Raw genomic sequence first — 72,089 nt, 5'->3', positions numbered from 1 at the left:
ATTCCAAAGAGGGGGATAAAATGAAAACTATTCCTTTTTGATAGATGTTTGATACATTTGACACAGATTTTTGGTAGATTTTTGACACAAGCGTAAGCACCATAACTGTTGTCACATCTATATCTCCCTCCATCTTAGGATTTTGAAGCATTAGTGAATGGAGTCTTGCAAAACCACCGTGGTATAGATTTTACAAAAGGGGAAAACTGAGGCAAAGAAATAAAGGCTCAGTTTATCAAAAAGTTATTTAAGTGCATTACCCCCATTCATTTCAGATGGGAGTTGGGGACCTACATAGTTTTCAGAATCTGTGTCAAAGTGACTTTTTCTAAATCAATAGGGCCAGATTCTGATATCTTTACTCCAACTGAACAGCATTTTACTCCAGGAGCTCTTGATTTCAGTACACATACAGAAAGATATTACTCAAAATAAAGCTACTAAAATTTGGCCCATAGTGGATTAGTGACAAAAACACGGAACAGAGCTCAATGCTGTTGACTTCCTGTCTTATTTTAATTGATAGCTCATAATGCCTCATGTATACTTTCCCTCCACATCCCATTCATTAAGTTAGAAAGTACAGCCGAGGACCTCCCTCTACCACTACACCCTCCTGTCAAGGAATCTAAGGGTGCATCTATATTGCACCCGAGGTTGAAATAAAAAATGCAATTTGAGCCACGCAAAGTGCGTATCTTCTTTCAATCTAATTTATTTTGAAATAAACCAATATTCTGAAATGTCCCTAAGCCCCCGTGGAACGAGGTTTACAGGGATGTTGGAATAGCGAGCCCCTTATTTCTAAATCTATTTCAAAATTATGGGCTGGTTCAAAAGATGCAAAATATCTATTCCAGGATACCTCCAAAATAGTGCTGCAGTCTAGACATACACTACGGGTATGTCTATACTATGCACTTTTTTCAAAATAAGCTATTTCAGAATAATAACTCTTGGAATAGCTATTTTGAAATAGTACGTCCACTCTATAAACGCCCATCAAAATAGCTCAGAGCTATGTCAAAATAGAGCGTCCACAGAGATTGGAGGCTGAATCACACTTAAACCTGCCCGGAAGCACTCCAGGCAGGGCATCAGAACAGCAGTCACTTTCCCCTTTAAAAGCTGCAGGAGAAGGGGAATTATACATCCTGGCTGTGTCTAGACTGCATCCCTTTTCCATAAAAGGGATGCAAATTAGACACATCGCAATTGCAAATGAAGCGGGGAATTAAATCCCCCTGCTTCATTTGCATAAACATGGCTGACGCTTTTTTCCGGCTCGGAGCTTTGGTGGAAAAAAGCGCCAGTCTAGACGGGGATCTTTCGGAAAATAAAGCCTTTTCCGAAAGATCCCTTATTCCTTATTTTAAGGAATAAAAGGCTTTATTTTCCAAAAGATCCCCGTCTAGACTGGCGCTTTTTTCCATCAAAGCTCCGAGCCGGAAAAAAGCGTCAGCCATGTTTATGCAAATGAAGCAGGGGGATTTAATTCCCCGCTTCATTTGCAATTGCGATGTGTCTAATTTGCATCCCTTTTACGAAAAAGGGATGCAGTCTAGACACAGTCCCTGAGTGTGGACAGAGTGACTACCAAGGAAGTTGTGAGAAGCCCGGGCAGCCAATTATATAAAAAAAACCACAGCTGCCCCATCTACACACACCCTATTTCAAAATAACTATTTCTATAACTATTTTGAAATAGGTGTTATTCCTCGTGAAATGAGGGTTTATTATTCCGGAATAAGAAGCCTGTTATTGCAAAATAATGGGCTTGCTGTACAAATGCTCACCTTGTTATTTCAAAATAACATTGGTTATTTCAAAATAATGCTGCATTGTAGATGTGCCGTAGGGGACCTGTGCAGCTCCCAAATCACCTAGATAGAAGGGGAGTCTGGTAATCTAGCATCAGCATCCCTTTCCTGTTAAACATCACTATAAGCACCAAGCAAATAAGTGTGAGGATATTAGAAAGCCTGGCTCTGACACTGTTTATTAGCGTCTATGGCTGTCATGTCTGAAAATTTTTTCACGATATGCACATAGCAAGTTATTGGAATTTTTGAATTCCCAGCTCAGATGACACCACTGTGTCAAGTTTAGCAAATTCCAGCCAATATTTAGATGTAGGAAACTCAAGATCTGAAGTGGCTATGCTTGTCTGCTTGTAGTACTAAGCATGACAGACGAGGTACATAAGAAAAAAAGAACTGTTCTTATTAAAGCTAGGCACCAAACCTAAACCTTGTGTGTAGGGCAGCTCTCAATTGTAGAAGGATTTGTAATCTGAATTTTGTGGCTTGGATTTCCTTTCATCCAGTTCTATCTTGGGTTTTTCACATCAGAACTTCAACTATCTTGCCTTAGATTTCTGGCAGGATCGCTTAGGTTAAAAGGAGGCCCAGAATGTATCCTGTAATATTTGTTTCTTAGCCAGTGGATTTTGTAGAACTCTTGGAAGGCGTAACAGCCAAGAACAATCCTTCAATAGCAAAACAGCATGTAGTATGGTGCTCATGAGGAACTATGAGCCTTATTACTAAATCAGTTTGCATAGCTCAAACTATTCATAACTGCAAAACAGTTCAGCACTAGTATAATCCCAGCACAATGAACTGGGACAGTCTTATCTGGGTGAATGCAGCACTGGACTGAATGTCAGGAGACCAGGTTTCTATTCCTGGCTCTTCCACTGTTCTGCTGAGTGCCTGGGAGGAAGTCACTTTACTAATTCAAGCCCCAGTTTCCACACTTATAAAACAGGGAATAATCACACATCTCCTTTGTGACACACTTTGGGTACGGCTAGACCGTGGGGGTTTTCCGGGATACTGGAGGTATCTCGAAAAAACTCTACTGCATCCAGGGAACACGTTTGTTCTTCTGGGGTTTTTTTGTGGAAGAGCAAACATGCTCTTTCAGAATCCCCTGTATTCCTCACTCCATGAGGAAGGAGGGGGTTTTCGAAAGAGGGTTTTTTTCCAAATTTGGCCCAGTCTAGATGGGCCAAATTTTGGAAAAGCCTCTTCTGACAAAAGTGTCGGAAAAAAATGTGGAGAGCATTTTGCATATCTTTTTCTGATAGACCCTTACAGTCTAGACATACCCTTTGAGATCTACTGAGGGAACCTTTACACATAAAGGTAGGAGGTATTATTATTATATTACACTGATAAGACATCGCGCTTCCATGGATTGAGTTTACATAGATTGGTTTGCCACAACAGCAATATGACATTTTTAAAGTTATGAACAATACCCTACCAGGAGCTTTTTCAAATTGTAACAAGAGAAAAGGGAAAATGAGAGAGAGAATAAAAATATCCAGACAGAGTGGGGAAAAGAAAGGGGAGCAAACCCCACAAATTGTGAAAACAATTCATGAGATCCTAAAGAAGGACTTCTTGTTTCAAACCAGAATGGAAAAATCCAGACAGCTTTCCCATGGCATTCAGGGAGTAGATGTTAAGAATGAGGAAGAGAAGCAGAAATGGAAGATAAAGTCATACTCAGATCTCCTTTTTTTCTTTCCTTCCGCAGAACTGGACCATGTTATAAACTGAATGCAAATGTATTAACATTTTAATTCAGTTACCAACCAGTATCAACATGTCAGTCTGTTTGTGCTGACCTTGTTTTACATGGAAAGATTTCAGCAAAACAGACAAAATGTTATGACATGTAAAAAACTTCCTAAACATGTCAATAAAGGAAAAACCACTGAAAGAGAAGGTATGTTCCCTGAAAGCTATGCGGCGTGGGCAGCTTAACACAAAAGACGTTTCTTATTACATTTATTAAAGGGTTGTATCATATTACATCATGTCATGTCACATGCTTCTTTCCTGTCCCGAGCTGCATTTGGATAAGGCAGGTTTAAATCAGTTTAAGTGTGTGTCCACATACAGGTTTAAATCAGTAACTAAATTGGTTTAAAAATCACACCTTTAGTTTTATTGGTGCAACTCTGTGTGCTATGTCTGAATGTGTAGCATTGTTGGAAACAAGACATCTAATCTGTTTGTCTGCCTGCCAGCTTAGTACTCATCACAGTTGTATCTATTTTATTTGCTGAAAAAAAATTGCAGAAGAGTGTGCTTTCGAAACTGATATTTCTTGAGAAAAACACTGACAACGCTGTTTAAATCCCAGTTCTCTTGGATGAAAGAAAGTCAGATGATTTGCAATCTAAATAGACCCAAGAGACAAAAGAAATCTAATCCTTCCAATTTTACAGATGGGAAACTGAGGCAGAGTGACTTGACCACGGATACACTGGGAGAGCCAGGAATAGAATTCTCAGTCTCCTAAGCACTAGACCAGAACCACAAGGCCATCTTTCCTCTGAGTCAGAGCCACAAACATAAAAATCTTAATCTGAGTTCCTGCTTTGGACCAAATTAATGTAGCCATTAGAAAGCCCTGGGAAGACATGGCTAGAACACTGGACAATAAGTAGTACATTACATGGCACTGCACTCATTGCATTGTGTTGTACGTACTAATATATTAATATAGTATTACATTATACAATCTATTGTACTTTGTTTACAGTATAATGCATTATAGTTTGAGAGCTTGTACGATCATACTGTTGAAAAATGTGATTCGTGTATGCTGGGGCAGACTTGAGCGTCTAGTTTTGCCAGCAGGCTTCCTTAGCATGCTTGGCTATGCCGTTATGGCCCTGCATGAACACATTTCTCTTCATTATTATGAAAAGCTGCATTAGTGGAACATTGTTCACTCCATGAAAAATCACATGAAGTCAGAAAACGCAACAAGAAAGATTCCATCAGCAATATGCACTTGCTCCCACTTCTATTCTTGGATTATTTCGATTTAAGGACCTGATCCTAAATCCATGAAAGGCAACTTTTCCTCAACTTCAATAGTCTTTGGACTAGGCTGTATGTGATTCACCTCAGCTCACACAGGAATTCTGGTGCTGATCTGTAGAATGAATCCATGTTCTCTCTATCCCATTCTAATGCCTTCACATCACCACCACCATCTTTCTTCTTCTGAGGGACAAGATATCAGCAGTTCCAGAATCTTCAGTGTCTGGAACTATGTTCTTGCACGGAATTCCCTCGCCATCATTGAGGCTACATCTAGACTGCAGGCTTCTTTTGGAAGAAACTTTTCCAAAAGGGATCTTTCCAAAAACCTTCTCCTGAAAGAAAGCATCCACACTACCAAAATGCATAAAAAAATCTGCTTTTTCAAAAGATAGCGCCTACGCTAAATGGACGCTATCTCTCATTTAAGCTATGATTACTATGGACAGAGAGGCCACCAGGGCACTTGTGCTTTTTCCTCTTTCTTTTTCTTTCGAAAGAACTCCCTCTTCCCCATCCACACATGCCTTTTCCGCAAAGAGCTCTTTCGCAAAAAGTCTTCTTCCTCATAGAAAGAGGTTTACGAATGTTGGAGAAAAACTTCTGTTCTTTCGATTTTTTAGAAAGAATGCGATTGCAATGTGGACGTATGTCACATTTGTTTGGAAAAATTGCCTTTTTTTGAGCCTAAGAGTAATCTAGATAGTTTGATATAGTGGGCCCAAGCAAAGAATATGTATTTGAATGCTACTAAATATAAATATATACACACGAGAAGAAAAATATAGGCCATATTACAGGACGAGGAACTATATCCTAAGAAGAAATGACTGAAAAAGATTAGGGGTCATGATGGATACTCAGTTGAGCATGAGGTCTCTGTGTGACAAGAAGGAGTAGGGAGGTTATTTTAATTCTGTTCTTGGTTCTAGTACAACCACTGCTGGAATCCTGTGTCCATTTCTGATATTCACAATTCAGGAAAGCAGTTGATAAATTAGAAAAGATACAAAGAAGAGCCATGAGAATGATTAAAAGAGAAGAAAACCTTTCTTATGATAGTTTGAGCTCCTTGAGTTTATTTAACTTAACAAAGAAAAAGTTAAGAGTTGGCAAGATTATAGTCTGTAAGTAACTGCATAGGGAATAAATATTTAGTAATAGGCTCTTCAGTCAGTAGAAGTTCTAATGTGATTCAATGACTCAAAGTTGAGGCTAGACAAAGTTGAATCTAGACAAAAGGTACATTTTGAACTGTCAGAGCAGTTAACCATTGGAACAATTTACCAAGGATCACCAAGCAGCCTGGCAGATGTATTCACCAGTGATCCTGGCAGATGGATCACTGATTTTTAGATCAAGACTGAATGTTTTTACTAACAGATCTTCTCTAAGCACCGAAGCAAGTCTTTGGCCTGTGCTATGAAGGATGTCAGACTAGATGCTCACAATGGTCCCTTCTAGTTTTAGAATCTTATCTGAGTGCCTGGTAATTTAGTTCCTTCTTGGTCATGGCTGATCGTATGTCTGTGAATGTCTTTGGGTGAGACAGTCCAATGGAAGTGCATCCCTTATCAGATTAATTTATTTTAGAAGGCTTCAAATGATCCAAAATATTTCAGGTATAAAAGCAAATCTCTTGGACTACATGAATCATTAGCACAGGCTTTACAGCCGTGGTCACCAACCAGTAGATCGCAAGCTACCGGTAGATCTCAGGGGCTCTAAGAGTAGCTCTTGAGCCCTCTCTGAACTGCGCGCCTGTGCAGTACATTTACATTAGATTTCCTCATTTGAGGAGCAGCTACTCACTGAGCAACAACACAGGTGAGTAGCTGCGAGGAATGGTGGGAGCTGGGTGGTCGGGAGGGCTGAAGCACCCCAGCCAGCTGACTGTGGCTTTCACAGCTGGAACTAGGCACATCCTCCCTGGGCTGAGTGCAGGGCAGTTGGGATGGAGGAAAGAGAAGCAGCTGCCCTGCCATGGCTCAACCAGGGTGCACCACGCTCCACGTGGGCTAGCGCAGAGGAGAAGCTGCCTGTCCAGCTGGCTGTGGCATTCAGCCCAGAGGAGGCTGAACCGTGCTCCAGCTGATCAGGTGGCTTCCCCTCTGCACCTGCCCACGTGGAGCTTGGTGGCACCTTGGTTGAGCTCCATGACCAGCTGGCCAGGCAGCCGCTTTTCTTCGCTCTAGCCTGGCTGCCCTGCGGTCAGTCCAGAGGGAGCGCAGGTCGGAGGCTTCCCTCCGTAGCTGGTGTAGGGAATTCCCTGTCCCCAACCTTGTTCCCTCTCCTCTGCACCAAACCTGTCCCCTGCCCTCCTGGCCCCCTGTTCCCTCTCCCTTGCCCCCTCACCCCGCTGCAGAAACCTGCCCCCCCCTCTGCAGAAAGATGTCCCCCGGCACCCTGCCCCCCCTGAAGAAACCAGTTCCTTCTAGCACTCTGTCTCCTACTACAGAAACCTGTCCCCCTGCTCCCTTCTGCAGAAACCTGTCCTCCCCCCAGCACCCTGTCCCCTGCTGCAGAAACCTGTCCTGGCACCCTGTTCCCTGCTCCAGAACCCACTAGCACCCCTCCCCAGTACTGTGTCTCTTGCTCCCAAATGATTTTTCTATGGGTCAGTGACCCCTGACTCAAGGCAGGTTTCCTGCCATTCTCATAAATAAAGACAATGCAGAAAGTTTTAGTGTTGAACATAGTATTTTATTTAAAAATGAAGCCTGGCCAACAAACCCCCAACTGGGGCCAAGCCCCCATCTGGCCACAACCACTCCTGCATTTCCCCTTCCCCAGACCCTAGATCTGAGCCTATCTGAACCTCATGCCCTCAGCCCCTCACATACCCCAACCCAAATTCCTGCACCCTCACATCCACAAGCCTGTGGCCTTGCATAGTATCCCAACACTGCCCAGCCTGGAGCCCCCTCCCTGAGCCAGTGGCCTCTTCTCCACCTCCTCCTGCATCCAGATTTCCTCCCAGAGCTTGCACCTCTCACCCCTTCCCACACCCAAATCCCTCATTCTCACCCCAGAGACTACACATCCTGTCTCAACACAGCAAGGGTCCAGCTAGACTGCAGGAGTTTTTCAGGATTCTGGAGATATCCCAGAAAAACTCTTCTGCATCCAGGGTTGCGTTTGTTCTTCTGCTTTTTTAGTGGAAGAGCAAACAGTCTATTTCGGTCACCCCTATATTCCTCTTTCCACCAGGAATAAGGTGGCTTCCAAAAGAAGGGGTTTTTCTGACATTTGGTCCAGTCTAGACAGGCCAAATGTTGGAAAAACCTCTTCCTACAGAAGAATTTTTTTTAAAGCAGCAGTATAAGGATTGAGGATAGCAAGTGATGGAGAGAAGGAGAATAGAGATGGTGGGGCTTCAAGGAAGGGGCGGGGCGGTAGATCTTGGCTTGGTCTGTCATTTAAAAAGTGATCTTGGGTGTGAAAAGGTTGGAGACCACTGCTTTACAAGATGCATCTTCACTGCAGAGTTAATCTGGGTGGTTGGTAGCAAGGTCTAAGCATCAGGTTAGCTTAGCCTAGGTCTGAGCAGTCACACTTCAAAGTCCCACATGGTTTATTGTGTCCTCACTTGTGCTGTGCTTCCCTGTACATGTCACTAGGAGTTGCTAGATGATTTTCTCCTAGGGAACTGTGGGAGATTTTGTCTGTCTTTCTAGGTGCAAAGGAATGGGGGGGATTCTGGAAGGCACTGGAGGACTACCAGTGAGCCTGTGTCCTCACTACAGTGTTGTTGCATCACCATCTTGAGTGAAAGACTCACTTAGGTTTTAGTGTATGTGTCCTGCTAGCCTTGGTTGAGAGCATGACTACATGTAGGTGAGAAAAGGTTGTTTGTGGGACATGAGATGGGTTAAGGGAACACCACAGTAAGAATCTAAGTTAAATCTACCATGAAGACAATTTCAATGTGTGAAAATGGGTTATAACACATCACAACCATGCACCCACCGCCAGGTTGCTTGTGTCTCTCCTGTAGAGAATTTCAGCATGAGCGTAGAAAGGGCAAGGGGTCCTGTTTATACACAAAGCAGAAATCTTGTTATTGTCAGTGGCTGAAATAGCCTGGGGTCAAGAATCCCTAATTAATGGATAAATGAAATGTAGCTTTTGGATCCTAGCCCTTCCCACCTTCAGCACACCCAGGTGGTATCTGCAGAGGAGTAGAAATCAGTCACAGAGGTACAGAGAAGAAATATGTGTAAGTGATACATACAGCTCTGCTATAGCACCATTCACTCCCATTACAGTAGGGGTACATCTAGACTACAGGCTTTTTTTGACAGAGGTTTGTCGACAGATACTGTTGACAAAGCCTCTGTTGAAAAAGAGCATCTAGACTGCATTACATGGATCAAAAAATCGATCTGCTTTGTCGAAAAAGAGCATCCAGACTGCTGGACTCTCTGTTGACAAAAGAAGGCACCCAGAAGTGCTTCTGGCAAGTCACAGGGGAAGCCTTAAATTGCAGGCGCTGCTGCATGCTCTTTGCAGAGACGCATGCTTAAAGGGATCCTCCTGGACAGCCGTTGCTCTGCGACTGCTTCTGGCTTGCCTACCTCCCTAAGGGAAAGCAAAGCTGCTGCAGTGCTTGCTTTGGTTGCCCTGCTTCCTCGGACACCACAGCAGTTTATTTTCAGGTTTGTTTTTTGCTTTGCACTGTGTTTTTGGCCATGGAGCCTGAGCTGCCCCTGGGCAGGGGATGGCCCCACACTGTGATGATGGAAGTTCTGCTGCATGCTCATGAGAGCATCATGACGTTTGCGGCAGAGCTGGATTCAGAGCCCAGCTTTGAGTCCCTCACTCAGGCTGCAGCCCTACTGCCCTTGCCCCTGAACTTATTCCTGGAGAGGTGAGTTTGGAGACTGGACACCAGTTCTGACTGGTGGGACCAGCTTATTATGCAGCAGTGGGATGATGACCAGTGGCTCCGAAACTTCTGGATGCACAAGTCCACCTTCCAGGAGCTCTGTGCCTGGCTTGCCCCTGCCCTGCAACACCAGGACACCCACTTGCAACCCGCTATCTCCCTTGAGAAGCGCGTTACTATTGCTCTGTGGAAACTGGCCACCCCCAACAGCTACCACTCCATAGGACATCAGTTTGGCGTGGGGAGGTCTACTGTCAGGGATGTCTTGATGGAGGTAAGTCACTCTCAGGAGACAGTCCATTGGGCAGGGGCAGGCGGATAAGGGGGATGGTCAGGACTGGGCACAGGGAATGGGGGATGGGGTGGGAGTGGTAGAATCCTGCTTGGCCTCACCCTGCAGTGGTGCAGGTGGTACAGGGGGGTTTCCTGAGGGGGGCTCTCGGGGTCTGGGAGGGGAGGGATGGGGAGCACCTCATCAGCTCACGCAACTCCTCTAATGTCCTGTTATGTGTGTTTGTATTTGTCCCTTTCTGCAGGTGGTGACATCCATCAATTCAGAGCTGCTTCACAGAACTGTCCACCTCGGAGACCTGGATATCATCTTGGCCAGATTTACAGGACTGAGTTTTCCGAACTGTGATGGAGCACTCAATGGGACTCACATCCCGATCTGCGCACCACCGCATCGAGCAGCACAGTATATGAATAGAAAGGGCTACTTTTCCATGGTGCTGGTCGACCACCGAGGACAATTTACAGTCATTTGTGTCAGGTGGTCAGGCCGGGCACATGATGCCCACATCTTCCAGAACTCATACCTGTACCGCAGGCTGCAGGCTGCAGGCTGCAGGCTGGGACATTGTTTCCAGAGAGAAACTATGCAGTCGGGGATGTGCAGATGCCTACGTGCATGGTGGCTGATGCGGCCTACCTCCTTATGCCCTGGCTCATGTACCCATTCACAGGACACCTGGATGTGAGCTGGGAACTTTTTAACTCCTGCCTAAATCGGGCTTGCTTCCAGGTGGAGTGCGCCTTTGGCTGTCTGAAGGACAATTTTAGATGCCTACTCACTCAGCTGGACATGAGGGAACACAACATCCCCGATGTGGTTGCTGCATGCTGTGTACTGTATAACCTGGTGGAGAGGAAAGGAAACATGGGCTATTGTGGAGGGGAGGCACTTTGAGCAGCCCCAGACAGCTGCCACCCGGCAAGCCTACCAGCTGGGATTGTGCATTTGAGAAGCCCTGAGGGAGCAATTCTCCCAAGGAGGCCGATGATTTTCCCCAGAGCCTTCCAGTTGTAGGATTGCCCCATGCCCCCAGTGCCTTCCTCCCCAAAGCCCCTCCTGGTCCCTCATTCACACATTATACTCATTCATCACACACTGACAACAGAGACAGGTGTTGGTGAAAAAATGTTTACAGTTTATTTCACTGTTGGTTTTTTGAAAAACTAAAATACTCATGTGCATCTCAGAAAAATAAAGTGTTTGTAAACAAAGTAAAGTGCTTCCCTCAGTGACTCTCACATGTGGGAAGGGGGAATTTCGACCTGGAAGGGGGGAAGGAGACTCAGGACTGAGGGTGCTGTCTTGATGAAGAGCCCCTGGCACTTTGCTGTGGAGGCCTTTTTGCAGACGGCAGCACATGCAGGCTGGGACAGTAGGGGGCTGGGCAGAAGGTGGGGCTGTACCTGGCGGGGGGCAGGCTGAGCAGGAGGAGCAGGACCAGGCAGAGGAATGGGGAAGGACATGGTCTTCCGGATAGCAGTGCAAATCTCAGAGCACTGCTGGACAAACTCATCCAGCAAGTGCCTGCATCACTCTGCCTCCATCCTCCGGTTCATTGCGTCCTGCATCCCTTGCAGGACCGAGATGTGCTGGTGCACCGGGTCCAAATACATGCGCCAGTGCTGATGGGTTCCCTGCAGCCATCTGGGCGGTGGGCAGGTGTGGTGCTCACCTCCTGGTCAGCTGGTCCGGCTGTGGAGGACAAGAGGGAAAAGTCATCAGTCATGCATGCTCACACTTTCCCTGAGAGGGCGTGTCCTCCTCTTTCTCAGCAGTCAGTGCCTGTCCTAGGGACAGAGGATGCTCATGTGCATCTCAGTAAGTCATGGTGTGTCCTGGCCAGCAGCCACGGCCTCCCTGGAGCACAGAAGGTGTGCAGGCCACCATCCTGCCCCCCCTCACACTCCCTCCATGGCCAAGCAGCACAGACAAGTGTCAGGCCACAGTTGGAGTTCCCACAGGTTGATGAGAGGCCTGAAGCTGTGTGACAATCCCAGCGTCCCCAAGCCATGCCTGCACCTGGCATCACTGCCTGCAGGAGCAGGAGCTGCCTCGCACCCAAGTCGGAATAGGGGTAGGATGGCCCTCCCTGAGGTTGGCCATGTGTGTGCCCCCCCAACCCCTCCATCCAGGCTGTGACCAGCATGACATGTCACAGCACTGCACCATCCACTTTGCTCCCGCATGCCCTGCCCTGTGTGTGTTGGACCCTCACAGCACTCTCCTGATGTTCCCTCCCCAGTGTCTGAAGTTGTCTGGGAGGCCTCCTGAGTCTGGGCGTCTGGCTCGTGTGTCAGGGTCACTGTGCTCCTGGTGGTGTCTTCCTCCTCCTCCTCCTGTTGGAGCTGCTGGTCCTCTGCTGGGCTGTCACCCTGGAGTTGTGGCTGCTGCTGCACAGGGGTCTCGAACCCAGACTCCACAACCCTTTCAGGATGCAGGGGTTCCCCTGCCCCCCAGGTTCCGGTCTAGGTCCTCGTAATAGGCACAATAGTGTGCCGTTTCCCCAGAGCGGGAGCTGCGCTCACGGGCCCTAACATGCCCCTGCCACAGCTCCTTGACCTTGGCTCTGACCTGGTCTAAGGTGTGGGGGTGTTGGCTTTTCCTCTTCAGGCCATTAGCCATTCTGGCGTAAATGTCCACATTCCTCCACCTGGACTGTGGGGCCTGAAAAGCCTCCTCCTCGGACCAGAGCTCCAAGAGGGCTTGGGCCCAGAACAGGAGGGTGCCCGGCGTTTGGTGCCCCTGGCTTCCTGTGGAGATGTGTCCCTGGAAGGGCCAGAGGAGACTTGGGGGGCTTGTCCCTGGGACATGGCTCCGAGTGGTCCTAGAGGGAAGAGCTGCACAGTCAGGGTCCTAGCTGGAGCTGGCTTGCTGCCAGAATGCTTATCCTGGATGCCTGTGCCTTTTAAAGATGGCTACAGGCAGGAACCATAGAGTTGAAAGCTATGGCAGGAATGTCCACCAGGGCTTCTTCCTGGAGGCCTTTATTGTCGACATAAATTCTTCCCCGTGTCCACACTTACCTTTTGCCAACAGAACTCTGTCGACAAAGGTGTTATTCCTTATAAAACGAGGTTTACCACCGTCAACAAAACTTCCGCATTCTGTCGACTTACTGTCCACAGAACGCGGTGTTAGTGTAGACGCAGGTATTGTTTTGTCGACAAAAGTCCACCGGACTTAAAAGAAAGGTAACCAGGTAATCCTGTCATGCCAAAACACAGGGGAATATATCAGTGTCCAATTCACCTGATATGAATCCAGCTGTCAGACTTCGGGAAGTAGAAATTTCAGGGAGATACTTAGGATTAAGTGTTTATATTTTGGTTTATTTTTGGAAATTCTATGCAGCTAGTGCATGAAATAACCAAACTGAAAGCTTGTGGGTTCCTGGTGAGCCACAGAGCAGGTATATTGACAGTTCAAACATCCTCAGAGCAGCCTGCTACTAAGTCTTTGACTGAAAATGGAATAACCTAGTTCTAGGAGGTCAAAGTAAAGATACCTAATCTCTTCTGGGACTTCTGATCATACTGCTCAATATGAAGAAAGAGACTGTGGCCATCCCACAGTGGAAGGAAATTCAGTCACTAATATGAGGGCTGGCCTAAGAATCAGTGATTTAGAGGTGAAAGTGACGTCCCCTGTTACAAATCTTTGAGACATTTGGCCCCTCAGACATCTTGCAGTTTTGTTTGGCTTCAGGTGAGATAGGCCACAGCCTAGCTAGTCAAAAAGGATGGAGAGTATTGGACTTTAAAAAGAACCCCCCGTTTTCTTTTTAATTTGGAATTGTCAATATTAGAAACATTTCCTCCAGTTCTAGAAAAGGGTGGCAGTGGGGCAACAACCCAAAAATGTCATCAAATTATTTTCATTTTTATTTAATTTCAACATTTGGAATATTTCAACCAGCTTTATTTAAAAGTAACCCAAGTAGCAGTCACAGTAGGAGCAGCTCTCTTAAAATGGAATCTAGATTTAAGCTGAAAACAAGAGCCCAACCATCAAGAGCTTTACTTTGTCACTGGAATTTGTACTTTTCATGACATCATGTACATGCATGGACATTCAGGCCTAATTATATCTTTGCAATACAATAAAGACTTGAATGAATAAATGCTGCTTTCAGTTGCAGCATTTTCAAATCTCAGTCTTTTAACTGTCTCCTCAAAACGATCATCCTTCTTGACAGCCAAACCATTGTCTAAGCAAAGAAAGAAAATGTGTGTGTGAAGCAACAGAAAGCAAAAGAAGAAAAATGGAAAATGGACAGACAGGCCTCAATTCACAGAGAACCTAATAAGGAACCTAATTTCATTTGTGCATCTGGGCCAGGACCACCAAAATCTGCATTAATTTAGGAGATCAAGAACAATTCAGAATAGAAAATTAAAATAAACACCATTGGCTATAATCAGAATAAATTAAACATCTGGAAAAAATCCTATTTTGGGGTAACAATAAGCATAAGCAATAATCAGCCCTCCTGTCACTGTCCCCTGCTCTCCTCAGATGCTCTATCATTTCCCAATTTCATGCCCATTGGTAAAGAGGAAGAGCAAAGCTCAATTGGGTGCTTGCCAGCCGGGTCTAAACAAAGGTTAGCTAAGCCTAGGCCTGAGCTGTCAATTCCATTTTGGACATTCACCTGTAAGGAATGAAAGCAGAATTAAAACTGCCAATTGTTTTGGTGAATAATAAGATGCAAACTGTGTTTCTTCATATAGTGAAACCTTCTCTTAAAAGGCAAATTCATCCAAGCATGAAAGACCAGATCCTCAAAGATACTTTCAGACACCTATTTCCTATTGAAATCAATGGGTGTTAGGAACCTAAATGTCTTTGAAGATCTGGGTCAAAGTGCCCTGTGTATCACTTAGGCTCTGCAAGAGAGCTCTGTGGAAAAAGGAGGTACACACTAAGCTGGAACCACAGTCCACTGTAGATTCATATATTCAAAGAGCAGAAGGGACCATGTGGTCTGACGTCTGTACACTACGGCTGTGTCTAGACTGCATCCCTTTTCCGTAAAAGGGATGCAAATTAGACACATCGCAATTGCAAATGAAACGGGGATTTAAATCCCCCCCACATCATTTGCATAAACATGGCTGCCGTTTTTTTCCGGCTCGGAGCTTTGCCAGAAAAAAGTGCCAGTCTAGACGGGGATCTTTCGGAAAATAAAGCCTTTTCCAAAAGATCCCTTATTCCTTTTTTTAAGGACCCTACATTGCAGGACATAATTCCACAATATAATGTCAGCCCTCCGCCTGCATACTTAGGCTATGTCTAGACTGAACTGTTAAATTGGAAAAAGATATGCAATTTGCGGTATGAAAATTGTGTATCTTTTTTCCATTTACTTTCAAAAGAGGCTCTTTCGAAATTTGGCACATCTACTTGGTGCCAAATTGCAAAAGAAAGTGCTCTTTCAAGCCATCCTGTGTTCCTCATAGAATGAGGTTTACAGCAATGGTGAAAGAGCGGGTCCATTCTTTTAATTTTTTTTTCGAAAAAGTGGATGTGTTCCTTGGACATGACGTTGCTTTTTCAGGATATATCCAGTCTTGTGCACCATTCAGATCCATGTGACAGATTCTCAGAAAACAGAGACAGGCTGTTAAAGGTAAAACTAGAGATTGGCTTCAGCAGCAACATATGGATAGATTTCAGGCAGCCCAGAATTTGGGGGTGTTTGAGTGTAACTGCTAAGTCCAACCTATTAAGAGTGTGCCACATGCCTGCTAACTCTCTCTTGTGAGCAAGCTCCCAGCAAATGTTAGACAGCACCTCTGAGCCAGCATAGGATGGGGACATCATTTCTTACTTAGATGGGTCATTAGAAGAATTCTTTCTTCTTAGAACAAATGTGGAAAGGGAACACTTTCTGGGTGGCTTCTGCTTTGTGCTGCCCTGTCCTTTATTTGGGGCTAGTGGGAAAAATCACAGTTTAGCCCCTATGATTGAAAGTAACTTTAAATAGCACCTGGAATAAACTGGAACACAGTATGAATTATAGGGGATGGATATAACATAGCTCTGCTGGTGAATGGGTGTGATAATTGGACAGAGTATATTATGTCTGAAAAATATAATGGATATTTATGCATAATTATTGAGTAAAGTGATTATGGTATAAAGCCCTATGCAAAGCATTAATTAATGGTATTAATAGTAGCATTAGAGGTGGGAACATGCAAACATTTCCATAGATATATTTGGTATGGAAAGTTTTGCATGATTTAATTTTATTGCATTGTATTCCAGGCAGCTAGACATAGCTGGTGGGTTTTAATATCAAATGGGAAGGTCTCTATCTGGTTGAGAAAGCCAAGGTATTCAGAATGACCTGAAGGGAATTGCAAGAATGTTGATCTCGGATCAGATTAGAGAGATGTGGCAGGGTTCCCAAGGGCCATCTTATTCCAACTCTGACGCCTACAATACTCTGCTTTGTCTCCTGTGTGCCGATGATTCAGGTTACCACACTGGAAACCTCTTAGGCTTGTCGCCATCGCTGCTTCGCTTGAACCGTGTGAGCACCTGTCAGAAGTGAGACATTGATACTCACCTGCTGACCCATTACAGTCTTTTGCTTTCCATTGTCTCCATCTTATCAGATCCTTAATGGGGCTTCTCTCAAAAGGCAGGGGCTGGGCAGGTATTTGGAGTGGCTCACACAAATGAATCAGGACCAGACCTTCAGCTGGTGTAAACCAATGCAGCTCCATTGACTCTAATGGAGTCACGCCAGTGGAGGATCCAGCCCTGAGAGCTAGCCCAGGCAAAAACGTGCACATAACTTACCATCTTAGCCAATAGTTGTCTGGCTTCAGAAGACCACCTCCTCTTGTTTTATGATATCCATCCATCCAATCCATGCAGTCCAATGAATGCCATTTACAATGTCTTTCATGCAAGCTACACCTCAAAATGCATTAAACCTAAATAATACGAGTTCCACAGTTAAAAGAGAAAACTAGAGGACAGACATACTCCCAGGCAAATCTTGAATTTGGCCAATATAGGTAATGGGGCAAAGGTGTGTTTCCAGTTTATATCTCAAAAGAGAACAACTGGACTCTGGAGATGAGCTCTGGTTCACATGCCAGCACTACCTGGCAGGAGCTGTTGCAACTGGCCTGGAGCATGTGCGTAGCATACGCTGCTGCTATCAACCACCTGCTGGACACCATTGAGAGGAGCAGCAGCCGCCCCCTCCGCTCCTGCTGCTGCTGCTGCTCTTACCCCGCTGGCTTCTCCTCCAACCACCTCCCCCACGGCTGCCAAGGGCCCCGCACATGAGACGGTGGGATCTCCTGAGACAGGTGCCAGTTCCAGCCCAATCGCTGAGCCCCTCTTCCCCCTCTCTCCTTCCCCTCTCAGGTTCTTTCCCCAGTTATATTGACCCCAAATTTTTTAAAAAAACAGTTTTATTAGAGTGAATCAAAAGATTGATACAGGAAAGGAGGGGAAGAGGGGAGCGGAGAAGGTGGGAAGGGAGGACAGAGGAAGGAAAGGGTATTGGAGGAAAGGCACAGAGGTCTTTGAAGAAGAACAATGTAGTGGCCCCTTGTGGGGAGGACCAGGGTGGAGTGTCACAGGTGTCCTTGTCTGAAACTCTCCCTCAGGGCCTCCCAGATGTGCATAGCCCCCTCATGGGCCTGCTGGATGGCAGCAGTATGCAGCTGTGCAGAGGTCTTTGCAAGTTGCTTGGCCTCTGTCCCCCACTGTGGCAGGACTGTCTGCCCCTTGTTCTCATGCAGGTTGTGCAGGACACAGCTGGCCATCCCCACCTGCGGCACGTTCCATTCACCGGGGTCCAGGCAGGTGAGGAGACAACGGAACCGCCCCTTTAAACACCTAAAGGTGCCCTCTGTCACAATGCAGTGCCTGCTCAGCCTGTCATTGAAACATTCCTTTTTGGGGTGCAGGTGTCCATGCAGGGCTTCATGAGCCGGGGGAGTAAAGGGTAAGCTGTGTATCCCAGGGGATGTGCATCGGCATGTCCATGTCCCCGGCTCTGACGGTGTGGTCAGGGAAAAATGTGCCAGTGTGCATCTTCTAGAAGAGGCTGCAGTTGCAGATTATGCAACTGTCATGCACCTTCCCTGGCCACCCAATGTTGACGTTGGTGAACTGGCCTCAGTGGTCCATGGGAGCCTGCAGGAATATTGAAAAGTGCCCCTTCTGGTTGATATAATTGGAGGCCCAGTGGTTGGGGGTCTGGGTTGGGATGTGGGTGCTGTCAATGGTCCCCTTGCAGTTGGGGAAGCCCATGGCGGCAAAGCCAGCCAGGATGAGTTCCACATCTCCCAGGATAATAACCTTGCGCAGCAGGATGGTGTTGATGGCCCTCACCACCTGTAGAAGTAGACAAAGACTCACAAGGTTGCCAGAGCCCTCGGGATTTCCCTGGTCCCAAGACCCTTCCTACAGGAGGAGCAACTGCAACTACCCTATCCCGGGCAGGGCTTTGTGAATGCAGGACTGTAAAACCTCCAGGGAGAGAGGGTCCACCGCTCCCCCTTCCTTAGGGAGCCCTATTCCAGCAGTTCACCACCCTCCCTAAGACAATTATAAGAGAGTGAAACTTGCATGACCACGGCCCCGACGGTTGATCTCCCCATGCCGAACTGCTTCTCTACAGAGCAGTGGCTGTCTGGTGTGGCGCACTTCTGAAGGGCAATGACAATCCACTTCTGAAACGGGATGGCAGATCTCATGTGGGTGTCCCATCACTGGAGGGCAGGGGCGAGCCACTCGCACAGCTCCAGGAAGGTGGCCTTCCACATGTGGAAGTAGGCGTGGCCCCTCAGCCTTACATAACAACCTCTCGCCCGCGAGTGTGGACTTTGCGCCCAAGCGGCTCCTTGCTCCTGTGCCCCCAGGAGGGCTGAGGAGGAGGCACTTTGGGGAGAGGTATTTGTATTTTTGCTGACAGAAATAAATAACTTATACATAGTAACAAATGATTGGGGGGGGAGGGCACAAATTTTGCCTTTGGCCCCCAGGGGCATAACACCCTTGCTACTCCACTGTGTGGCGTCACTGCTGGTCATCCCACCACTCTGTGACGATGCGGTCCCATCAGTCGGAACTGGTGTTCTGCTGCCAGAAGCGGTGGTGCACGGTGTACAGAGGAGGGTGGGAGGGACTGCGCTGCATGAACAGCTCATGGAGTGGGGAGAGGAGGTGCCCTGCAGCGAGCTGCGGGTCCTTTTCCTCCAGAACCACAAAGGCAGCCTCCAGTGAGTGCACCAGGTGGTGCTGCATGCCGGTGACTGCTTTGCAGCAGGTCCAGCTCTACGGCAGGAGGGCTGTGGTGTCCGCAAGGGCAACCAGAGCATGCAGTGTGAGTTTGCTGTCCCTCCAGGAAGTAGGCAAAGGAGAAGAGTCTGAGACAGGGCTGTACAGAGGGGCCTCTTTAAGCACACGCCTCAGATAGCCTCAGGCATCAGCTCCAGGAACTGACTGCTGTTCTGATGCCCTGCCCGGAGTGATTTTGGGGGGCCTTAAATGTGATCCAGCCTCCAATCAGTGTGGACGTGCTGCATTATTTGATGGGCATTTGTAATGTGGACACACTATTTCAATATAGATCTGCATTATTTCGATTGACATTGGTAGTGTGGACACATTATTTCGAAATAGCTAATCCAGGAGCTGTTATTCCAAAATAGCTTATTTTGAAATAAGCACATAGTGTAGACATACTCTAAGACTGTGGTCACCAACCTGTTGATCGCGATCGACTGGTCGATTGGAAGGGCTCAACTAGTCGATCGAGAGGTGTTTGGGGCCTCCCAATTCCTCCCACCCCCAAGAAGCCCCACTACCTACCTCCAAAAATGTAGGTCATGCCGGCTTCCCACGGGGTTGAGGGAAGTCCGGCAGCTGCACTCCACTTCCAGGGTTTCCGGAAGTGAACTGTCTGCTCCCCTCCTCCAGGGCTGTGGCGCGTGCCGGAGGAAGGCGTGTGCTGGGGTTTTGGGGGGGGGAGGGTGGAGGTGTGAGCTGGGCTCCCCTCCTCTGTGGGGCAGGAGGTAGGAGTCCTGGGGGGAAGTGCGCACTAGGGCTTCCCTGGAGAGGGCGGGGGGAGAGGGGAAGGGAGGTGTGCACAGGGGCTCCCCTCCTCTGAGGGGCAGGAGGTTGGAGTCCCGGGGGAAAGCGCTTGCCAGGGAGGGAGGAAGAGTCCAGGGGGGAAACACATGCCTAGGCTTTCCTCCTTTGTGGGGGAGGAGGGAGGAGTCCCGGGAGGATGCTCTTGCCGGAGCTTCCTTCCTTGGGGGGCGGGGGGGGGTGCGCCAAGGATTCCCTGCCCCAGTCAACACCCCGCCCCTGTTCCCACTGGCACTCTGCTCCCACTAGCATCCTGGGCCCTGCCCTCACCGGCACCCTGTCCCCACCCCAGCACCCTGTCCCTTGCCTCCACTGACACCCTGTCCTCTGCCCCAGGCCCCTGCCCTGGAACCCACTGGCTCTCTGACCCTTGCCCTGGCATGCATTGGCACCCTACCCCAGCACCCTGTCCCCTGCCCTAGCACCCATTGGCACCCTACCCAGCACCCTGTCCTGGTACCCCCGGGAAACCTTCCCCAATACCATGTCCCCTGCTCCCATCAGCACAGTTGGGGCCACATTAGTGAGGCTTGTGGGGGGTTTGGAGGAGTTTTTATTTTGCATCTCACTTGTGTGGCCCCAACTGACTTTTCTGTGGGTCAGTTACCCCGACTCAAAACATGTTCCTTGCCCTTCTCATAAATAAAGACAACACAGAAACTTTTTGTGTTTGACATAGTATTTTATTTAAAAATGAAGCCTGGAGAACAAACCCCCAATTGGGGCCAAGCCCCCATCTGCCCACAGCATCATAACACTCCTGCACTCTCCCTTCCCCCAGACTCTAGATCTGAACCTATCATACACTGGAACCCCCTGCCCTGAGCGCCTCACATACCCCAACCCAAATTCCTGCACCATCATATCCATAAGCCTGTGGCTTGCTTAGTACCCTAACCCTATATCTGACCCCAACACTGCCCAGCCTGAAGCCCCTTCCCCGACCCAGTGTCCCCTTCTCCACCTCCTCCTGCATCCAGATTTCCTCCCAGCGCTTGCACCTTTCACTCCTTCCCACACCAAATCCCTCATTCCCACCCCAGAGCCTACACATCCTGACTCAACCCAGTGAGGTTCCGGCTAGACTGCAGGAGTTTTCCAGGATTCCGGAGATATCCCAGAAAAACTCTTCTGCATCCAGGGATGCGTTTGTTCTTTCACTTTTTTTTTAGTGGATGAGCAAATGTGCTCTTTCGCTCACCCCTATATTCCTCTTTCCACGAGGAATAAGGGGGCTTCCAAAAGAAGGGGTTTTTCTGACATTTGGTCCAGTCTAGACAGGCCAAATGTTGGAAAAACCTCTTCCTACAGAAGAATTGGGGAAAAAAGCTGCAGTATAAGGGTTGGGGATAGCAAGTGACGGAGAGGAGAAGAATAGAGAGGAAGGGGCGGGGCTTCGAGGAAGGGGCAGAGCTGTAGATCTTGGCTTGTTCTGTCATTTAAAAAGTGATCTTGGGTGTAAAAAGGTTGGAAGCCACTGCTCTAAGATATTTATTGGCCGTTGGCCCTTCAGCTGGCAACTCCAGCCTCTTTTTTGAAAGAGTATGCAGTAGATTGCTGGTGGACTAAGGCCATCATTTAACAAGGCTGGCTCAATATTGAAGTCCAGGGTTCAGTTCTGAGCAGTTACACTGAACTGTAGGGAAGTTTAAATAAATCTGGATTCCAGAGGTAAAAACCTAAGCTTGTCTCTAGAATGGAGTAAAAAAAAAAAACTACTTAGTTGTCTGTAATCATTTCAATCTCTGTGCACCCCGCCACAGGATCCAAACACTTTCAAGGCTCTTCCTTGTGCAACTCTCTTCATGATCCACTAGTCAATGCTCTGAGTGAGAACAGAAGAGCCATTCAGGACAAATCTGGATCTTATCTCAGGGCCTTTAGGACACTAAGGGGAAAGTTTTGACAGGTGAAATGACCTTAATAGAATTAGACTCCTTCCGCCAACAACATAAAAAAGAGGATATATTTTTAATTAGGTCTTTTTCTGTAATGCAATACTGCAGAGTTGTCCATCTTTTGCTCACACTTCCATTGTCAATGGAATGTGTCTGATTTCTTCCCTTTCTTTCCCTTCCCTTACAGATAGATAGATAGATAGATAGATAGATAGATAGATAGATAGATAGATAGATAGATAGATAGATAGATAGATAGATATTGCAATTGATTCTTCAGCAGCTGAGTGCTTTTTTTTTTTTTTTTTTTTGGTAGAGGAGAGGCTGAAAGGAACCCCAGTAATAGAATGATTTGGCCTGCAAGTCAAATCCCCTTTGATGAACAATCAGACACAAATGTCAATAACAATTAGATTGTCTGGGGGCTCTAGTCACTTAGGACTCCAGTTTGCTGTCTGCAGCGCTCAAACTGAAGCCCTCAGTCCAGTGATGACCAAATCAGGTTTGGCATCGGGAATGAAAAGCCATCAACAATAATATTATTAAGAGGCTGATGGCAGAATAAGAGCAAAAGGCAGAGAATAGCGTGCACTCACACACACCAGGGAACAGAAAGACGGAGCTGTTGTAAAAATTCATCAAGATATGAAATCAGTGCTTCCTAAGGAATTATATAAACTCCCTCATTTTTCCTTCCCAAACAATTTGAGGCCATGTTTAGATCCACTGGGCTTTGTAAGTTTCCACCTCCCACTGTCTAAACACTCAACCAAGCTAACAACCTAGAGGAAGGAAAATCCTTACATGGGGGTTATGTTTTTTCCTTTTCCTAAATTGCAAATATACAGTGGAGAGAGGAATGCTCAATCTAATTAAGGCCAGTTGAGAAGCATGGAGACAGGACCCTCCCAATGGGAATGCTGTAGGTTAAAGAGGTTAAAAAGAGGAATGTTCCACCTAATGAGGGAGGTTTAACACTATCGGCACACTTCCCCAGCCAATGTGCAAGACAAACTATTCTGTGGGATTCGATAGGCATAGTGGGGGACTCTGGATGAATAGGAAAGAGGGAGAGCTGGGTTTGGAAGGATGTGGGTACCTTAGACTCCATGTAGAGTACAGGGGATTGTTAGGTAAGAGATCAGGAGAAAATCTTCAATGTCTGAGCTAGCAAGAACTCTGGGAGCACAGTGGAAAAGAGGCCATCGAGACCCACTATGTGCAGCCCTGTGTAAAGGCTAAGGTGGGATTTAAAGAACTCTAAGGGAGGTTATGAACAGAAGACAGCCCTCTATGCACATGGAAGGGCCTGATTCCAAACACATTTAATTAGTTTCCATTAATTCAATTATTCACAATGGTTATTTGTTAAGCCACTATTTATTTGATGCTCATGATTATTTAAGCATTGACAATGCATTGGAGCTTCGCTAGACCTCATGATAACCCTGTGGAGCATGCCACTAATGGGGGCAGTGCAGCTAACACCATGCATTAAAATAGGTAGTTCCTCTAACAGTTCTGAAGAAAGCAGACTAGATGGTAGCAAGGAAAGACTATTATATATCAGATTTCCCCAAAGCAGGGCTGGCCCTGGATCTTGGAGACATAATGAGAAATCTATGTAATCCCCACCACGGATGAGAAGGGAACAGCTGGACAGACATGTAACCGGAATGCCACTATGTTGTCTTGTAATAGCTGTTCCTAAGTCAAAATCTCAGCCTTTTAAGGATGATGTGTGTTGAATAATACAAACAATAAAACTATGAAGTGACATTTGTGATTTGGGCAGGACCAATTCCTAAAATCAGTCCTGAGGACTAGGAATTCCTGAGTTTTAATCCTATCACTGCTTTGCCTCAATTTACCAATGAGTAAAATGAAGATAATATCTAATAATGTCAACAGTATGAAAGATGTTTACCTGCTCAATATCTGGTCAAGGAGAAATTTTCAGCTTTTTCTTTCATTTTGAAATGTTGCTGAAGTTATAAAATTTGATGAGCTCTATAACTAATCCTTACCGACTTCACGGGGGCATGGTGGGGATAAATTTGTTATTTGCAAAGCTCCTTGAACATACCTCTGTAGATATGTTCATTATTATTACAGCTACCAGAGCTAAGAGGGAAAACATGTTCTTTCGTGGTACGCTTAAGTAGAATTTCAGCTTTTTCCAAATCCCAGCTGTCATTTTATGCTCATTCCCTGAGTTGACAGAAAGTCTGCATCACAAAATCACCCAGCTGTCAGACTTCAATATAGCTAGATTTCAGACATCTCACCAGCCATGGATTTTGCAAGACTGTCCTACTTCGATCCTCCAAATCTTCAATCCCGGTTGAAGCTGCGACCTGGTTCCTGGTGCACAGGGTTCCAGCACCATTTATTCAAATTTGTTCTCAATTCCTGCTTCCAGTCCCATAAGACAGGATTCATCACTATGGGGCAGATTTGCTCTGCAGCTCACCCACACAGGCCTCCCCTCTGTTCAGGAACACACCTGACCCAGGTCTTGGTCTTCCATCACCTGGGGGCAACACCCATCCTGCTTTAGCTACTGGAAATGTTGAGAGAGAGGAGCTTTCTGTTTGCTGGAAAGGCCTGGCATCCATACCAACCTCCTCCCCTAGAGGGGGCAAGTGATTCCAGGGAAGGGTCCAGAGGAGAAGGTGGTGCTCAGTGTCTTTGGATCTGCCATGCTTCCCAGAGCTTTGTTTTCCTCTGTATCTGGTTCCGACTTGCTGTACATAACAAGAGCTACAGAGCACCCTTCTGCACTGTCTCACAGCTATCATGCTATAAACTTCATTGCTGATCAGGAGATGTCTGGATTTCCCTCATGTTCCAATGACACCAGTTACCTTTCAGGCAACGGCATTTTCAGTCAAGTCTAGAGATCAATCAGGTTCAGTTGCTGCGGTCCAAGGCAGCTGACTGTGAATAGGTGGGAAGTGCCTCCCTCCTGTAGTGGCAAAATAATGGTGTATTCATTTTTGCTAAAACTTTTCCAACTTGGAGGGGAAAATGCATGCCTCATGATTTCCAGAGAGGAGATGGGCTGGTTTACAAATACAGTACGTTAATAGCTTTGTAAACATTTATGCAGCATGACAGCTGGCTGCAACATGTGGCATTAATTAGAAGACTCCACAATATAGCGTTTTAAGAGCTAAGTTAAATCTAAATTAGTTCAGTTTGTTGAGACTAAACACCTATGGGGGCAGCACTTGGACCTAATACATTATGATTCACTTGACTCTGTGAACCCGTGGGGCTGATTCCCAGAACACTGGGGACCTTTAATCATGGGCAAACTCATAACACACCATAGATTAGAGCGTGCTGAAGATGAGATGTTGCAATGGGTGCTCAACTCTTCCTGTTTTAGCATCTATCTATTTGCTTTGATCTGCTTAGGTTTAAGTACCCATTCTCCAGATACTTAATGATGCCCTGTCTCGCACCCCCTTTCCTTTTTCCTTTTCTTCTTTTTCTCCCCCTTCTCCTTCCCCTCTCATATTTATTTTGAGTTTTCATATCCCCTACTCATAACGCCAGTCTTCTGAAGAGGTGGGCTGTGCCCAGCAAAGCTCATGATACCATCTACATGGTTTGTTAGTCTATGAAGTGCTACCAGACTATTTGTTGTTTTTTTCAACTCTTCTATCTCCCTTGAATAGAAGTGGACAAGCCTTTGTCTATCTGTGAGACTATGGCAGGGAAGAGAATATTCCACAGGGGTAGCCCTTTTGGACTTGGGGACTGTATTAGACTTGATACATCAGTGTTTCCTTGTGTTGGCAAGGCATGGCACTGCACTGGGGAAACCCACAGCATGTGGTTTCAAATTCTTAGCTGTAAACAGCCCGTGGTGCCTGGAAGTCATTTAACCGATAGGAAATAAGAGGCAGCATTAAGTACCCTATTATTGCAAGACCAGGAAAGCTCATTCTTTTGTCTATGAGGCACCAGCTAGAATGAGTTCTGCAAATTCACCACTATAAAGACGGAATCAAGGACTTTGGTTCATGGAAATCAAACACTTTTTGGCCTCTCTGGCTCGACTAGTGGCTTGAGCATAGGTCTGTGAGACAGGAACCCCTGAGTTCTGATCTTGGCTCCACTGCTGATTCACTGTTTGGCCTGGGCAAGTCTGTTTGTCTGCACAGCTTCATGAAGCTCTCACATTTGATTCTTCTCACAAGGTTCCTGGAGAGGCCAGCCTTATGCCAGTCTCCATGGTCTTTCCCTCAGTTTTCTCATCTGTAAAATGGAAATACTTATGTATTCCACAAGGCTGTTTTGAGGACTGATTAATGTTTTCGGTGCATTCTGAAGCAGTAAAAAGAGCTACACGAGGGCTTGTTCCAGTGAAGTCACCATGTGCACAGAACTAAAGCAGATTTTCCCAACATGAGTTCCTTACCTTTCTTCTTTAATCCATATTTGGGCACCTAAAGCCAGGTGAATGATTTTCAGAAGTGATGAGCCCCTTTCCCTCCCATGGGTTTTAGTTATTACAGCATTAATCCCCCAATGCAAACAATAATATCCTTGGCTGTTCAGACATTCTAATTATGGTACCACTAATTGAAATATCTTACAGCAAATAAAGGAGATATGGTCTTTGGAAGGATTTGTTGTGTGAACCTGGACCAGATATTACTATTCTTTTCCAAATCCTTCCCTCCACACCTACAAATTTACCCTAAGAGTTGCCAAATGGAGCTTAAAACTAGAGTCTATGATGGGGACAGCTATATTTGTAATGCAAGGCTTTTTGCACTTATTAATCTTGCATTAAGGAATGCTCGCTTGTATTTCAGCATTTTTTCCCCTTAATTAAGTTATAATAATAATTGAAAGAGGAAAGTAAGAAAATGTTATTTAGTGTCAGGTCCCTTTTTTTCCTGGTGCTTCTATCAACACAATAATTCTAGACTTAGATTGAAGAAACTGGTTCTAAGAGGAATTTTTTGAATTTTCAAAATCTGTTTTCATCCCTAAATGAGCCAAAAAGTAAAACTGAATTTTTCCGAAATTCTTTCTTGAAAAGTTTAATTCTGAAAATATCAAAATACTGTTTCAACTTTGTTTTGACTACATATTTTAAGTCAAAATGAAAGAAGTCAAAATTGCACCATTTTGACCTTATACAAGTGAAGTATTAGATACAATTTCCCCACTAAAATTGTGACAGAATAATACATTTCCATGAAACATTTCAATTTTGCAGAACCAGCATTTTCCAACAAGAAAACTAGTCCATTGGAAAATTTTCAACAAATAAGATTTACACGGCAATCTTCCATCTAAGTGTCCAGACCACAATACAGTAATAAAAAGCCCACTAAATTAGAATAAGATACTCTTGTCAATTCTCACAACTAAATTAGCTGTTACCATTCAAGATCTGAGAGTATGTCTACAATACAAAGTTAATTTGAACTAACAGCCGTTAGTTCAAATTAACTTTCATAGCGTCTATACATGCAAACCGCTAGTTCAAACTTAATTCGAACTACCGGAGCGCTTAATATGAACTAGGTAAACCTCATTCTAAGAGGACTAACGCCTAGTTCGAATTAAGTAGTTTGAACTAGTGGGAGGCTAGCCCTACTCTGGGCCAAACCAGGGAAACTGTTCTGCCCCCCTCCTGGCCCCGGAGCACTACAGTGCTTGTGCCAGTTGCAAGCCTGCCAGCACCCAGTCAGCAGACCCTGCACCTGGCACGGCATGAGCCAGCCACCCGCTGCCACCCAGCCCTCCGTCTCTTCCCAGGACCAGGCTGGTGGCTCCCAGGAGCCTGCTCGGGGTCGCAAGAGGTGGGCGCCCGCCTGGTCTAGTGCGGAGATTGTGGACCTCATCGAGGTTTGGGGGGAGGCCTCCAATGTCCACGACCTCCACACTAGGCACAGGAATGCAGCCGTCTCGGGCAGGATAGCTGCCAGCCTGGCCACCAAAGGGCACATGCAAACCCAGGAGCAGGTTTGCATGAAAATCAAGTTGGTCCAGTGAGACCCCCGACCCTGAGCCCTGAGCTTAGAACATAAGAACATAAGAATGGCCGTACTGGGTCAGACCAAAGGTCCATCTAGCCCAGTAGCCTGTCTGCCGACAGCGGCCAACACCAGCTACCCCGGAGGGGATGGACCGAAGACAATGACCAAGCCATTTGTCTCGTGCCATTCATCTCCAGCCTTCCACAAACAGAGGCCAGGGACACCATTCCTACCCCCTGGCTAATAGCACTCCATGGACCCAACCTCCATGACTGTAACTAACCTCTCCTTAAACTCTGTTATAGTTCTAGCCTTCACAGCCTCCTGTGGCAAGGAGTTCCACAGGTTGACTATGTGCTGTGTGAAGAAGAACTTTCGCTTATTAGTTTTAAATCTGCTGTCCATTCATTTCATTTGGTGTCCTCTAGTCATTATATTATGGGAACTAATGAACAACTGTTCTTTATTCACCCTCTCCACACCACTCATGATTTTATAGACCTCCATCATATCACCCCTCAGTTTCCTCATTTCTAAGCTAAAAAGTCCCAGTCTCTTTAGCCTCTCTTCATATGGAACCTGTTTCAAAACCCTAATCATTTTAGTTGCCCTTTTCTGAACCCTTTCCAAGGCCAAAATATATTTTTGAAGTGAGGAGACTACATCTGTACACAGTACTGAAGATATGGCGTACCATAGTTTTATACTTCCCCTCCTCCTTCTTCCCCTGGCTTTCCCCTTCCAGCTCCCTTGTCCCAGGTTTCCACCTCCCCTCTCCCACCCTCTCTCTTCCCCTCTCCTACCTCCTTTTCCTAGTCTCCCCAGAGGTTAATTCCTCCCCTCCCCACAGTTTTGTTAAATAAAGAGAGTTTCTATTTTTGAACACACGTATCCTTTATTTTTTACATCAGGAAGGGGGGCTAGGGAAGTGTATGTGGAAGGAGGTGAGGGAGGAATGGGGTGGATCTGTGGGCTCCTTGGGGTGGAAGCTCTCCTGCAGGGCCTCCTGGATACTGACAGCCCCCCGATTAACCCCCCCGGATGGCAGCCTGTGGCAAGTGCATCCGTGCTGATGGCTGAGTGCTGTGATGGGCCAAGTGAGGACACTCAGGGCACTCCAAGACAGGACTGCTTTGCTGTCCCTCATCGAGTTAGACAAGCAAGCGGGAACCCTGAGAACTGTCTTTCTGGGGTGGGTGTCGGGTCCCTTTAAGCACAGCCCTCGGCTAGCCTGAGGCAGCAGCCCCACACTCTAAGTCCTAACCTGATGCCCTGCCAGCACCTGTTCCGTCCAGCCTTAACTTCGGTTCAGGGTCCACTCAATGTGGACATGCTATTTCGAATTAGCAAAACGCTAATTCAAATTAGTTTTTAGGTCTAGATGCACTAATTCGAATTAGCTTAGTTCGAATTAGTGCTGTCGTGTAGACATACCCTTAGAGTCATTGTGAATAGTTCTCTGAAGACATCTACTTAATGTATAGCAGCAGTCAAAAAAGTTAACCATGTTAGGAACTATTAGGAAAGGGATAAATACTTAAATACAAAATAATATCACTCTATAAACCCGTGATACACCGTCATTTTGAATACAGAGTGTTGTTCTGATTGCTGCTCCTCAAGAAAGATATATGAGAATGGGAAAAGTTACAGAGAAGTACAACAAAGTGATAAAGGATATGGAACAGTTTCCATATGAATAGAAATTAAAAAATCTAGGACTTTTCAACCTGGAAAACAGACAATTAAGAGTAGATATGTTAGAAGTCTTTAAAATCATGAATGCTGTGGAGAAAGCAAAGAAGGAAGTATTATTTATTCCTTCACATAAAAAAACAAAACTAAAACTAAAACAAAAAAACGGAAGATCACCCAATGAACTTAATAGGCAATCAGTTTTCAAACAAACAAACAAACAAACAAACAAACAAACAAACAAACACACAGGAAGTGCTTATTCACACAATGCTCAGTCAACCTGTGTAATTTGTTGACAGGGGATAGGATGTTAAAAAATTATCTAAGTTCCTTGGAGGATAATGATGCCAACTATCTTTCCCTATGACTTGATCTGGTAAAAGGAGAAGGTGCTCGGAATAGAACCAACTATTGCAGTATTTCCAACCTCAAATGTTCAAAAAGAATGAGGTAGACTCTCAAAAGTCACAAGGTTTGGTTTTTTTTTATAGGAAATGTTGGGTTCTTTTGATTCATCTTCCTGTGAGAGCCTTTTGGAAGTACTTTGTTTATATTTTCAAGCTCTCTCTGCAGCTATAAGGACTAGAAACCTTTTTTTATTTAATGAAACTGATGTTCTCATATAAAGCTGTAATTCTAGGAATTGGGGCTTTAAATTAAGCACCAAATATTTCAAGGCTCATAGCACTGAACTCCTGGCTGTGATGCTTTCCCTAACTTGAAATTAAGGGCTACGTCTAGGATGGCATGATTTTCTGGAAATGCTTTTAACAGAAAAGTTTTCCGTTAAAAGCATTTTCAGAAAAGAGCGTCTAGATTGGCACAGATGCTTTTCCACAAAAGCATTTTTGCGGAAAAGCGTCCGTGGCCAATCTAGATGTGCTTTTCTGCAAAAAAGCCCCAATCGCCATTTTTGCGATCGGGGCTTTTTTGCGCAAAACAAATCTCAGCTGTCTACACTGGCCCTTTTGGGCAAATTTTTTGCGCAAAAGGGAATTTTGCCCGAACGGGAGCTGCGTAGTATTTCCGCAAAAAGCACTGATTTCAGACAGTAGGAAGTCAGTGTTCTTGTGGAAATTCAAGCGGCCAGTGTAGACAGCTGGCAAGTTTTTCTGGAAAAGTGGCTGATTTTCCAGAAAAACTGGCCAGTCTAGACACAGCCCATGTGTTTTTGTATGTTAAAGGGTGGGACTTGCAAAGCCATCCTTAAATAGGAATTGAGAATCCCAATAAAAAAAAGTCTGGCCTATGTTTGCTTGGTACAGCTATGTTGATCAGGGATATGATATTTGTATTAGTTGAAATGGCTATATTGGTAAACCTCCCTGGTGTGGATGCAGTCATATTAGTCTAGTTTGATCCTTTCTCATACAGAAATAGTACAGTATAAACCGTACAAATTCTAGTGTAGGTAAGACTTGAGGCATCTTCAGAAGTCTCAACTTCATAATTTAATGAGCACATGTGTAGTGGGGCCTAATTAAGTATGTCTCCACCTTGATCCAGGGGTCATGAGTCCTACCTCGGGGAAGTGCAAATCCTCCTATTGAGTTAGCATGCTATAAATAGAGTTGCAGCCACCACAGCACAAATGGAGGGAGGGGTAAGCTACTCCAAGTACATGACCATCAGAGACACTTGGTACTTAACTCTGGGTATGTCTACACTACCCCGCTAGTTCGAACTAGGAGGGTAATGTAGGCATACCGCACTTGCAAATGAAACCCGGGATTTGAATTTCCCGGGCTTCATTTGCATAAGACGGGCGCCGCCATTTTTAAATCCCGGCTAGTTCGAACCCCGTGCCGCGCAGCTACACGCGGCACGGAGTAGCTAGTTCGGATTAGGCTTCCTAATCCGAACTAGCTGTACTCCTCATTCCACGAGGAGTACAGCTAGTTCGGATTAGAAGCCTAATCCGAACTAGCTACTCCGTGTCACGTGTAGCCGCGCGGCACGGGGTTCGAACTAGCCGGGATTTAAAAATGGCGGCGCCCGGCTTATGCAAATGAAGCCCGGGAAATTCAAATCCCGGGCTTCATTTGCAAGTGCGGTATGCCTACATTACCCTCCTAGTTCGAATTAGGAGGGTAGTGTAGACATACCCTCAGAGAGGCCAGGCCCTCCTAAAACTCATATCATTGCAGTGATGCTCTCTTTTTAATGCCTAAGCTCAGCGCTAGTGTGCGTATTGCTCCTCAAACTAAGAGTCAAACCCCCAGCTGAAAGCACACATGTACCTCAAAGAGGTTTTGCACTAAACTGACTCTGACCCTGGAGCAAAGTAAGCTATACCAGCAGGAATTCATTTTTTGTTGGGATAGAGGCTTCTTCTGGTTCAGTGGCCTCAGTTAGTCCTGGTCTATACTAGGAAGTTATTTTGAAATAAACCCCCTTATTTCGAAATAATAAGTGGAGCATCCACACTACCAAGCCCGTTATTTCAAAATACTGTACTCGTGCTATACTCCTGCTTTCCTTGGGTAATAACACTAATTTCAAAATAGTTTCAGAAGTTATTATTTTAAATTTAATTATTTTAAAATAATTTCCTACTGTAGACATGCCCTTAGGGAATCACTCCCTTTTCACACTTCTGACCAACAAATGTTTTTAGTATAGTCCTAATCTTAGTATAAATGAGAATCGGGTCTATTTATGTTCTAAGTGGCGTCCAAAACCCAGCATCTCCTCAGTTTCTCCAAAACAGCAATTTGAGGCTTTCAGAGTAACCAGATTAGACTGTTGGGGTGGCAGAAAGGAGAAAGAATGGCACAGGGCAAGGTTCCCTTTAGCAAAGAAATGACACCCCCACTTCTGTAGTTCATCTCTTGACTACTCTCATGAGACTTCACATGAATTCATACAGAACATAGTTTTTGTAGTCTCTCTCCCCGAATTTGGTTCTGGTGAAATATTATGAACAGACACCTACACAAACATACATTTGCTTTATGCACAGAAATCCTAGTTTATGATAGAATTTATTATTAATTTTATGGCTAGAACACAGGATAAAATAAGTAATCAGTAGTAAGACATAAGGAAAATCTGGGGCAAAATCAGGAATCAAACCCAAATCTCATGAGCCCAAGCTGAATGCCAAAATTATGAGAGACCATCCTTTTCTTACTCTTAAAAGACATACAAAATTCACATTTTATTATTGTCAAACATTTGCCATTTTGCACATTCATATCTGTTTGCCTTCTCTGGCCACCACCAGTATTTTCATTCATATTATGATTTAATGCCTCCTGCCTTTGCAGTGTCTGGAGCAACATTACAGCTATTTCTGTTGCTGATCAATTTTATCTGGGGAAGGAAATGCAAAGGAAATCAAAAGGAAACGAAAGGACTTGGTGTGTTTATGTGTGCATGGGATTCTTCAGCTGTATGTAGGAAATTAATTCCAGCCTGCAAGAGTTGTGTGGTCTTGCTAGCCATCCAAGTCAAATTTCAGTGCTGCTGCTCTGCATGGCAGGCAGAGTTAAGGCAAAGAGGCTGAGGACATGCTGGAAAAGGGAAAGGCTGCACCAATGGTATTTCTCCTGTTTTTAGACAAGACCCCTGGAATTTAAGATCTTCGGAATAACATTAAAAGCTGTTACTCCTTCCTGCATTGGAGGTGTTTGATGAAAGAGGGTAAAAAGAAGGAAGGGGAGGGAGATAATGGAGCCTGTGAGGCCTTAATTTCTCCCATCTTCCCTGCTGGTAATGGTGCAGGATGTAAACACTGCTCTGGCGAACGCTGGAGAGTGATTACAAGACGGCTGGGGAAAGAGGAAGCATTTCAAAACCACAAGGAAGAATGCTGCACTTTGATGGAGTGTTGGCAACTTCTTGCCCCTCTTCCTGAACCTTCCCTCACCCGCCTACCTTCTGTAAACACAACAGTACAAATTAGACATGGGCAAATCTCTTAAACATTTTAAGGCAAAGTGGGCTTGGCAGTCACACTCACTCTGTGGGATATGTGAGACGAGGCTAATAACTTTGTAATGGGCTTCTTTTCCCCTCCCCAACTTTCTGTCTGTGGTCTGGAGTCTGCTGTGCAAAGGAGCAGGGACAGAGAACGGAAGAGCTGAGTACTGCCAGTGGTATAGAAATGATACTGGAATGGCAGCCATTTCCCCCAGGATTTTCTGTCAGGAATAAAAAAAGCAACACTACTGCAAAGTAGGAAATTAATTTTGCTCGGGTACATCCATATGAATGGGGGTATAGGAATGGCTATGCCAAATGAGAGGTTTGTGAAGCCTAGTGTCCTGACTCTGAATGGAGCCAGTATTACATATTTAGGCCTCAGGAGACTTAGGCTCTATTCCTGGTTATGCCGCTGGTTGGGTGACTTTGGGCACATTGTTTGGCCGCTCTGTGCCTCAGTTTCCCCTTCTGAAAAATTGAGATAATAGTACCTGTTTCCTTTGTAAACTGCTTCAAGTTCAATACATGAAAAGCTAAATAGTTGTACGAATCTTTAGAATGTACAAATGTGAAATAAATGTCCCAAAGGGGGATTTCTTCTTCCTGGTTTCCTTTGTGCATTTTCCCATCCACAGTTCCTGTGGATGTTCTCTTATCTAGATCCATTTCCAAAGCAATTCATTTATGAAGAAAAGAAGACTTCAAGGGATTGTACAAAATTTGAATCTTCTGCCACATCCATCTGTCATCTGTTCCTCACCCATTTTATGTGCATTACTCCCATTGGTAGGATGCAGTAGGAGTTTGTTATTCAGAGCAAGTGCACAATAGCCTCTAGATAATTTTGCTTTCTCTGAGTCAAATCAGTTCCTGAGTGGACACAGAGCAGTGGATTTTACAAGGTCAGGGATGAGTTACAAGATATTGTTAATAAGAGAAGATGGGATTTTCAAAAAGTTTTGAAGGGAGTTAGCAACCCAAATACCGATAGAATTCAATTGGAAAATGGTACTTAACTCCCTTAAACTCCCTGCCTTGAAAACCCCTGCCTTGGACACCAGATGGTGACTAATGTGGGTCTGCACCCTCTCTAAATTCATAGGCTACGTCTACACTGGCCCCTTTTCCGGAAGGGGCATGTAAATTTCATGAGTCGTAGTAGGGAAATGCGCGGGGGATTTAAATATCCCCCGCGGCATTTAAATAAAAATGTCCGCCGCTTTTTTCCGGCTTTTAAAAAAGCCGGAAAAGAGCGTCTACACTGGCCCCGATCCTCCGGAAAAAGCACCCTTTTCCGGAGGCTCTTATTCCTACTTTGAAGTAGGAATAAGAGCCTCCGGAAAAGGGTGCTTTTTCCGGAGGATCGGGGCCAGTGTAGACGCTCTTTTCCGGCTTTTTTAAAAGCCGGAAAAAAGCGGCGGACATTTTTATTTAAATGCCGCGGGGGATATTTAAATCCCCCGCGCATTTCCCTACGACGACTGGTGAAATTTACATGCCCCTTCCGGAAAAGGGGCCAGTGTAGACGTAGCCCTATAGTTTAAGGCCAGAATGGAACATTACGATAATCTAGTCTGGCCTCCTGGATAGGAGAGACCAGAGAATCTCACCTAGTAATTTGTACACCATTTCCATAACTTCTGGTGGCGTTACAAGCATCTCATAGAAAGACATCCCATCTTGATTTAAAGACAGCAAGTGATGGGGAATCCACATGTTTTACATTCCTATACAGATGTAAGCAGGGGCTGAACTGCTGCTTGCTATCAACCAGCTAAAAGGACAGCTGCTCTGGGTGTAGGTGTGCCCACTCCAAGGCTACGTCTAGACTGTCATGATTTTCTGGAAATGCTTTTAACGGAAAAGTTTTCCGTTAAAAGCATTTTCGGAAAAGAGCATCTAGATTGGCACGGACACTTTTCCGCAAAAGCACTTTTTGCGGAAAAGCATCCGTGGCCAATCTTGGTGCGATTTTGCGCAAAAACGCCACGATTGCCATTTTCGCGATCGGGGCATTTTTGCCTGAAACAAATCACAGCTGCCTACACTAAAGTTTTGCGCAAAAGGGACTTTTGCCTGAACGGGAGCAGCATAGTATTTCCGCAAGAAGCACTGATTTCTTACAGTAGGAAGTCAGTGCTTTTGCGAAATTCAAGCGGCCAGTGTAGACAGCTGGCAAGTTTTTCCAGAAAAGCGGCTGATTTTCCGGAAAAACTGGCCAGTCTAAACACAGCCCAATTGTTTAGCTCTGCAAGATAGTTAACTGTTAACTGTTGATATGTAAATACAGCTCATGCCAGGAAAGGGAAGGAATCCGAGGTGTGGCTATGTAAATCCAATTCAGCCAGGGCTGATGGAAGATCAGTGTTGAAATGGAATGTGATGTACTGTAAATAATTTGGGGCTGTTGTGGGGGTCACAAATCATGCTACCCCTAAATGTGGGAACTATAAAACATGCCACCAGTGCTTGCAGGAGAGACACCATCATTGTAAGAGGTTTCCGAGGAATGAGCCTCCCCCATTCCAGGGTTGAGTGGACTGAGCTGGGGGAAAGGGTTAAAGGGCTTGAGTCAGTCTGCTTCACACCTACCAGGTGTGAACTGTAAGACTGGCCCAACCTGCCCCTTTCCCCCTTTGTTTTAAGGACAGACCTAAAGCAGACTCCATGAGGAGTCTTTTTGCTAGTCCAGTGGAAGCTGGAATCCTTTGCTGGTCTAGGTGGTAGCTAAAAAGTTAAAATCAGTAAGAGCAGAAATCACTGGTTTGGCTGGGAGCCAGACCCATTGCAGCCAGCAAAGCAGTGGGAGGCCGGTAGAATTGGCATTGGCCAGCGGAGTGGCTGGTGGGAACGACTGGCAGGCAGCCGGTAGGAGTGGCAGCAGGCGACCAGTGGTGTGGTGTAGCCGGTAGGAGCGGCTGCAGGCAAGGAGCGGCGGTAGGCGACCAGCGGAGCATCTGGTGGACTGGAACGAGACAGCTGGTGGAGCGTGGCAGAGTGGCTCACATTAAAGACTGCAGCAGAACCCTATAGAGAGGTAGGGCCATCAGCCTCGGACCATATAAGGTGACCCTATCTATCCCCTCTGCCCCTCATTTCCACCCAGGTTGGAAGGTAAAACCCTGCAGGTGAACTTTTGGACTCTGGGCGGCACTGACTAGGGACAGAGACTTTTGGGGTGTCGGACTTTGGGACTTCGGGTGATTCTTGGATGGGGGGAGCTTAGCTCATGTTTGGGTTATGAACTCTGTTTGTGGTATTTTCCCAAGTTAATGCCGTATGACTTCTCTCTCTGTTTCATTAAAAGTTTTTTTTCTACACTCAGACTCCGTGCTTGCAAGCAGGGAAGCATTGCCTCTCAAAGGTGCCCAGGGGTGCAGGAATTTCCCAGGTTACTGAGTGGGGGCTTGAGCTGGTTCTGTGTGAGATGGACCCCTACATATTGAACCCGGCCCTGGTTGCTGCCGGGTCTTCCCGACGGAAGGGTTACACATTTATCTGTTTAGAATCTGATATAGTTATAGCAGTACAATCCCTCAAATGGATGCTGTTATACCCATACAAACATGCCTATGCTGGTAGATTTTCTAAACCAATATAATTACAGCAATACAAAAACTGTTCAGACAAGCCTCCAGTAGCCTCCTGGTAGATACTGTACATTAGCTGGGGATGTCAATCCAAAAAGACCCTAGACTTAGGTACAGAAAATCAGAGTGAAGTCATCTTCATACATGCAGGCTACATCTACACTGGCATGAATTTCCGAAAATGCTTTTAACAGAAAAGTTTTCTGTTAAAAGCATTTTCGGAAAAGTGTGTCTAGATTGGCAGGATGAGTTTCTGCAAAAGCACTTTTTGTGGAAAAGCGTCCGTGGCCAATCTAGACGCGGTTTTCCGCAAAAAAGCCCCGATCGCCTTTTTCACTATCGGGGCTTTTTTGCAGAAAACAGTACTGTGCTGTCTACACTGGCCCTTTTGCGCAAAAGTCTTTCAGAAAAAGACTTTTGCCTATATGGGAGCAGCATAGTTTTTCCAGAAAAGCACTGATGATTTTACGGAAATTCAAGCGGCCAGTGTAGACAGCTGGCAAGTTTTTCCGGAAAAGCCGATGATTTTCTAGAAAAACTTGCCAATCTAGACACAGCCTCAGGGTATGGCTAGACTGCAGGATATCTTGAAAAAACTTTACCTCATCCAGGGAACATGTTTGCTCTTCCTCTTTTTTTCATGTGGAAGAGCAAACGCACTGTTTTGGAAGCCGCTGTATTCCTCGTTCTCTGAGGAAGAAAGGGGCTTTCAAAATAAGGGTTTTTTTTTTTTGATATTTGGCCCAGTCTAGATGGGCCAATTGTTGGAAAAGCCTCTTCTGACAAAATAATCAGAAAAAGATACACAAAATACCCTATAAACATCAGTCTCACAGGGCTCTGGCACCCTCTTTGCTGAATCTCCCAGAATGAAGTCTGGAATATCCTCCAGATTAATGTAGTTCAGCATTTGTAACCCTTGCTTCCCCACCTGCCAGTTCTATCTCTATATTCTGCTCCAGCCCATTCCAAGAAGGTGTGGACAAGTAGAAAGCTGAGATTTATTTTTCCTCTGTGCAAATTTCATCTCTCTGAAATGTCTTTCCTGTTTGCCGTCCTTGCCTCTCAAATCTTACTTCTCCATTATGACTAGTTCTGTTTGTCTCTCACTTGGTTTATGGAGTCTTCTTCTCTTCAGTGTAGCTAGATGAGCCTCATACAGTAGTGACATGGACATACAGCAGCCAACACCTGCATCTCTGTCACTTTCCTACTCCTACCCCCAGCTACCCTAGGATGAAATCTCTGTCCAGGTACCAGTAAAAGTCCTCAACACCAGTAGCTAAGTACCATGCAACCACTACTGGATTTGATACTTCAATGCCCTTGATGTGACGTACTGAAGTAATTTTCTCCACTGAAGTGCAAGGTAGATGAAATAATTCATTTAAAGTCACACAGGGAGTCTGTGGTTGAGTTGGGAATCAAACCCAATTCTTTTATGTCCTGAGCCACAAACACACCCTTTTCCTTCCACTTACAAGTTCTTCCCAGCAAGACAACTTCAGACCTGGATCAAAAGCCCATACATAGCCTGCCACTGTGCCTCCCTCCACATCTCACACACACTGTTCTTGTTACTCTCGATCACCGGTGAGTTTGTGGGTCCTTGCCATGTTATTCCCCCCCACATGTTTCCTGAAACAAAACCTGGAACTGTCATGTGTTGCTGCATTAGTTAATGAATAATCATGACTTACCCATAAAACAATAAATGGCGCCATGAGCTCATTAGGCATTAACGACACATTGAAGATCAAGCACATGATCCCAGCAGAATATTACAGGACAATTTATCATTCAGGGAGAGATGGATTAGGAAATTGGAGACTGGCTCCAGGCAATTCTTTTGGTATGGTTCAAATGCCGTACTTGTGAGAGGAGGAGAGGTAGAATAGCTGGCGAGGGTCACTGTCTTGATAAAGGCAACCATTAAAATATAGCTGTGAAAGTATATTAATTCCCACAAACTTCTGAGGCTTATGCCTAAGCACAATTAAAGCCAATGTGCTATCAAGGCATGTGCAAGGGATGCCGTCAAACCTACAGTGCTAGAGAATGGGTTAAGGAAAGAATTATTAGCAACAAATCTATTTGATCACTTTTGTGATCCAGTGAGTCATATCACTTTGTGCACTAGAAGGTGAATAATGAAAATTGTAGGTCTGCTGATTTGTTCATGTATCCAAAATCCGGAGGTCTTTAACCTCTTCTGCCAAATTTATCCACAATCAAATGGCCTATCGGGTGCTATCTTCTCCTACTAACTAACTGAAATGGTGATTGACACACTGGTAGAATAAAAGATCAGCGCTAAGTGATGGATGGTAAGGGTGGAGAATGGGGTCAGTGCACTGCACTTGCATCCATAGCTCAGTCTTCTCTTTGGACTTTGTGTCAGGTCAAGATATTCTGAGGGGTCGTGTGCATAGACATAGCTCCACTGGTTTATCTGATGTATGCCAGCTGGGGCTCTGATCCACTATGTTTTCAGAATCTCTCTACATTCAAGGTTCAGTTGACATCAATGCTGTGGCTTAAAGAAGTGTGTTCATTAGCGATTAGAGGTGGCTGAGACATTTTTGAATAATTTTGGTCAGAATTTGTTGATTCACCAAAATCAAAGAATTCCAGATTGTCAATTTCAACTAAATTCTAATGGACAGTGGGGAGAAGGAGGCAGGAGAAGGTCAGAGAGAGATTTCTGGCAGATCCAATCCTGACAGCTCATATTCCTAGCTCATTAGCAGTCTTCCTGGTCACCTCCTGGGGAGTCCAGACTATCAGCCTCTCAACTCTCAGTTCTTCAACAGTCCAGATGGACAGATGGAGAGCAGTTTGCCTGGATCGGGAGTTGTAGCTTCTCAGCAGCTAGAGTTCCCAGTATTGTGAGGCCTTTGGCTCCTAAGCACACTCGGAAGGTCATGCATTGCTCAAGGATCATTCCAAAAAAGTCACAAAGTTTCATTTTTTCTGAATTGGAATGAAATCGGATTTCATGTATTCCTTCTGTGAAAGAGAAAACTCTTCTGTCCAGCTTTATTTGTGATCCTTGTGAGGCCTGGGAAGATATCTGCTTTGAATGCAGAGTCAACATTAAACACACACACACACACACACACACACACACACACACAAAAGCACCATCATCTCATTTTCATAGAACCTCTGTTGTTGCCCCCTCTATCTCGTCCACAACTCAGTGTTTGCAGTTGTGCATGCTAAATGGGTCTGGTGCATGAAAATGCCACCTTGCACATGAAATTCTGCAAGCATACAGGTTATGTAAATCTAGTTAAATAATTTGTGAAATAATTTATTCAATTAAATTAATGATGTGCTGAATAAATAATTCAATGAATAACATTCACCCACACATAATTCTATTACTTCTGCATTTGTATGCACAGAATAGATGTGACTGCTTTCCAGCGGAAAGCTCAAGTTTTTTGGTCAGATTTTTGCTGTTTGGTGTAAGCATCCAGTTCTAAATGAAAGTCAGAGGCAATATGCATATTAGACTTGGTTAAATTTTTTTTTTAAAAAAAGGACATTTTCATGAAGTAATTTTTTGTTCCATAGTTTCCAAGAAGGAACAATTTCCCCTTTCTTTGAATTTTTTCACAATTATTTTTATTGAACATATATTTTCAAAAATTCTCATTTTTGAATGTTTTTGGTTTAGGAGAATAGATTGTACTGGAAGAATTGAAGGACTCTTCAGGGATATACACACAGATCTCTGTTGCAATCATTTTACAGAGGTCCAGAGGTATGGCCAACCACAAAGCTTTTGACAGAGTTCCAAGGTGCTAAGACTGATGTGTTTTATGTCCCTGTGAATTTTGTACCTTGATCAACTGCCTCTGCTGCCTGGCTGAGAAATTATTGCAGGTCATTTGTGGTTTTCTGGTCCACTCAACATTATTGTGTCCATTTGGGCCGTTTGTCACAATGGTTACAGTTTGCAGGCATGCTCAATCAGTCCCTTGTACACTGAATGCATTTTCCTTTGTAGACTTGAAATTTTGCATGACAGACCAACAAAAACAAACAAGCACCTCAGAGTTTGCCAATATCCAGCCTTCTGGAGTCAGTCTGAGATTCAGATCACAGTCATGTTTTTCTTGTCCAGGAGGAATCTTGACATTGATAAAATTTTATTCTGAACTATGATCCAGAATTAATATTTTTCCCTGCAGGAACCACCAGAAAGAGAAACAGGGCCATAGGAGCAAACCATTGCTCAAACCCCAGCATTTAAATGAGATAAGAAGTGTGATGGATTATTTTTGCCTTCAAAAGCTTTTATAATTTTTGCCTACATACAATCCTTGGAACTATTCCTTGGTCTGATCATTCTGTTTACATTAAAAAACTCAGCTAAAAGAAGTGGGTAGATTAGAGCAGTAACTAGCCCCAAAGCCAGTATTACAGCCCCAAACCTGTAAAATTCAAGCCAAGTTGCAGATCCAAATTTTGAAGTTGTCTCTTTTTATAATAGGCCAAACCAAATGTTAGGATCTAAATATCCTTACTAGCACTGATCTCCATTCGATCACTTCAGCAACACAGTCTTTGCTGGCGGAAGGATTAGCAATATGAGTGGTAATTATGGCACTTTATTTTCAAATATATGTTGCGATTTTTATGGAATCTGGAACTGGAGTGATCGACAGGATAACAAAATAGAACTTTGCTGGTTAAAGAGCTTTTCTAATTTTCTATCCATTAACATTTTTGTCCAGTAAACTACCAAAACCTATCCAAAACCTTTTGGCCCCATTTTCCTGTCACCAAGGATAAATCAATGGCTTTAGACTTGTGTAAAAAAACACTGTGTGACTAGAATTATGATCTTTCACTATAGAAACTTGGAGCTAGATCTCACTGGTATGAATTAGGAGACATCAGTGAAATTGGTGTTACAGAAAAAAAGAACCAGAATCCGAATTAGCAACTTTTTCTGATTTGAATAGTCCTGCCTCATGCAAACAGTTCCACTGAATTCAATAGAACAGCTCATAGGATGAAGGCTCCTCACATGAATAAGAAACAGGCCTTGGGCTAGGATTGAAGCTGGTTGAAAAGCTTGACAAAAAACAGTTTTTTGCAGAAAAGTAGGCTTGTCAAAATAAAAATATTTTTTTGGGGGGGGATGTGTTGATTTTGATTGAATTTTCAATGGGAACATCAAGCCATTTCATTTCAACTTCAGTCAGATTCACTTTGTTTTGATTTACATTTTAATATCACATGATATCCATATAATATTATAATATATAAATATGTAATTGATGATAAAGTTGATAAGAAATGTTTTGATGGTCCCAAATTGAATTTGTTGTTTCTTGGAATTTCTAAGAGTTGACTTTTAGTTCCAATTTGGAATTATTTTTTCAAGATGACAGAATTTCACTTGAAACAGAGTTTCTAATTTAGCTGACAACGTTGTGATGAATGGTTAGACATGCAATTTGGGTGAATATATTGTGTCTAATATCCTGGGATCAACAGCGCTACAACACTGCATGTGACAAACAGTTGGCAGGTTGGTTTTCTGGTGCTTCCTGCTTCTGATTAGGCCAGATATGTTGCCATAATTCCTGTTATATTTTATTTCTTCTGTTTCTTTTTGTGCCAAGAATCTAGGAGTGCAGAAGTACGCAATCATGAACAAACACTCAGACTTTTTAAACTCATCCTTCCAGGAGAAACAAAATACAGGACTATGTAGCACTTTAAAGACTAGCAAGATGGTTTATTAGATGAGGAGCTTTCGTGGGCCAGAGTCTGGCCCACGAAAGCTCATCATTTAATAAACCATCTTGTTAGTCTTTAAAGTGCTACATAGTCCTGTATTTTGTTTCAGCTACACCAGACTAACACGGCTACATTTCTATCACCTTCCAGGAGAGTTTGAATGTAGGTAATTGTTTGGACTGGCTTTAAATCCTATCCAAACCTGTTTACCCACCATAAGCCATGATCCCTCCAATCAGGTCAATCCCCCCCCAGGGGGGAAAAAACAAAAATAAAAACCAATGTCTCCCCATTTCATGCTCACCTCTGCCCCTCTGATCCACCCTGATTAAATAGAAATAGTGCATAATGACTCCAGTTTAAAACCGGAATTGGTCCGGGAAAAAGGTTCATGCTGCAAATTTTGGGGATTTCCATTCTTACTACACTCTTTTAAAAATAAAGGTCCGGCATACACTGTGAACCTTTTGTTCCTGGATTGCTTAACCTAGACATTCCAGCAGCAGAAGCTTTAATGTCAGAGATACCAATGTCAGCAGCTCCCTTTCCACATCACAAAGGGGACTGGGAGTGAGAATTTAATAGAAGGCAAGTACAGGCGGAGAACACTGCCAAAAGGTGCAGCTCCAGGTGCAGCTATCACTGCATCCAGTTTGACTGCACTCTGGAGTAATCTGGTGAGAGGCAGAGAACAAGGCTGCACCAAGCTTTAATGGCAATGCCCTACCCAATGGGAGGGAACTCTTCCACCAACATACTCAACCCACCTCCCCAAGAGACAGTGGCTATGTCAACAGAAGAAGCTCTCCTGCCAACACAGCACTGTGTACATGTGGGATTAGGTTGGTATAACTATGTTGCTAAGAGATGTGATTTTTTTCATATCCCTGAATGAAATTGTTATACCTATACAATTCCATAGTTTAGACCTGACTGTAAAGGTCTCTTTCATCAGAGACAGGAGCAAAACCTGCTTCTTTCTACATCAGACAGATTCCATACAGGGTGGCTGTGTCTAGACTGGCAAGTTTTTCCGCAAAATCATCTGCTTTTGCGGAAAAACTTGCCAGCTGTCTACACTGGCCGCTTGAATTTCCGGAAAAGCACTGACGATCTCATGTAAGATTGTCAGTGCTTTTGAGGAAATACTATGCTGCTCCCATTCAGGCAAAAGTCTTTTTCCGAAAGACTTTTGCGCAAAAGGGCCAGTGTAGACAGCAGAGATTTCTTTTCTGCAAAAAAGCCCCGATTGCAAAAATGGCGATCGGGGCTTTTTTGCGGAAAAGTGCATCTAGATTGGCCATGGACGCTTTTCCACAAAAAGTGCTTTTGCGGAAAAGCGTCCTGCCAAAACTTTTCCGTTAAAAGCATTTCCGGAAAATCATGCCAGCGTAGACATAGCCGGTGATTCTATTCAGATCAATATAGGTAAATCTACCCTGTGGGACAAAGTTAAATTAAGATACGCTTCAGTTACATTACTTGCATAACTGATGTCCAAGTACCTTAACCCGACTTTTGGTGGTGTCTATGCTGCAGGAAGTTGAATGAAGAACACTCTTCCTTCAAGTGTCAGAGGGGTAACTGTGTTAGTCTGGATCTGCAAAAGCAACAAGGAGACCTGTAGCACCTTATAGACTAACAGATGTATTGGAGTATAAGCTTTCATGGGCAAAGACCCACTTCATCTTCATGACACCACTAATGAGCTGAGCCATCTGTTCAGGACACTCCCTACACAAGCACAGGAACAAATCATCACAGCCTTAGAGCCCCGACTGCAGTTATTCTATCTACTACCCAAGATCCACAAACCTGCAAATTCTGGACGCCCCATCATCTCGAGCATTGGCACTCTCACTGAAGGACTGTCTGGATATGTGGACTCTCTACTCAGCCCCGATGCCACCAGCACTCCCAGCTATCTCTGTGACACTGATGATTTCCTGAGAAAACTGTAGTGCATTGGTGATCTTCCAGAAAACATCATCCTAGCCACCATGGATGTAGAGGCTCTCTACACAAACATCCCACATGTAGATGGAATACAAGCTGTCAGGAACAGTATCCCTGATGATGCCACAGCACAACTGGTGGCTGAGCTCTGTGACTTTATCCCCACACACAACTATTTGAGATTCGGTGACAATGTATATCTTCAAACCAGTGGCACCGCTATGGGCACCCACATGGCCCCACAATATGCCAACATTTCATGGATGACCTGGAACAACGCTTCCTCAGCTCTCATCCACTAATGCCCCTTCTCTACCTACGCTACATTGATGACATTTTCATCATCTGGACCCATGGGAAGGAGACTCTGGAAGAATTCCACCACGATTTCAACAGCTTCCACCCCACCATCAACCTCAGCCTGGACCAGTTTACACAAGAGATCCACTTCCTGGACACCACGGTGCAAATAAGTGACTGTCACATAAACACCACCCTGTACTGAAAACCTACCGACCGCTATGCCTATCTTCATGCCTCCAGCTTCCATCCCAGACACACCACACGATCAATTGTCTACAGCGAAGCACTAAGGTACAACGGCATTTGCTCCAACCCCTCAGACAGAGACCAACACCTACAAGATCTTCACCAAGGGTTCTTGAAACTATGATACCCACACGAGGAAGTGAGGAGACAGATTGACAGAGCCAGACGTGTACCCAGAAGCCTCCTACTACAAGACAAGCCCAAGAAAGAAACCAACAGAACACCACTGGCCATCACCTACAGTCTTCAGCTAAAACCTCTCCAACGCATCATCAGTGATCTACAACCCATCCTGGACAATGATCCCTCACTTTCACAGGCCGTGGGTGGTAGACCAGTCCTCGCGCACATACAACCCACCAACCTGAAGCAAATTCTCATCAGCAATTATACACCGCACCACAGGAACTTCCAAAATGCTGGCTAAGCTGGAAGTGGACCCTTTTCCTAAAGGAGGACCAGTGGATTTATATGCCATTGGGGGTCTCAGATGGCTAGGACAACATTGGGGTAGCTCATATTAGCTTGGCAACTGTTGGGATGCTCTCCATACAGATGTTTGGAGGAAGTGCCTCCTTACAAAAGCTGGGCATTATGCAACACTTTTCATATGCAGATTTATAAGTCCTTTGCAAAGGAGGTCAATGTCATTATCCCCATTTTATAGATGGGCAAACAGAGGCAGAAAGAGGTGAAGTGACATATCCAAGGGCACCTGCAGGTCATTGGCAGAGTTGGAAATAGAATCCAGAGATCCTGATTCTCCATGCAGTGCTCTGTCTAATAGCTCATGCTGTATCTTATCTTCTTTGTAGAGCAGGCCACCCTTGCTAATTCTGGAGTATGGGTAGGCTTTCTTTGTGCCTGCAAATCCAATGTATTGCTTCTCTACCATCAAGACTGTGCACCAGCTGTGAAGGACTGAGCTGGGGAGCTGGTCAAAATGCCCTGCAGCTGATATACTGAATGTTTTCAACATTATTGACTTTGACAGGACTCTGGCACAGTGGTCTGTGGACAAATATGGCCGCCTCAGCACTTCTATCTCCACCAATCCTCCACAACCCAGGGAAGCTCAGCACTGATTGAGCACTTTGCTTTGAGCAAGGAGTGTTCAGTTCTTGTTTTATCTGAATGAGCTCACCTTTCTCTTTGAGTTGCTCTTTGAGAAGCTGGAGGCTGAAAGTCCTGCTTCTCAGTCTTGCTGTGTGGGCAGGGGACTAGACTAGCTGACCTTTTAAGATCCCTTCCAGTCCTATGAGTCCATTGCTGAAAGCAAGGCTGGAAGCATCTCCAAACCTCTTGGGCCTTCAGGGGAGGCTGTCCCCACAGAAGCAGAGTGGTCTGTGTCCCCTGAAAGAAGATTCTGCGGATCATCAGCATTTTAAGACACACTGAAATACTGTCAAATTTGGGAAATACAAGGAGACGGCCTAATGTCAAGAGATTCCCCCAGATTTATTTCACAGTAGAGACATCACTAGCAATAAGTGTGAGCTTATGCCTAAGGCAATGGACAGAGTCATGAGATTTGATTTATGTTGGTCTTCATGATTTGTATTGTGCTAGTTCCTAAAATACAACTCATGGATCAAGACCCCAGCACGCTAGGTTGTGTACAACAGAAAGAGAATCCTTGGTCTCAAATAAAGTATAAATAAATTCCATCTCTGACATTATTTGCTGTGTTGTCTTGGGCATATCACTACACTGCTGTTTTCCCCTTCTTTTTTGAGGTCTATTTAGATAGTAAGCACAAGATGTGAGCAGGAACTGTGAGAGAGAAGACCTACGAATTACAAGCATGTTTACCAGAGAATATTGCTACATAACAGGCAATCACATGGTCCCCAAAAGTTTTGGAAGTGCTATAAGATCACCAATGATGGACAAACTGAATGAAGTGGCCTGTCTGAACAAGGACCCAGGTAGAGATGGATTCAGGTGCTGCTCAACACAATCTGTCAAGGGGGATTTGCCATGATTGCACAATGAGGCCCAAGCCTTGCTTGGAACCTGAAGGCACACAAGTTTTTCACCAGTAACTCCATTGACATCAGCAGACTTACTCCCAAATGTTTATCAGAAGTAAGCAAAGAAGAAAACCTGGAGTCTATAGACTGGGATAAGGTACCCATTTGTACAAAGATTTTCATTGAACTCCAACTTGATGGGAGCTTGCACACACACCACACTCGCATAAAGAATAATATAAATTTAATCCTGCATTCTCTCCCACATCCCCATTCTCTCTGCTTCTTTCTTCCTCACTGTTTGTTCAACAGGATGTAGGCATGGCTATGAGACACACCAACCCATGTGTCAAAAACACGGACACAGCTACACACATGTGAATGACACATTACAGAGCCTATTTAAGGCCAGAATTATAAACTATGCTCTGGAAGAGAGCTCTAGGCTCCAAAGCAGGTCAAATTACCCCTTTTAAAACAAAACAAAACAAAACAAAACAAAACAAAACAAAACAAAACAAAACAAAACAAAACAAAACAAAGAAAGCAGCATCTTACTTCAGTAGTAGCTCATCTGATCCATGCAGAAGATGGGAGCTGAGGGCAGAGCCTATTAGAAAGCAAGAAGAGACCCTACAGAGGTAGTAATAACATGGATATGGGCAAAAGGGAGAAGTCCAGGGATACTGACTGATTCCAGAAGTAAGACTATGTATTTTACATTATATATATTAGAGATGATTAGGAAAAGTTTCAGGGACATTTGCTGGAAATGTTTGCACATACTTGCACCTGTTTTCTTTTTTAAATTTCAGAACTGGAAGTTTCTGCTGATATTTTGAAGTTCAAAATTTGTTGGAAAGCAATAATAGATCTATTAAAATAGTAGCTTAGAGCAATGGTTTGGGTGACCCCTTGTCTATGAATGGTAGGGGGTTCTAACAGATGCATTTCTATCTTTAGATTAAACCAACATCTGATTCCATTTTGCTCACAGGAGGGCTGTGTCTACATTGGCCCCTATTCCGTAATAGGGATGCAAATGTAGCACTTTGGAATAGGCAAATCCGCGGGGGATTTAAATATCCCTCGCGGCATTTGCATTAACATGGCTGCCGCTTTTTTCCGGCTTGTAGATAAGCCGGAGAAAAGCGCCAGTCTGGATGTGATTCTCTGGAAAATAAGCCCTTTTCTGGAGGAACTCTTATTCCTACTTTCAAGAGTTTATTTTCCTAACCATTCCACTACTAGATTCACTTGGTTGGTAACATACCTCCATCTAATTTAATCCACCCATCCAATCATCTCCTTTCATACACTTTTGCATATTTAAAAGGAAGTGCATGTTGGACAGTCACATTGTATTTGTGGGGAAAGTCACACACTGCTCTAAAAATTACGTGTGATATTTTGCACATTTCCCTTTGGATTATTTCCTCTGCTCATTTAACCTCCCTTCCCTTCTTCATAAGTATGCACTAGGAGAGGCAGAAATAAATGACCGAATGGAAATTCTTAACATGGTGATTTTGCACTCCTAAATACAGTTGGGCCCACAATAAGCAATTCTCTGTCTTGCCTTCAAAATGGTTCTGCTTTGGGCTGGAGATATCTTACTTAGACTGGAAAGGATAGTGCATTCTCCATGCTTTTAGTCCTGGACCCCTCTGATGAGTGTATCAACAAGGATGGATGTTGGCCTCAGTGATGATTTGGTGCTATGGATTTTCCTCACTGCTAGGAAAACAGCAATGACTCTCAGTTCATATGATACTGGGGGTAGAACAGCCCTCCCATGGCTGGATTTCAGCAACACAGAGGTCAACAATGTAGACTCAGATCTAGAGGAGAATGACTGCATGAGCCAGTTTTCAGGAAAAACCCAACTGGTGACAAATACTAATAAAAGTTGCAACATCTGAAGATCAAATGCATCAAAGCCTCACATTGCTTTAATTGAAAAACATGTGATAAAAGAAACTAAAAGCTCGTGCTTCACATTTAAATAAGCTAAGTGTTTTCCAAGTGTGTCCCTAATTAATTTCACACCAAAGGCCTGAGAAAAACAATTACAGGTTGCCACTAAAGACAAATGGGAACTTTTTGCAAACCACACATTAAAAACTAAAAAAGTTCGTGGTTGCCTTTTAAAAATGCCACCAATAGAAATCTTTCAGCATTCATAAGCTTATTTTATCCCTTTTGGCTTGATCTAAAATCCATTGAAGTCAGTGGGAATTTTGACCCTTAGTCCAATGATTTTTTTGTGTAGACATTAAGCCACTGAGCACCGTGGCAGTAATTAAGAGATGAATTGACAGGATCTGGTGGGCCCCGTCTGGATTTATCTGGTTAGCTTACCACTGTACTAGCCTAATGAAAAGTAGAGGCACAATGGAGTTCTTCCCTAACCTCCAATGCTAGTGAAATATCACCAGGCATCTGTTTATTTCTGCTATCAACCTTGCGAAATTTCCATGGACGTTTACCTGCTCAGACACATTCTCCTCTCACCCCACCCCACTCCACCCCATTGGTTTATCTAATCTCTGTGTTTTAATGTTCTGAATATATTAATATTCAGACAAGAACTTTCGCTTGACTGCTCGGAAATTAAGGTTGAGCCATATCTTCTAGGAAAGGCCATTACCGTACATTTACAGTAAGATTTTGGATTTGATCTATGTTCTCCATGAAACACCTTGCATTAATATTAAGTGAGGAGGAGTCAGGAAAGCTGCGTTCCTGAGTGCACAGCAATTATAGAAAGCCCTAAATTCAATGCTCTGGATCTCAGCCCTGGAGCTGTTTGAAAAAAAAAAATCCATTTAAATTGTTTCAACACAATATGGCTTTTTGATGTTTTCAATGAAATGGTATTAATAAAAAAAATCTGAAACCCTCTTCCACATTTTTTCTAAACCCCAAAATTAAGGGTTTTTTGGGTTTTGATGAAATGGCCAGAAATTCTAGAGGGAAAATTTTCTTTGAAAATTTTCACGGCCCTTCCCCCCTACTTTGCCACCAACTTTACCCAGAACGTCTGTAGTCAGAACATGTTCTGATCAGGCATCCAATAAATGTAAGTAAAAACAGAAGTCTGGACCCAAACATGAGATGATGAAAGACTTCAATCGACACTACCAGCTAACACATTTTTTCAATTTCAATGCAGTTTCAAGTGAGCGGTAACCTAGGCACATCTGCAATTTGCCCATCATTTGACTATCCCATCAGAGCCATTCTGGCATCAGAAATTTGACCTATGAAGGAAGCATGAGCAACCCTGCGTGTTATGTTGGCACCATGGATGGGGATTGATTGTTACCCATGGCCAGCATACCATACAAATGCGTGAATGGAATTTTGATTGATGTAGGAAGTGGATGTCAACACACAGTTTAATTTTAGATCTGGCCCATCTTTTTTAGGAACACTGGGTTTATTTTTACTGATAACGCATAGATAGCAAACAAGATGGTGCCCACCCTGTCATGTGTGGTTCCCATAGTCTGTGTTCTGTTATTCCCTCCCTACCCTCTGCTGATTGGGTGCTGACTCCAAGGATTCTATTTTAATGCTGTTTGATGATAATAATCACTCTTGAAGGATGAATGGTTGAACAAAGACAGGAAACATTCCCCTGATTAGATAGACAGCGCAGCCATCTGAGAGAAAAAACAAATGACAAAAATGACAAATGAGACTCTGCTATACTTTTGGGGGAAAAGGAAAAAAATAAATGAAAAGAGAAATAATTCATGGATTTATCAAACCAAGCTCCAAACGTCTTGAAGCTTCTTAAACTAAAAACAAAGGCGGGCAGGAGAAGAAAGTAAAGTCAGTCAGAACCAGGAAAGGATAAAGCCACCAATGCTATCAATCTGATCAAGTGTAGATCCTACCAGTCATGCACACAATTCATTGTGGCCTTTCCTGCTGTTATATTAATACAATTATATAAAACTAGCCAATTAGCCCGTCATAAGATGGAATTTTCAGGTCTCTCTTCTACGTCGGTCTTCTCTCCTGAGCCTCTGGTTTCTCACTCTGTCTCTCTCTCTTTCTTTCCTCCTCCTACTGCCTCCCCTTTTCTCTCTCTCAGCTCTCCTCCCCCTCCTGCCTCTCACTCAGGGGACCGTGGAACCCAAACAGCCGTTTGGGCCCCGCACTCCCCATGCAGCACGGGCCACCCAGAGGGAACAGCCAGCATTTCAGCAACAGCGGCACCCAGAGGGAACAGCCAGCATTTCAGCATTACAAACTCTCAGACATTGGGCTACTTTATATAAAATAAGCCCCAGTCATGAGTTTGGATCTGGGTTCCAATGATGATTAATGTAAGAACTTCCACAAAGTTTCAAGGAGTTCTATCTGCTGCCTGCCAAAATCTGTCAAAGAAAAGAAAAGAAAAGAAAAGAAAAGAAAAGAAAAGAAAAGAAAAGAAAAGAAAAGAAAAGAAAAGAAAAGAAAAGAAAAGAAAAGAAAAGACATCATGAGTCATCCTGAATGTCTGGCGATTAGCTCACATCACTCATCCCAAGTCCATGGACTCCCATGGACTCCAAACATTCTTGAATCAGAAAGCGTCACCTAGACAGGTTGAATTTTCTTTCCCCCAAAAGGCCTATCTTTCACAAAAAGATTTGTCATGAAAAATTAAGATGTTAACAAAGTTGTATGCACCAGTACTATAGAAATATTACTGACATGTTATCAACATTTTTGTTTACCAGAAACCTGGTGTTTTTTCACCTGCCAGAAAATGGCACCTGTGCTTTTGACAGCCACCCAGAGCGATATATCATGTGAAGGCTGGTTATCACATATGTGAAATTTGAGTAAAATGGATGTACCAAACCCTCTGAGGCTACGTCTAGACTGCAGGCTTCTTTCGGAAGAAGCTTTTCCGGAAGAGGTCTACCAAAAAAACTTCTTCTGAAAGAGAGCGTTCACACTGCCAAAGAGCATCGAAAAAGCGCTCTGCTTTTTTGAAAGATAGCGTCCACACTGAATGGATACTATCTCGCATTTCAGCTGTGATTACTATGGATGGAATGGCCATCAGAGCACCTGTGCTTTTTCCTTTTTCCTCTTCTTCTGAGAGAACTCCCTCTTCCCCGTCTACACACACCTTTTTCTGAAAGAGCTCTTTTGGAAAAAGGCTTCTTCCTCACCGATGTCGGAAACACCCCTCAGTTCTTTCTTTTTTTTTTTTTTTGTCAAAAGAACGTGATTGTAGTATGGAGGTAAGTGAAGCTTTTTCAGAAAAATTGACATTTTCCCAAAATACCATCTGTAGTGTGGACATAGCCTGAGGCTTGGATGGTACAATAGTGTCTAGTCATATATCCATAGGTCCACATGGGCATCACTTCATTGAGGTGCTATAACGGGGCCTGATTTTCACATGAACTGAGTGCCTGCAGCCCCAGCTGATTTCAAGTGATGTTTTGGAGCCCAGAATTTCTGAAAGCCTGGTTTTACAGCTGCCATGCTCATGGAGTTCCAGGTGCTATTTAAATCAAACCTCATTCTTTTGGACTTGAGGGAGCAGAATGGTGGGTGTCAGTTCAACCTCAAAAGCTTCCTATTGGATCCAGTGATCTCACAGCTGCTACTTGGCTGTGCTACAGATAGAAGTTACTGGACAATGAGATCAGTTTCCTGGCACAGGAGCCAGTGCCGGTACATCCATCCATGCCGACTGATTTCTTTTTGCATGATTTATGTCCCAATCGACGCTTCTGTTGTAATGCCAGTTTGCAGCAACACTTTCACCCATTCACCCACCAACAAGACGATGGGTTCAGCTCAGACAAGAACCCCCTCAGGCTTTGGTCAGTATAACCAGAGCCAGGGTAGAAAGTCCACTGTGGAGAGGTGGGACCAGTGCAAAGTTCCCACAACTTCCCCATCCCCGTGTGGAGCTAGCTCTGCCCAAGATATGGGCCATGCTGTCAGGACAGGAAGGTAGCTGAGGGCATTCTGAATCTGAATCCCAGATCCTAGGAAGGCAGAATAAAAACTGTTTCCTGCCAGTGGATAATCCAAGTGTGGGGCCAGTGGCACTAACAATGCTACACTTCCCTTCTGGTATGTCTGCCATTGGGTGTGGTAGGCAGGTTGGTGCAAAAAAATGTACATTACACCCAGGGCCAGCCCGAGCCATTTGTGCGTCCCAGGTTCTGGGAGCACGGCGCTGCCTCGGGGAATGCAGCACATCTGCGGCCCCGCCCCTGGGCTCCTGGCGCATGTGCAGCAGCACCGCATGGTGCCCCCTACAGTGGGGTGACCCAGGCAGTGGCCAGGTCAGCCCGTAGCTTGGGCCGGCTCTGATTACACCTTGCTACACCAGCAAGAATGAATGCATCTCTGAATGATTGGACAGATAGACAGCTAGCTAGCTGGCTCGGAACAGGCCTGTTGACATTGGGAGAGATTGCTCCAGGACCCAGCAATACAAAAACGCCTAGAGCTCCCAGCCAATGTTGCTGCTATGGTGACAGCAGAGGTGGCTGGAGCCCTGGGCCTTTTAAATTGCTGTTGAAGCACCACATGGAGTGCTCTGGGCAGCACTGAGGACTGCCTGGGGGTGTGTGATGCTCTTCCAGCAGCACTAAGAGCTGCCTAGCCTCAGTCCTTCCACTCGAGGCCCCACCCTTCTGAGGACATGGAGCAAGGTCCCCCCATGCTGTCGGGGAGCTATAGCAGTGGTTCTCAAACTTTTCGGCATCATGCCCCCTTTTTGATTTTTGAGAAACCCTCAGCACCACCCCTCCCCCCCGTAACAGCAAAACTTGTTGAGAAAACACAAAGGAACTGACTGGGGCCAAGAAACAAAAATGGCAGCAAAACTTATGAGGCGGGATTGATGGGGGAAGGGGCAGTGGTGCCCCTTACAGCTGCCTCGTGCCCCCCTGGAATTTCTTCACATCCCCCCATTTGGGAACCCATGGGCTATAGGGATAAACAAAGACAGGCAGATAGATATAGACAGATAGATAAAGGGATAAACATGGGAATAAAGAGATAGAGGTGTGTGTATAGGAATTGGGAAGGGGGAGAGAGAAGTAAGTAAGGGTATGTCTACACTACCCCGCTAGTTCGAACTAGCGGGGTAATGTAGGCATACCGCACTTGCAAATGAAGCCCGGGATTTGAATTTCCCGGGCTTCATTTGCATAAGCGGGGAGCCGCCATTTTTAAATCCCCGCTGGTTCGAACCCTGTGCAGCGCGGCTACACGGGGCTCGAACTAGGTAGTTCGGACTAGGCTTCCTAGTTCAAACTACCGTTACTCCTCATTTCACGAGGTGTACCGGTAGTTCGGAATAGGAACCTAGTCCGAACTACCTAGTTCGAGCCCCGTGTAGCCGCGCTGCACGGGGTTCGAACCAGCGGGGATTTAAAAATGGCGGCTCCCCGCTTATGCAAATGAAGCCCGGGAAATTCAAATCCCGGGCTTCATTTGCAAGTGTGGTATGCCTACATTACCCCGCTAGTTCGAACTAGGAGGGTAGTGTAGACATACCCTAGGAGGGATAGATAGACAGGGATGGATTAAGGTAGGGTGCTAGCCGGGCAGCAACCTATGAGGGGTGCCTGATGGAAGCTGTAAGGGGCGCTGCGTGCCCAGGGTCAGGGGCCACAAAGCACTCCTTAGAGCTGCCATCAGGCTCTGCATGCCTGATTGCAGCTGTAAGGTGCACAGTGCGTCAGGGGTGGGGCCATGAATGCGCCGTGCACCCGGGGCAGAGCCGTGCATGCGTCATCCGCCCACTGCCTGGGGCACAGGAATGGCTTGAGCTGGCCCTGTAGATAGATACAGACAGACAGATGGAGGGGTGCATATGGAGATAGCTAGAGAGCAAGCTAGATGCAAGCAGTTTGTGTAGTGGGAAATAGATCTATAGCATCTGTGTGTATGTATTCTCTCACATACACATGTGTTATTGCACTCACACTAGCGCAGTGTGTGAACAGTGAGAGCTGTGAGAAGCATTGCTCCTTCTTTGACTACAGGCTCCTGATAAAAAGTGCTGCATTGTTTTGTATCAGTTTCAGCTTTTCCAGCTCTGCTGTATGTAAGAAACAAAGGAGTCTTCATTCAGGACAAAAGGGAACTGTTCTACCTAATGAGGAACAGTTGAGAGGTATGGAGACAGCACTCTCCCAGTGTGGGATGGAGGGCGGTGACCAAGTGGTATACTCCAGCTAATGAAGACCAGTTGAGAGGTGCAGGCAGGAGACAAACAGGAACCTTTCATTGTAAAAGCAGGCGAGGGCAGTGGGGGGCGCAGGGAGGGGGGGATGATCTCCAGAGACTGTGGCTTAGCTTCTTTACAAGAGAGAGCAACAGAGACGGGAACACATTTAGGTTCATCTGTCACCATGATGTCTCCTGACCCGACAACCTCTCAAGCCTTGGTCTTTGACCTCCAGCTTTGACCTCTCCAACGAGCCGCTGGTGCTCAGCCAGAAGATCTCTATTGACTACCTGTCAGAGGGCACCTGCTTAAGGGACCCCTGAGAAATTAAAGTCACACAATGGGTCACTGGGGACTCTTTTAGCCGGGAAGCTAGCATTTAGTCCTTGGCTGGTAAACCAATCTCCCTAATTATTTGTCAGAAGAATATCTCTTCTTTGTACTGTCTTTTATTTTCCCCTCCCCTGCTCTCCCACTCCTCTCTCCTCGTTGACTCATTATTTTAATTTCACTTTAACTGAAGGGAGCAAAAGCACCTTGGGAGTGGGAGGCAGGGCCTGAGAAGAGAGAAAGAGACTTCAGGGCTTCCATTTGCAGTCTTTGTGGGAGATCACGCAAACAGAACAGCAGTTCTGTGAGCCACAAAGTTCAATCTGACCCTTTCAGCCCTTTGCTGAAAATCTGGTTTAACTGTAAATTCCAGACCCAGAGAACACAGGTGCTGTCCTTGGGTGAGGCAGAGATGTTTTATGCTGTAGCTTCAAGCTGCCCATATTCAGTCACATTATTTTTCACAGACTGCATTGCTGAGGCCCGTTCGAGTAAAAACTAACTGGGTTAGCTTAAGTTGTGTCATGTCCAAAGGAGACTATGCGGCTGTTGTTCATTTCCCTGCTCCCTGCAGTGTAATTTCACACAGATGCACCAGGGACTCCCTGCATTTTCCTGATGTTTCTTTTCTCTGGTCACATCCAGAAGAACAGCAGTGAATCCCTGGATAGGACACTGGCTGAGGACTGAAGGGGCTATGTCTAGACTGAAGACTTCTTGTGCAAGAAGCTTTTGTGGGAAGAGGTCTTCCGCAAAAACTTCTTGCGCAAGAGCATGTCTACACTGCAAAAGCGCATTGAAAAAGCGATGGGCTTTTGTGAAAGAAAGCGTCCAGACTGCATGGATGTTCTCTCGAAAGTAAGCACTGATTGGTATGCACAGAATGGCCACCAGGGCACCTGTGCTTTTTCCTCTTTCCTCTTTTTGCGCAAAGCCCCCTTCTTCCCCATCCACACACGCCTTTTTGCGAAAGACCTCTTCGCAAAAAGGCGTCTTCCTTGTAGAAAGAGGAATACCAATTACACAAAAACCCTTCTGTTCTTTTGATTCTCTTGTGCAAAAACGTGCTTGAGGTGTGGACACTCCATGAGTTTTTGTGGAAAAATGGCCGTTTTTGCGCAAAAACTCTCTAGTGTAGACATAGCCAGAAATAAAAGCTGCTCCACTTGAGGTAGTGCAGTATATTATGGCTGCAAAGGCATCACACAGAGAAAGAGCATCTAGTTATCCCTTTATCAGCACTAATGTGGGTGGGGGGCAGTGCCCAGCAGTTGGCTGAATTAAAATGTGTGCTGTTTTTAAATGAGGAAAGAGAGGGGAGGCGTTTTAATTCGCTGCTGCTCTGAATGCTTTTCTCCTCTCTACTGGCTCTCAGGATGACAGAGAGAAGAAGCTCATTCTCTGGCTGCAGCCTGCTAGATGTGGGAGGGAAACAAATTGCTTGCCCTTACTGGTCCTGGACAGCAAACAGCTGGGGGAGAACCAGAAAGCAATCTTGTTCCCAGGTTAGGCACTGGGACTGCTGTAGGTGAAGAAACAGACAGCCACACTTCTTTTCTCCCACCTCTCTCCAGACAGTGACCTGGACACAAAGAGGGGACATGATAGCGGTTTTCAAATATCTAAAAGGGTGTCACAAGGAGGAAGGAGAAAATTTGTTCCTCTTGGTTTCTGAGGACAGGACAAGGAGTAATGGGCTTAAAGTGCAGCAGGGGAGGTTTAGATTGGACATTAGGAAAAAATTCCTAACTGTCAGGGTGGTCAAATATTGGAATAAATTGCCAAGGGAGGTGGTGGAATCTCCCTCTCTGGAGATATTTAAGAACAGGTTAGATAGACATCTGTCAGGGATGGTGTAGACGGAGCTTGGTCCTGCCTTGAGGGCGGGGGGCTGGACTCGATGACCTCTCGAGGTCCCTTCCAGTCCTATGATTCTATGATTCTATGATTTCTCCTGGAGTCTTCTGCCCTGACTGCCTCTAGGACTTTTGGCAGATGTGGGAACACATGAGCAGGGAACTATTGAACATCTTCAGCAGCTGGCAAACCCATGTGTAAGCTATAATATTTGGCTTTGGAGCCAAATTTAAATGGGCATGTTTGGGAAGTGGAGGGTACACTGGACAGGGATTCAGGAATCTGGGTTTGATTTCCATCTCTGCCACTTATCTTTTGGGCAAGTCACTTCCTTGTGCTTCAGTTTCCCCATTGCCAAAGAATGGGATAATGACACTGGCCTCCCTTGTAAAGTATTTTGAGATTTACCACTGAAAATAATTACATAGAACTTGATAATAGTAGTGATCACGTGCTAAGCCAGAACTGGACTGGAGATGTGAGTATAGAGTTGGGACTACAGAATTGCTGAATTTTAGTTCTGCCTCAGTTTTGCCATCAGCAAACAAAAATGGGGACAATATTTACCCACATACCTCTCTGGGGAGGTATGGTAACATCTGTCCAGAGGTTTCATAAAGCATTAGGCCACACAAAGGAGACCAGGACTCACTCTGGGCCTCAGGTTAATACAAATAATCATTGCAGACTTTGCTCTAGAAATCTATTACATTTCATAGAGAATGAGATCCTTTCTGTAAAAGTATTGTAAACAAATAGAATTTAATAACTGGCTATAATCCCCTATCAAATTCTTCAGCTTGTTTTCAAGGAGCTACAGAAAGGTGATCATTTTCTATTCTATAGAATGTTGTCGTACTGCAATCTTTTAAAAAAAAAGTAGTATTAAATTGGCTCCAAATGTGACCCCAGAGAATTCAAAATTGGATCTGGGTTGGCTCAGTTCGTTCTCATACCTGAGAGAAACATGCTCTCAATTTTGGTTTCATAACAAAACTGAGCACCAAGCGAAGTTTATATGTTTTCCACTTTGTCAGTGTATTTGGTCGAAGTCCATTATTCTTTGACTAGGGTATGCTCCATAGATGGTCTCTTTGGATTCATAAGGATGGACAAACTGAACCAGACCAATGGTCCATCTTGCCCACTACTCTGTCTTCTGACACTCTCCACTACCAGATGTTTCAGAGGGAATGAACAGAACAGAGCAATTTATCAAGTGATGAATCCACAGTCATCCACTTGCAGTTTCTGGCAGTCAAAGACCTAGGGAGACCCAGTGCATGAGGTGGCATCCCTAACCAACTCAGACAATAGCCACTGATAATAGCCATTGATGGGCCAATTTTCTATGACTCTAAATCTTTTTTAATCCAATTATTCGTTTGGCCATCCCCTGGAAATTAGTTTCATAGGTTGCCTGTGTTGCATGAAGCAGTACTTCCTTGGGCCTGTTTTAAACCTGTTGCCTATTGATGTCATTAGGTAACCTCTGATTCTTGGGATGTGTGAAAGTGTAAATAACACGATATCATTCATTTTCTCATACCATTCATGACTTTATAGATCACTATCCATCCCCCATAAGTGATCTCTATGGCATTCAGTGAGATTGCTTATGCAGTCAGGTTCAAGGAACCAGTATGACATGAGAATATGGCATCTTGATAGAATTGACAGAATTCCTAGGAAGGGAGGAATCTACACAGCAGTCTTAGATCTGCAAAACGAGCAAAAGGGGAGGAAGTGTAGGAAGTTATTGGGGGCATGCTGAGGATTTATAGGCTGTAAGGCACACTTGCACTCTTGTCCATGGGCTACACATATCACATGTTTCAATGTGAGAGAATGGAGTCATGGATCTTCCTCCTTCTCAAGAGGGTGAGGAATCATGGGGCAGAGTCAGAGTGCAGATGGAGCCTTGAATTTGCCCCTAATGTGCACTAAGCAAACAGTTCTGTGCTAGCCTATAGTGAGTTTGCTATAGACAAAATGCTGATTATTTCTCTCTGGGAGTAAACATGGAGAGACTTATGACTCTCAGTCACAGTTTTATTCCTGATCTGCTTCTGGGGCAGACCTTACTGAGGGGCAGGACCTGATTCAGAGGTGCTAGAGTTGGCATAGCCAAGCCCAGACATCTACAGATGAATCCACAAGGAATTTTTTTCTTTTTCTTTTTTTTTTTTTAAGTGAAAACCAGTTCTTATAATCAATTGACACAGGAGTTTGACAGAACCTCCTATTCTCAGGGAAGCAGTGAAAAATTCCCAATGAAGCTGTTAAAAAAACAACATATTTTTGATTTTCATGAAACTGTCAAAATGGGGTTCTGCTACTAAATGTGCAGTATTACTTCATCTGCGTCAGAATAGGCTAGACAAAACCCATCCTACCTACCCAGGATACATCTAAACTGTGATTAAAGTCAAGTTAAGATACGCTACGTTATTTACATAGCTTCAGTCGAAATACCTTAATTCGGCTTTTGGCGCTGTCTACACAGCAGGAAGTTGAAGGAAGAGTGTTCTTCCTTCAACTTCCCTTACTTCTCGTGAAATGAGGGTTACAGAACTCAGAGTAAAAAGCCCATTATTTCAAAATAATGGGCTTGCTGTGTAGGCACAAACTCAGTTATTTCAAAATAATGAGCTATTTCTGTGTAGTCATAGCCCCAGAAACTACAGCCTTTTCATGTTGAAGAGCTGTCAGCCATCAGGTGCAATTGCAAACAAAATAAAAAAGGAGTAGTAGTGTTAGTCTGTATCCAGAAAAACTATGGCACTTCAAAGACTAGCAGATTTATTAGGGCACAAGCTTTCCTGAGCAAAGATCTACTTCATCAGATGCACCTGAGTGGGTTTTCCTCTCTTTCTTTTACAAATCTACAAGAAACTCAACATGCATGAGAGAAAAATTACCCGTTGAGCATTATTTATGGACTCTCAAAGCTCTAAAGACAGCAAAAGTAATTCGTCCTGGAATAATAGATTCCCACCTTTTTAATGCATGTATCTCCCTTTTCGATCCTTGATCTATCTTTGTCCCTCTCATCAGCAAGAATGATTGGACTGTAATTTTTTTTCCTTCAGGCTAAACTTACTAGGTATAGAAAGAACATAATTCGGCTATAGCCCTGTAGCAATAGGTTGTTATAACCACACTATCTGCCTCTTAAAATAAGGAATAAGGGATCTTCCGGAAAAGGCTTTATTTTCCAAAAGATCCCGTCTAGACTGGCGCTTTTCTCCGGCAAAGCCCCGAGCCGGAAAAAAGCAGCAGCCATGTTCATGCAAATGCCGCAGGGGATATTTAAATCTCCCGCAGCATTTGCAATTCCGAAGTGTCTCATTAGCATCCCTTTTCCGGAAAAGGGTGCCAATGTAGACACAGCCTTGGGGTGCATCTACACTGCACCGTTTTTTCTGAATAAAGGCCATTACTCTGGAAAAACAATACTAGCATCCATACTGCTATTCCGTTATTTCGACAGAAAGTCGAAATAAAGGATGGCTTTTTCCAATAGCAGTAAACCTCATTCCATGAGGAATAAGCCTTTTTCTGAAAAAGCTCTTTCGGAAAAGGATGTGTGAGGACACGGAATAGAGAGTTTTGTTGAAAAAAGAGGCCTCCAGGCAATAACACAGATGCCCTGCTGGCCACTCTGTCCACACTCATTACAACTCTATAGTTCCTGTTTCCCAGCAGCTCTTAAAGCTGCAGATATAGGGGACAGGGCTTGTGTCAGGAAGAAGGGCACTAACAGCTTCCAGTGCCAGCACACTGACACTATATCCTAGCCACAGGCCCCCCCAAGATACCTCTGCCCATCCTAGGGAGCATGGCCAGGGCTCCCAGGAGCCTGCCAGGAGCTGAGAGATGCGTGCACTGTCCTGGTCTGGAGTGGAAATCCTGGCTGTCCTATAGGTGTGGGGTGACGAGGAGAACCTCCAGGATCTCCGCTCCAGACAGTGCAATGCCGATATCTTCAGGTCCAACAGCCTGCCACAAAGGACCATACTAGAGCCTAGAACTGGTCTGGAGCAAGGTCAAGGAGCTGTGGAAGGCCTATGCCAGGGCCCTTACATGGTGACCATTGAAGCAGTCCTTGGTTTGGTCATTTAACGGGTGTATGGCTTCATCAGCCACGGTATTAGGGGGTAGGCCGCATCCCACACATTGCACAGTGGCATCTCAATGTCTCCCACCCTGATGCTGCACTCAGGGAAGAAAGTGCCAGCCTACAGCTTCTGGTACAGGCTGGAGTTGTGGAAGACGCGGACTTTGTGAGCCTTCCCTCACCAGCCGATAAACAGCCTGACCAGTCTGTGAACTGTCTGTGGTGGTCAACCAGGGCCTGTAGGACCATGGAAAAGTATCCCTTTCAATTAATATACTATGCTGCCTGGTTGGTTGTGGGCATGGATGGGGATGTTCCCCACAGTTGGGGAAGCTCAGAGGAGCCAAAATCCCACGATGATAGGGTCCAGGTTGCCCAAGCAGATGATCCTGTGCAGCAGGATGGTGTTTATGGCCCTCATCACCTGCTGAAGGAGAGAAAGACACAAAACAGAGAATCAAAGGGGGTGCCTGAGCCCTTGGGAGGTCCCCTCTCCTCCCTCTCCCCCTCAAACTCTGCAGGAACCACCCTCTATGAAGCACCCCCCAAAAGAGCTGTGTGAGGGTGGGTCTGCATAACTTCCCCACCACCATCCCCAGCCCACCCACTGTACCCCAACTCCCCTTTACCTAGTGTCCTCCTTTCCAGTACTCTCCACCCCCTCCCCCAGGGATAGCAGCCCGACAGCAACATACCTGCATGAGGAGCGCTCCAACGGTTGACTCCCCGAAGCCAAACTGGTTGCCCATAGACCAGTAACTGTCCAGTGTTGAGAGCTTCCAGACAGCAATGGTGACCTGCTTCTCCCATCATCTGAGCGCAAGGGCGAGCCAGGCACACAGCTCCAAGAACATCTCCTTCCTCATTCAGGAATTCTGGAGCCACTGCTGGTCATCCCATTGCTCCATCACTAGCCGGTCCCACCAGTCGGAATTGGTATCCAGCCTCCAGAAGCGTCATTCCACTATGGGGTGTGGTTGCAAGGGCCTTGCTCCTGCACATAGGCAGAGGTTCTGAATGATGAGTGTGGGGTCGAGCTCATGCAGAGCCATGAAGGCAGCCCGCAGAAACCACAGCATGGTCGTGTGGGGCCACCGCATGCCCAGAGGCAGCTCCGGCTCCACAGCAGGGTGTGCTGTGGTATCCAAACACAGGGCAACCAGAGGACACAGAGGAAATGCTTTGCTGTCCCTCCAAGAGATAGGCAAGCAAGCAGAAGAAGCTGAGAAACGGCTGTCCAGGGGGGTCCCTTTAAGCATGTATCTCAGCTAGCCTTAGGCAACAGCATCTGAAAGCAACTGCTGACCTAATGCCCTGCATGAAGTGGTTCTGGGTGGCCTTAAATGCGAGATTGTGTCCAATCCAAATGAACGCTCTCTTTCTAAATGGCACATCGTTATTTTAATGCGCTTTTTGTGTCTGGATGCTCTATTTCAAAATAAACTTTTCCAGAAGATTTTGCAAGAAAGTAAAAATAAAGATTAATTTAATTTTCTCCCTCAACACTGGCATTGAAAACAATTTATTCTCATAAACCATTTCAATAAAATCACATTTTTCAACAAATATCTGTTCCATCAAACATTTTCAACTAGCTCTAGGGGGCACATGTATACCAGTTCAACAGTGATTAAGATATAATCTAGTAGTTATGAATTCATATGTCATATTTATCCCTCTGCAATTTCCAATCATCTTACCTGTTAATTCTTACTAAGACGGTAATATTGGTACAAAGGCTCATGACGCACCATGGAAATCAATGGGAGTGTTGTTACTGACATCACTGGGCGAGGGCCATGAAATCATGGATATACTTTGATGTCAATAGACAACAACACTCCCTGATGCTAGCTAGTGAGAGTAGTACTTCATGCAATTTTTTTTTAAAAGTGTCAATCTATTCCTTTTTCCTTTTCCCTCTCCAGTGTCCTGGAAGTGAGGCAACGATTGATATGTAAAGAACCGAGGGGCCATAATTGTTCCTTGTTTGAATATAAGAACATGACAACATACGAACGGCCATACAGGGTCAGACCAACAATCCATCCAGCCCAGTATCCTGCTAACAGTGGCCAATACTAGGTGCCCCAGAGGGAGGGATCACAACAGGTAATCCTCAGAAAAATAGAGAGTAGGGACACCATTCCTACCCATCCTGACTAATAGCCATTGATGGACCTAACCTCCATGAATCTATCGAGTTCTTTTTTGAACCCTGTTAAAGTCCTAGCCTTTACCACATCCTCTGGCAAGGAGTTCTCCAGGTTGAGTGTGTGCTGAGTGAAGAAAAACTTCTTTTGTTTGTTTTAACCCTTCTGTCCATTAATTTCATTTGGTGATCCTTAGTTCTAATATTGTGAGAATAAGTAAATAACTTTTCCTTATTCACCTGTAAGTAGGGGCTGAACTACTGCTTGCTATCAGCCAGCTAAAATGAGAGAGCTGTCCTGGGAGTGGGAATGCTCACTCAAATTGGTTAGCTCTGCAAGATAAGTAACTGTTAACTGTTGATATGTAAATACAGCTCCTGCCGGGATGGAGAAGGAATCTGAGGTGTGGTTATGTAAATCCAGTTCAGCCAGGGCTGATAGAGGATTGGTTGTTAGAATGGAATGTGATGTATTGTAACTAATTTGGGCAGTTGTAACAAATCATGCTACTCCAAAATGTGGGAACTGTAAAATATGACACCAGTGCTTTCAGGAGAGACACCATCATTGTCAGAGGTCTCAGATGAACAAGCCTCCCTCTTTCAGAATTGACTGAACTGAGTTGGGGTGGGGGGGAGCCTGAGCCAGCCCACTTCATACCTGCCAGGCGTGACCTGTAAGACTGGTTCAACCTGCCTTTCCCCCACCCCCTTGTTTTAAGGATAGACCTAAAGCAGACTCCATCAGGAGTCTTTTGGCTAGTCCAGTAGAAGTTGGAATCTTTTGCCAGCCTACGTGGTGGCTAAAGAGTTGAAATTACTAAGAGCTGAAGTCACTGGTTTGGTGTGATGCCAGACCCATTGCAGCCAGCAAGATTGCTGATGGGAGTGATCGGCAGGTGGTTAGTAGGAGCAGGGGTAGGCAGCTGGTGGGAACAGCAGGCGGCTGGCGGAGTGGTTGGCGGGAATGACCAGCAGGCGGCCAGTGGAGTGGCTGGCGGGAACAACCGGTGGGCAGCTGGTAGGAGCGGCAGCAGGCAGCACCAGCAGAGCACAGGAGCAGCACAAAGGTGGCATGGCCTCAGGCTCAATGAGTGGAGTCATCAGGGTGATGTGTCAGGACCTGCACTGACTGGACAGAGCTGTAAGTGGGGTGTTTGAAGTGGGGTACAGAGAAAGTTTGGGTAAATGAATGGAACCCTTACATTGTTGGACTAGTGAGCCTGAGGGGCAAAGGACATTGTTCAATCCATTTGAGCTTGGACTGTTACTCGTGGGGGGTTAGGAACTATGTTTGTGGTATTTCCCCAAGCTAACGCCATGTAACTTCTCTCCCTCTTTCATTAAAAGTTTCTTTTCTACACTCAGACTCAGTGCTTGTGAGTGGGGAAGCATTGCCTCTCAGGGTACGTCTAGACTACCGCGTTTTGTCGACGGAAGTTTTGTCGACAGATACTGTCGACAAAACTTCCGTTGACAAAGAGCGTCCAGACACATGGAGTGCTGTCGACAAAGCACGTCGCTTTATTGACAGAACTCCGTAGTCTGGACACAGTGTTACAGGCAATAACACCTTCTGTCGACAGAACTCTGTCGACAGAAGGTGTTTTGCCTCGTAAAATGAGGTTTACCAGCGTCGACAAAACCGCGGAGTTCTGTCGACGTTATGTTGACAGAACTCCGCGGTAGTGTAGACGCTGGTATTGTTTTGTCGACAAAAGTCCACTTTTGTCGACAAAACTAGGTAGTCTAGACACACCCTCAGAGGCGACAAGGGGTGTGTGAATTTCCCAGGCTACTGAGTGGGAGCTCGAGCCGGTTCTGTGTGAAATGGATGAAAAGGAATCCCTAGATATTCAACTCAGCCCTGGCTGCTGCTGGCACTACCTGGCAGAAGGGTTACACACCTTTTCCATACCAGTCATGATTTTATAGACTTCTATCATATCCCCCTATTATTATCCAAATTATTATTTGGATAATAATGACAATGCAAAACTATGGTTAATGTAAGTTAAGGTTGAGAAATCAAGTATTCAAAGGCAAAACAGTTCTACAAATAAAGATTTCTGCTGCATTGTTAGCTCAGCCAGTTGGCACATTTTTGGTACCGCTTAAATGCCAGGAAGTGTTAAGAGCGTATATGTAACAAAGAAAGTGGGTAGTTAATGCCATGTGTGTGCAATGTAGCCAAGTTCATGCTGCCTCAATCTATTTACATTGCCAAACTTCCATGCAGAGTTCTTTATTTCTCAGCCTAGATGCTATGTTGGAACCACTTTTTCAAAAAATGTAATGGGCCAGATGCATCCTTTAATCAGTTGCGTAATATGTATCCCTCTGTGCATCTGAGCCACAGCAGATGTGTGTCTGTTACAGCTCCCAGCTACAGAACTTGGCTTGCTAGTTCAAGCTGTAGAAGATGTCTACACAGCATTTTGGAGCCTGTGGAAGTGAGCCTTCCAGCCCAGGGCAACAGACTCCAGCCAGCAGGGCTCATGCTAGCATCCTAAAAATAGCAGTGTAGCAGTGCTTTGGAGTTGCAGCTCTGTGCCCAAGCTCCAGATTAAGGTACAACATCAAAGCATGGCTATTTTTAAAGTGCTAGGCCGATCTGTTGACCTAGGCTGGAAGGCTTGTTCTCATGGGCTGCAAAAATGCAGCACTAACTTAGCTATCAAGACTTAATCATTTAACTTTGGAGCACCTCTAGTAAATTTCTGGCATATGGCTAAAATGGCAGTAATTATGTAAATGAGATTTGAACTGCTGCAGGTCCCTGGGGCTTAGGATCAATGTTCCCTCTAATTTTTCCCACCTCTGTGTGGAATAAATGTTTATGTGCACCAAGGCATATGTGAATGTGCAACATCTATAGATGCAAAAAATCTAGCACTCTGCTGATCAGCTGGTGGCATCTGGATCTCTCCTGAGTAGCTGCATAAGCACACAGCTTACAGGAAATACTGTTTGGGATGAGCTGTTTCTGTCCAGAAGTTGTGTGTAATTCAATGGTTAGCAAGTGTTATGTGTCCCTCTGTATGTCTGACCTGCAGAGGATGTGAGTCTGTTACAGACTCCATCTTTTTAGCTCAAACTGTAGATGCACATGCATTGAGCTCTGTAGGTTCCTGGTTTAATCCTTAGTGTCCAAGACGGCAGCTCCCACACTGGCATCCACCCTGGGGTATGTCAGAGACATTCACAGGCTACACAAACCTGCAGTCCTGTTTCAGTGGTCCCAGTGGGGTTCTGCAAGCGCACAGAATCATCCCTAGGACTTGGGTCCACACCTGTCTCTGGATCTGCTCTTTTTCACAGGGTGACCCATCTCAGAATGCCACCTTACCTGGGGGCTGTTGTAGAAGTGAACCTAACTCCATGCTTAGGAGAACCCTGTCCATTGCAGTGCCATCATGAAATGGACCCAGGCTGCCTGGGTTCTAGTCAAGGACAATAATCTTGCTGAATCACTTAGGATATGTCTACACTGCACACTTATTTGGGAATGAGATATTCTGGAAGAAATACTCCAAAATAGGTTATTTCAAAGTAGTGCGTCTGCACTAGGGATGTAACAGAGCAGTTGATTAACCGATTAACGGATAAGCAAAATCTTATAGGTTAATGCTATAGACTACATGCTTTTCCCACCCTCCCCCTACACCCCGATAGTAAATTTTTTAGCAGGCTGGTCAGCAGCTTGGCTCAGTCCTGGCTCGTGCCAGGTCTGGTACCTACCACTGCTGTGGCTCTGCATTTAAAATGTACTGGGAGCTGGGTGGGCAGCCAGCCCTGTTCAGTTCTAGCTTGCGCCGGGTCTGGGAGCTCAGATCCCCCCCACGCCCTCCAGACAGGGCCTGCTACCATTCTGTGCTGCTGCCTCTGTATCAGAATAGTCAGGTAACCAATACAAATTCACAAGGTTAATCAACTTTAATTAACTGATATTTAACATCCCATGTCTGCACTACAGAGAATCCTCAAAATTAGTCTGAGGCAGGCTCCCCTAATGTGGATGCGCTATCTTGATTTAGAGCCCCAGGAAGCACTGGGGAGTAATTACTCTGAATGGCTCTGGGAAGGAGCTATTTTGAAATAGCAACAGTGGTGAGTCCACACTACAGCTATTTTGAAATAGCTATTTTGGCATAGGTGTTATTCCTCATGGAATGAGGTTTACAGAAGTTGGAATAAGCTGCCCATTATTTTGAATTTATTTTGAAATAATGGGATTGCTGAGTAGTTGCACTCTTTCAGACTGTCTTAGCTATGAAAATATGCTGGCTCAAATCCGACTGCCCACAAAATTTGGCCCTTGAAAAAGGAAGGGACAGCTGTATACTATATATTGTAGAGATTTTGTCTGTTTGTGTGTCTTTCTCTCTGTGTGTCTGTCTGTCTTCTGGCTGGGAGACATGTACCTCTCCCTCAGCTGTGCCTGCTGGAGCTGCTCACCACAACAGCTTGGGGACAGGTGAGAGAGGGCTGGGGTAGTTCTCGCTCTCCAGGGCAGCCTGCATACTGAACCCCTCATCCTCAACTTCACCCCAGAGCAATGAATCAAATGAAGAAAAACAAAACTTATTTGAGTTAAGGACATGAGCAATGCCGGGTAAATCCATATAAACTACAGAACAGGACAAATAGTGAAATGCACGTCGTTCCCTACCCCCCAACATGCTATAAACAACAGAACACAATATACCTGTACCGCAGAGACAAAGGGCTAGAGTCACAAAAACATTTAGGTGTGGTGCCTTTGAGCCTAACTTTTAGGTACGTGAAAATCACCAAAGCTATGAGCTTAGTATAGTTAATCCATTTCCCTGTAATGGGAGAAGCCCTCACATTGACAAAGTGCTGTCTACAGGGAAGTGGGCAGTTTGGTATAAATATGTCACTTAGGGAGTGTGGAATTTTCACACCCTTTACTAACACAGTTACACTGATATCTGTAGTATAAACCTGGCATATATCTACACTTTAAATGCTACAGTGGCAAATTCTTTTCCCTGCCTTACTCTCAGGCTTAGGTATCTGGATGCTCAGAGGCAGAAGCAGGCAGCTAGGAAAATTTACTGCAAGAATTTAGACACCAGGCAAGTTTAGGCACCTACAGAGTTCAGCACCAGTGAATGGGGGTTTTATGAAACCCAGTGGGGACCGATGCCAGGATTTAGGCACCTAAGTCATTTTATGATGCTAGCCCCAAGGGGACAGGAAATATACCTGTGTTGAGCTCATTACTGAAGGATGTCACAGACTGACTGATTTAAATCTAGATATGTTTCTCTCTGTTTACAAGGCAAGTGGCATTAGTCAGATTTTTAGAGATCACCTTTTATCTGTTCATGCTAAACAAGTCAGTCTTGCCAGCAACTGAGGAGCTGACACACACGCTGGTTGCACAGAGCTAGGGCCTCCACAGTCTTACTGAGGACGTCTCACTTTCTAGGTGGGAAATTCGTGTCTGTGTCTTTCCTTGACACCCTATTGCCACATGTTTTGTGATAGTTCCTAGCCTCCTCGTAATCGTGGAGTTTCCTTTTTATTCATTTTGGGGGGAGGGCGGGAGAGGAAGAAAGAAATTAATAAGAAGAAATGTCAAACTAATCAGAAGCTGTTGTGTGAAGAGCCGCCTGGCACAAAATGGCGGCCACACTCAACCCTGAAGCAAAAGTGCTTTGAGCTCCTACGAGGCATACAGTATTGATTTACTCATCCTATCCCTTGGACAGATGGCAGGAATGCCTTGATTTGTATGGGGACTACCAGCCACCGATTCCATTTTCAGTGTGAACCAGGTAGAGGGTGGTATAATTGATTGCCCCCGCACTCCTTCCGAATAGTTGCTTTTTTTCTGAAGGCAGTTGCATACCCACTCTTTCCTGGAAGCCAATTGTCTTTGAGGCTTTGTTCTGTTTGCTAAGTAGGAGGGAACTCTTAGCTCTGTACATGTAGATGGAGAGAGAGAACATGACGTCCACTCTAAACCCCAAACCCTGGGAGTCATCTGCATTGGCCAGGGATCAAAGGCTCTGTTCCATTTTTAACTGCTGCCCTGCCCCACCTTACTACAGCAGTGCATCCAAGCATGTTTTCCCATCATTTCATTGTGTGCCAAAGGATAAACAAAAGCCACCCCCTCAGTCTGAGGGACGGATGCATTCTTGAGAACTGCAGACCGTCCCATACAGATAAGTGCCTTTCCCACTGAGGGCTGAGACAGCTACTGTAAACCTTGCTCGAGCCAGCTTTCCTGAGCTCACATGACATAACTGCAGCCAAAAGAGATGGATGGCTTTATTTTTGTAAAGAACAAACCTACAGATGTTGGCTTTAACAAAAAAAAAAAAAAAAATAGTCTGTGTGTGACTGAGAGGAGGGGGAAAGCAAGCCAGAAATTCATAGAGAGAAATAATGTACACAATCAGCTTAAAATAATGCCAGTGAGAGCTGACATCATTTGCTTACTAAAAGCTAGGTTGAGCCTGGCTCTGCATTACCATGGAAAGGCCTACAGCGAGAAAGGGTCCTGCCCCCATCATCACTTTGGCCCTAGTATCAATCACATAGGGGGTCTGCATTCCTGGAGAATAAGGGCTTGAGTCTCCAAGGTTGGTGACAGTGTTTGATATCCCAATGGGGGACAAAGCAAGTCCTGGCTTTTACCCTTCTCCAGGACTGGGGGAGATGAAAGGGCATAGCATGTTGACCCCATACTCCCAGGCAACAGTTTAGCTTTCAGTGGGGACTAGCAAAATACTGATCAAGAACAAATGCAAGAAGAGAGTTCTGGCTTCCTGTGTGCTCCTTTAACAAGTATTTTACTCTTATTCCTAAATGGAACATAGAGATGTTTCCTTTTCCTCTCTCTTCCTTGTACCAGTGAAAATCCTGCTCTGGTGGCTCCTACAACCATTGCATTATAACCCTTGGCTGTGTCTACACTGGGCCACTTATTCCGGAAAATCAGCTGCTTTTCCGGAATAAGCTGCGAGCTGTCTACACTGGCCCTTGAATTTCCGGAAAAGCAACGATGCTCTACTGTACAAAATCAGCCGCTATTTCGGAAAAACTATTCTGCTCCCGCTCGGGCATAAGTCCTTATTCCGGAACACGGTACCGGAAAAGGGCCAGTGTAGACAGCCCAGTAGTCTTTTCCGGAAAAGTGCGTCTACATTGGCCACAGACGCTTTTCCGGAAAAAGGGCTTTTCCAGAAAAGCAGCCTGCCAATGTAGACGCTCCTTTTCCGGAAAAACTGAAAACGGAATAGTATTCCGTTTTAAGCATTTCCGGAAATTCATTCCAGTGTAGACACAGCCCACGTGTGGCGGGGACCAGCTGAAGCAGAAGCTGCTCATGTCAGCTGTTCACTAGTCTCATCAAAATCCCCAGAATACCTTCTCCTCTGATAGGGCTTGCCACTGATCTCCTTCCTAGGATCTGGCCATGTGGACTGTACAATCCATGGTGCTGGAGATGTTTCCTAGCATGCACCCTTCATGGGACTGGGAAACACTGTCAAACGGAGATGATGAGATAGTTTATTTTATTGGAGTTTTAGTTTCTGAGTGGGACAGAGTCTGTGACAATGCCAGGCCACGGGGCTGCTACAGCATAGGGAAAAGGCAGCCCCCAAAGACTACAAGGCCTGTTAATGAGGAGTGGAGGGCTGCAGGACAATTAGGAGCGGCTGGCAGGGGGCTGGCCCAGGCAGATTGGGGCCAGCTGACTCCACTTCAGGCCTGCTGGAGACCTTTAACAGCCTCCCCAGTTAGGACATTGGGGGGAAAGCAGTTCAATGCCAGTGCCAGGAGGGGAGGGTGTCCCTAAGGAGTGTCTGGGCTCTCCATCCAGGAAACCAGCTGCAAGCCCAAACCCCTGGCAAAAGGGGAAG

The 72,089-nt window shown here is 45.1% G+C and overlaps 1 pseudogene; it reads left to right on the top strand.

Moving 5' to 3' along the window:
• Positions 1-45,024: 45,024 nt before the first annotated feature.
• Positions 45,025-45,971, top strand: LOC149520660 (uncharacterized; annotated as a pseudogene).
• Positions 45,972-72,089: the final 26,118 nt, after the last annotated feature.

Source organism: Pelodiscus sinensis, chromosome Z, assembly GCF_052426305.1.
Source record: "Pelodiscus sinensis isolate ZL-2025 chromosome Z, ASM5242630v1, whole genome shotgun sequence".
NCBI lineage: Eukaryota > Metazoa > Chordata > Testudines > Trionychidae > Pelodiscus > Pelodiscus sinensis.
The sequence above is the reverse complement of the archived record's forward strand: the minus strand, read 5'-3'. Positions and strand labels throughout refer to the sequence as shown.